Below are 62,978 nucleotides of genomic sequence, written 5' to 3'. Positions count from 1 at the left end.
GACAGCGGCTCCCTTCACCCTCCTGTCAGATGGCTTGTTTTGTTTTTTGAGGATAGATTCCTGGAGACAGAAAGCTGGGCCAGGGCGTGGGGACACTGGGGTCCAGCCTTTCAATGGCCCCGCTTTTGCCCAGCCTTAGTCATGTCATCTCAGCCATGCAAGAAGCCCTCTCCAGCCCTGTGTCGTACAACTCCATGTGTCTGCGCTGTTTTCCTTTTTGCTTTCCCCTCTGGTCGGCCCTGAGAAGCAGGGTTCATTTGAGGCTCGGCGACGGATGGCCTTTGGGTTGGAGGGGAGTCCTGAGTAAGGCAGGTATTGCTCCCCCCGTGGAGGGCTCCAAGGGGGTCCACTAGCCCCCTCGTGCCTTTGTGTCCCATTCAAGTGCTGGGGACTCGGCCGCGGCTGCCCCAACACACCCTCCCCGACGACTGGGGCACCGGTGAGAAAGTCCTAAGCCAAGTACCAGATGGTGTCGTGAGTGAAACGGTAAATGCCCAGACAAATTAGGCCACAAGGCAACGTGGGAATGAGGGCTGGTTTCTCTGAAGAGACAACGAAGCTGGCTCTGCAGGGATAGGTGTTCAAGGCGGCAGGAACGGGGAGTGCAGAGGCGTTGGGTTTGGAGCAAGCTTGTGGGATTAACGTCAAGAAACAGATGGAAGAAAGCAGGTGGCTGGGGGGACAGCGGAAACGAAGCTGGAAAGAAGGCAAACTAGCAGTGTTCTAGAGGGTGTGACCAGCAAGTCCAAAGGCCCTGGGGCAGAGGTCTGCGGGATGGCTCCAGGAACACTGTGAAGGTCGGTGTGGCTGGAGGGGAGCGGGGGTGGGGGTGGGGTGGGGAAGCGCACCGGAAGAAACGCCTGAAGCCAAGCCGCAGGCCTGGGAGCCCCTCTTTCCTCTCTTCTCTTACCTCCGTTCTGGCCCTGGCCCGCATCCTGGAGCAGGGCTGGGCTCCTTGGGGCAGCAAAGGGCTTGGCCTGGGAATCCCTTCTGCACCCCTTCCATGTGCTGGGGACTCTGCAGAGCACTGGACTCGCGTTAGGTCTCCTCAATTCTGGTCCCTTTTGGAGGATGAGAAAACAGGCCTGAGGGTCAGAATGTACACCTGCCTGAGCTCACGAAGGGCTGTTCCCAGGAGCTGAGAAGGGCATGGGTTGGACCTGGTCTCTACCCCCTCACCCGGTCTCAGTTTCCCCACCCATAAAATGGGTGAGTGATCATGAGTCTCTACCCTCTCTTGACTCCCACCCTTTCAGAGTAACATTTACAGGGGCGCCTGGAGGGCTCAGTCGGTTAAGCATCCGACTTCAGCTCAGGTCATGATCTCACAGTTCACGGGTTCCAGCCCCGCGTCGGGCTCTGTGCTGACAGCTCGGAGCCTGGAGCCTGCTTCGGATTCTGTGCCTCCCTCTCTCTGCCCTTCCCCCACTCGTGCTCTGTCTCTGTGTCTCTCTCAAAAATAAGGAAACATTAAAAAACAAATTAAAGTGACATTTATAACAGACCCTTTTAGCCTCCTGAAGTGAATTCGCAGGGAATATCCCCAGCCTACACACAGAATTTTAAAAAATCAACACAAACCTCCAGCTATATTATAAAAGAGCAAGAAAGAAAAGGAACTTACAAAATGATGCACATTTCAGTGTGTAAATGCTGGCCCATGTCCCCCAGAAGGAGGGTGGGCAGGGGTGTGCCCAGGCGCGGAGTCCTGGACGGTCACAGCCCCTGAATGCAACCTGACTCCCCCCAGTCCCCGCTGACAGGGGCCCGGATTCCCCAGGCGGGGCAACGTTCTTGGTGGGTTTCCAAACAAAGCAGGACCCGGTTCCTCTGGCTATGGCGCGGCTGCATTCCCGGCAACCCCGTGCCTGTTCACACTGGGCGAAAAGTCCTGCGTGCTCTTCTTAAGCGAAACGGAGCGAAGCCCGGGCTAGGAGAACCGTAACAGGCCTCACCCCTCCTGGAATGCCGCAGGCGTGGGAGGGCCCACGCCTCAGGACTGCCACACCCTAGTCCCCAACCGCCACGTGACAGGATTCCCGGATCCCGGTCCCGCCGACCAGCCGACACCACCCTACGGAGCTCCGAAATGCCTCCGGGGAGGGCCACCCGCTGACAGCTGATCTCAATTCTTTACCTTACTGAACTGGCTTAAAAAATAACCCCTCGGTCACTGTTTTACATCGCCCTTAAGGCGTGTCGGGGCCTTAACTCCCGCGGTCCCCTGGCCCCTCCCTCGTTCCTCTGCACCTGCCCAGCAGGGGAGCCTGGGACCCTCCCTTCCTCTACCTGGTCCCCCTCCCCGCAATTCCTGGAAGGAGGAAGGAAGGGAGAGGCTAGAGGTCCCGCTCTAGAGCTAAGAAAGGGAAGGCCAGCCAGCACCCCACCGCGGCTGCGCTGATGGGACTTGGATTCCCTTCCTCGGTCTGGTGCCCAGCCCTCCAGCTTTATCAGCCCTTGCCCGCAGAGCTTCTGATGTCAGTCTGAATGGTGGCGTGTTCTGTCGACAGTAACTCCGCTGGCATCACCGGACTGAGAAATTAGTAACTCAGCACAGTACGTGCTCTTGGCTGTTCTAAAGACGTTGCGTGTATTATAATTATTTTCTCTTTCTACTGATCAAGCAACAAACATATTGGACACTTACCTCGTGCCGGGCTTAGCGCTGGGTCCTGGGGCGGCCTCTTCTATAGCAAAGGCAATTCCGCGTGTCCAATATTTTCAGTCTATCACGCACCCCTCGCAACGACCTGCTATTTGCCCCATTTTATAGATCAAGTAAACCGCAGCATAACGAGGAGAAGCAATTTGCTGGTGAAAGCCATACCGCCAAGAAGCGCGGCTCGAGGGGACCCAAGGGGTCCTCCAGCTGTCACCCCGTGAGCCGCAACGCGAGCGCCTACTGTATGCAGCCGGTAGCCGCAGGCACCTTTCGCTCTAACCCACAAGTAGGCAGCTGTCCTTATTCTAGGATTCCAGGGGCAAGAAACTGGCTACGGTCGCCAAGCGGAAGGCAGTCCGTGAATCACTAAATCGAAAAACCGGGCCAACTTAGCAAGACAGAGAAAAAAAAACCGGGGATAATAAATGCCAAGCGCGGGCTGACAGGCACCGAAAGACCTTTCTGCAGCCCAAGCTCTTACTTCGCAAGAAACTACCTACTTTTAAAACTTATATTTAACCAGAAAACACCGGTCTGTTTTTTCAGTGATTAGAAGGAGGACGGGCAGATCGCGACTCCCAGGCATCCCGCAAAGTAGGCGGGTCACCTTAGGGGCAACCTTTACCCGCTCAAAAATTCGTCTCACATTAGCAGTGAGGATTCGGGCGTCACCCCGAATCGTTATTTTCCTTACTCATAAGTTTAAGGCATGAAGAGGAGCGCATGTTACTCCCAGGGTAATAAATTCCATTCTCATTTGCCCTACGGTGAGTATCAGAGTCGAGCATTGAACTAAGAGCCCGATTCCTTTGCAGTTCGTCTCATTCACTAGTTAAGTTTTTATGTCGCTTTCCATTTTATTTCTTCGTCTGAGGAGAACAGGGAGCCGTAGGCCCCCCGACCGCCGTATGCAGATAAGCAGCGGCGTCGCAAAGGCTCACGGGGAGCTCTCCGCCCCTTCCGGTTTTTGCCCTGTTGGAGTTGTCGCGAGAGTTCGTCGGCCGAACGCCGGAAGCAGCTAGTTGCTCCTGAGCGGCCGAAGGGGCGGGCTCGAGGGCTGGAGTGTAAGCGGCTCGCGGCTCGCTCGGCGGTGCAAGATGGCGGACATCTCCCTGGACGAGCTCATCCGGAAGCGCGGAGCTGCGACGAAGGGGCGGTGAGCAGCCTTTTCTCCGTTCGGTGCTCAGGGCCCGCGGCCTAGCGGGGCTCGGGGCGGGGGAGGGAGCGGCCCGGGAGCGACGCGGAGCGCCGTCTGCGCCCGCCCCCTGCCGCAGCCGCTCTCCTCATTGGCTAGGCCCCGCCGCCGCTGCGGGCCCGGCCGCCCGACCGTCCACTGGCTGGAGGCGCCGTCGCCCTGGCGGGCCAGGGAAGCCGCTGGCCGCGGCGGGGCCGGGGCGCCCGGTTCGTGGGAGCGGCCCCGGGGGTTGGGGTGGGGGGTGGGGGTCGCGCGGGGGGAGGGGCCGTCCCCGACGGAAGGGTCTGGGGGGGGGTCTCCGCGCACGGCCCCCTCCCGTGGGAAGACCTGCACGTGGGCCCCGCCGCTCCACGATATCTGCTCGGCCTTAGAGTTAGGACGACTGAAGTGTAGCGGGGAAGTGAGTTGCTCGGACTCCTCCGATCTGTTACCGCCACCGCCACCGCCGAAGCCAAGTCTCAAACCCAGAGCTTCACTTCCAAATCCTGCGTGCGCTTCCCGGCCCCGCTGCCTCTAACACTCGCCTCCGAGGTGCGGCGTTTCAAGTTCTGCAAGCGCTTTCGAGTATCTCTTGTCCCATTTGCTCTTTTCGCAACCGTACCGGCCAGGTACTGATATTTTCCCCATTTTGCAGATGAAGAGCTTGAGGCCGGGAGAGGTTAGAGAGACTTGCCCGAGGCCACGAAGAGCTGACAATCGGGACTGAGTGCCCTTTAGCAGCTGGCTGAGTTGACCTCAGGCCTGGGCAAAAAAAAAAAAAAAACAAAACAGGTGGAACTGGCCGGAGGTTAGAGCTTCTCGATGCTTGTAACTCCCAGTTGTCAGAGTAGACTGTTCTGGATCTGAGTGAGGAGACGATTTGCAGTGATGTGCCCCAGACTTCCTCTGGACCCTTAAGTATTGTTAGTCCTTTCCAGCCTTTATGGGCTCCAGTTCAGCTGTATGAAGAAGTGAGTGGGAACGTGGCCAACAGTTCTCTGGCACTAATTCAGGTGTCTTCCTAAATTGGCTGTAAAATACCGGCTGTAGATATTGTTTTCTCCCATGTCATTCACCCAACAGATGTTTGTTAATATCCCCCTGGTGCCTGTGGCTAGAAACTAGATCCTGGCTGTTGCTAACTGAAAGGGAGATTCCCCCCCAGCCCCCCACCCCCACCCACATGTCCACTACACCTGCTGCCTCCTCTGCAGAACTCAGCAGCCAGCACTCCACCTGGCTACTCCTTTGCAACAGGCGCACAGGAAGCCTTCATTTGCTCAGCTGTTCTCTCCCGGGTCTTCCCCTCCAATAACTGATGTGGAATTGGTGCTGGGTCCTCTGGCCACTTGTGAATCCACCTGGGTTTCATAGATTTGCTGGACGGTTGCTGAATGAACCAGCTTCCCAGGACACGCGCATATGCCATCAGCTCCCCCGCGGCCCTGACTGCGGGCGGTCTGTACCGTCTGTTGGGTCTGTACTTTTTTTTTTTTTTTTTTTTTTAGCGTGGAGGTGCACAGAGTCTCATGTTGGGCATTGGGTGGGGGATCCGTGGGATGAACACCTGTCTGCGAGCAGGCAGGCCCGGTGCCCTTCTGGGCCCATTGTTGGGTTCTGTGCCTCCCTGGCGAGATGACTTCTGAGCTGGGCAGCTCCCTTGTTTGTAAGACTGGTTCCTGGCAGGTTGCTGAGAAGATTAGATAGAATACAAAAACGTATATTTTAAAGTTTGTACCAGGTAGTGAGCGTTCAGCAAATGTTGGCAATTATTGTGGATCTTTCCTTAAAGGAGTAGATGCCCAAACCCCTCCCCCCGATGCGGGGTGGGGGGGGGGGGTCGGTAGGTAACCCTGGAGTCAAACTGTGAAGTTTGAGTTCCCTTCTCTCACTGTCCACGTGAGCTTGTGCAAGTTACTTAACCATTCCTTACCTCTCTTATTTATAAAATGTGGATGATTCTTTTCTTGGGTGACTGTCAGGACTAAGTGAATTAATCTGTCTACAGTACTTTCAGAGTATTTGATGGTTCTAAGTGTTTGATAGGTGTTAGTTATGGTCATCGTTATGGAAGGCTTTTAAGAAGCAACATCCAATTTTGTGTCACGATACATGAGACAGTATTACTTTGCTATCATGTGAACATTGGAGGGGGGACCGTGCAGACAGAGACTAGTATGCGTGCTGTGTTTGGATTAAACCTGGTGGAAACTTCATTTTTATTTTACTTGCAAAGCCAACAGAAACTACAGCCAGGGTGTCCCTGTCAAGAACTGAAAGGTCTGAGCTTATTTCAGTGAACAAATGTCATTTCCTACAGTAACTGTATCCTGTCTTACATGCTTGCTGGAAGAACTGTCCCCTTCCTGGGACTGTGGAATGATGGTGCATGGAGGTCCCAGGAAGAACTTTGTGCTTGCTGGTTTATGTGGAACCTGTGACTGTCCCCGAAAACTTTCTTCTTCTTAGTGGAAATAGCAAAAGAACCGGTGGAGATGTAAATCACCTCTTTCCCCACAGGTCAAGGAATGTATTCATTCTTTAGAGCAGTCTTTCTGTTTTGTGTTCATCACACCTTGTGAGCCAAGAAAGGGGTCATTCTTGTTACTACCTGCCCCCACCCCACCCCCATTAATCAAAAGAGTTCCATGATTAATGTGAAAATAGAGAAAGGGAGAGAATGATACTTCACTCAGCCATGGCGGGGCGCTGTCCTTCCCCCTGCACAGAACTCCCTGGGGACTTCAGTTGCTCAAGGCCCACGGATGAGTCTCCCCAGGAGGGCACTGGGCACCAGCTGCAGTGCGGGCCCGTTCTCGTCGTTTTTTTTCCTTAAGATCTGAGCATACTGATGGTCACGTTAGCAAAGTCGCCCGCTCTGAGTTTAGCTCGCAGATGACAGCTGTCCGTCCACTGCCGCCTCCTGGTTAGGGAAGGTTCATCTAAGGTGGCAGGCAGCCTTAGTGGGAAGGTTGGACCTTGAGTATGCTGGAGTTGAGCAGCTCTGGGCCAGATGCCCTGTCTGGGGAGTCCTGGGAGCCACGGGGAAGGAGGTTGGTCTGCTTTTCAGGCCAGGGCTCTCTGTTCCTGGTACTTGGGGTTTGTTTCCTTGTTGAAATAAGATAAAGGAATTGTAGACCTGAAGCAAAGAGGAGGAAAGTTAGTCGTTATGTAACTTGGAGGGGAAGAATTGTGATTTAAAACAAAACATCTGCACAAGAGTCTCTTGGAGGGTAAGGGGATGGTACCTTGTTTCTTTGTGTCCGTGAAGCCCCTAATTCAGAACTGACTCTCGTGTAACAGAACTAAAGTGTGTTTCCTCCACATAAAGATGACCTCGACACACATGAACCGTGACCCAGAGATGCCCGTGGATTAAAATCCACTTTATAATAACAACCCAGGGCCCCACTAATGGGCCCAGATCCTTGGACTAGACATCTGTCCAGAGCCGGCTCGGGTCAGGGTGTGGGGGAGAGCACCCGGGGCTCCAGTGAGGTCCGGGGCAGGCGCTGAGATTCCAGGGTGGGGGCATTGGCTCTCACCCACAGCGCTCTCCCCAGGACCCCGTGGGGCTCCGGAGCCAGGGCAGAGCCGGGTGGGGCAGTTCAGAGTCCAGAGACTTGCTCAAAACCTCCCCCGCCCCTTCCCAACAAGTGCTGAGGCCAGAACGTGTTTCGGGGACCTCGGGCGAGTCTGCAGTGAGGCTGCAGGCGGAAGCCGGGCCAGACCAGAGGCTCCGCTGAGGGGCTGGGCTTTGTTAGGGAGCCCTCGGGCGGTTCTTGGAACCGGAGGGTAACACCGCGGACTCTGTGTTTTGGAGACCCGGACCTAGCAGGAGTGTTTATTTGAAAAATTCCTGATGACTAATGCCTGCCTTGTACCCAGCGCTGCTGCCCGCTGGGATGAATGGCTGTCCTTTCATGCAGGAGGAGGGGCGGCGATTATAAAAAGCCTGCACACTGAAGCCCCTAAAGCTGCTGGGAAAGGAGCTGAAAGGACTGGGGATTGAGTGCGGGGGACTGCGGGGAAGCGGCTCACTCACGCTCCCACATCCGCAACTACATGCCCTCCCTCCCCGATGGACCTTTTGTGCTGTTCACGGAGATAGAAAGACCGGCCTGAGGCATCTCGGTGGCCTTTCCTGCCAGACAGGCAGTGTGGCACATGGGGCCAGAGTGAGCACGCCGTGCCACGCTCGGTGTGTGTGTGCTCACGCCCTGGTCACTAGGGAGTGTGCTGTGGTCCTGGACGGGTCTGGGGGCCTAAGATCTTCCTTAGCCTGGGACAGCACTCCCCCTTTTTCAACTCCTCAGTCTCTGGTCTTTATCCTTGACCCATGCTTCATTTATTGGTGCTTTAAGTAGATGCAGTGAAGACCAGCCTTCACCAGGACATCTGTGAAATGTGGATAATAACCTAATCCTCACAGTTGTGAGCGTGAAAGGAGAATATACGGGAGTGGGGCAGCTGTAGGGTCCCTGGCACCACTTGGCGGGAGCTCACAACTGGAAAGCTCTTTGAGCCTTTTTTTATTCCCCTGGTGCAGGGCTGACCCAGGTGAGGAGATGGCAGGGTTTACAGAGGCTCTTAGTGCTGCAGGAGGTGCGGGCTTGGGAACAGGTCCTTGTGATTCAGCGCCGGCAACTTGGGCTTGACCTCCCCCAAGGAGGGAAGCTTCCGGCCAGCCGGGAGGCGAGGAGGGAGTGCTCAGGAGGGCAGGAACCGGGGAACCCACCGGAGCTGCGAGGGCAAAGAGGCTGCAGGCTACGGTGGGCTGTTTGTGTGACCTTTGACACCCTCTGTTCTTCCCAAACACCCGGGCCCGCGTCTAAGTCTTCTCGCTGCCCCACAGGTGTGTCTGGCGGCTCGTGGTGTCCCCACAGGCGTGAGCCTTCCTCTCCTAGAGCGGGAGTGCTCCTCACCATGCTCTGTGTGGTGACTTGATTCCCCAGCCCAAAGCCTGTGGCTTCAGAGAGGTCCCCTGTGTGGTAAGCAGACAGTTTTATCTGGAGTGCTTTCCACTGACACTGGTTTCTCCTGGATCTGGGCAGTAAAGGTTGATCAAAATCCTTTTCCCCATTTTATGAGTAGGCCTTCAGTCGTAGCTCCTGGTCTGCACAGACAGCCTGTTGCTTTTCTTTGATGGGTGTAGGGAGATGTAGGGAGCTGAAGGCATTAAAAAACAAAAACAGTGGGGTCACCTCACCAGCTAGTTGGGCCTGCGGGTAGGGCTTTATTAGGAAGCGGGTGTTGTTCCCTCCATAAACACCAGGGGCCCCTCCAGTAGCTGTGGGTTTCGGTGCCGCCAGAAAGCCCAGCTCCACTATTGCCGAGACCTTGCTGACCATGAAACTGAGGGCAGGCCACTCCAGGGGGGTGGGGGGTGCTGTCTGTTCCTCTCTCCCTCGTCGTGCTTGCTGGCCTCCCTAAACACCCCAGCCCTTTGGCTTTGCCTTTTTTTTTTTTTTTTTAAAGCCCCTGCCTCTACAGGAGAAAACGGGACAGGGACGGACAAGCAGGCCCACCCCCACCTTAAACCTAATCGGATCAGTTCTGTAAATGATCCTTTCCCTCTCTCTTCCACCCAGTTCCTGTATAGACCCACTGGAAAGTATTTAAATCCTAAAATAATTTGCTGTTTTCCAAAGAAAATTGGTCCGCGCATCACGGTCTCGGGCAGTGTTCTGGCATGCTGGGGGCAGCAGGTGTGTTTCCTCCAGTCTGAGGATAACCGGGTGAAAGTCCAGGCTTGCCTTGGCTGGTTCTTTGGGTACGCTCCTGCTGTGAGCACGGGAGCTGCGGGACGGTCCCCAGGCGGCTGCGGAGGCCCGCGGAAGTACTAGGAGGCCTCCTGGGAGGCCTGGACACAGATGTGGGAGGCCATACGGGAACTTGTTTGTTCAGCAGAATTTTGCCTTGTGACCCCAGGTCCGAGATTCTGAACACTGCCGTCTAATCCAGGACCACCTATGGAGTCAAAAGTGCAGATGCCCAGGCCTTCACCCAGATTTTGGATTTAGGAGCTGTGAGGACGGAGTCTAGACAGCTGTGTTTTTAAGCAGCTCCACCAGAGTTTCTGACTTAGCCAGGTTTCAGCACCGCCTGTAAAGCACCGGGCCCTGAAACAGAATGAGCCCCGATCTCCCCTCCCAGTCCAGTGGGGAAGAGAAAACAAGCAGATGGAGTTGGAGGCACAGAGGAGGGCTGTCCCGGAACAAGCAGAGAAGGAGGGTTTCCCTCAGAGGAGATGTTGCCTTGGGAGCCAGAGTCCCAGGCAGGGCACCCGCCGCGAGGGTGGGGGCAGTGGTGGTGGCGGCAGCGGCTGGAGTAGACCGGCCTCGTGGTGTGGTGGGCAGGGGGGGTGAGGGAGAAGCTTGCGGACCCCAGGAAGGACTTCCAGGATTGTACTTGGAAGAGCTTTCTCTTTACTCACGAGCCACTGAAGGGCCAACAGAGGAACCCCGCAAGCAAATGAGGCCTGTGTAATGGAGTTTGGTTCATTTCCGATTTTAACAGTTTCTGGATTTGACATTCTTGTTGCAGAGTGTGATAAACACGTACTTGGTTTTATCCCTGGTTCCTGGCCCACAGTTCCTAAAACCCTGAGTTATAAGGGTGGTAGGAGCATCTTTTGTTCTAATGAGGTAGCTTTTGCTGGGTCCCTGGCTAGCTTCAGAATGGGGGCTGGTCACCAGGAAGACCTAGGCATGGTTCATTGGAACTTGCTGTCCTCCCCGCCCCCCGCCCTCCAGGGAGACGGAGGCTGTCCTCAATGGCCAGCCATTCAACCTTGCTTATATAGTGGAACCTCTATAAAAACCCCTGTACAGTGGAATTTGGGGAGCTTCTGGGTTGGTGAACACGTGTATGTGCTGGGAGGGTGGTGCACCCCAAGAGGGCATGGGAACTCCGCACCCCTTCCATTTGGCTGTTTCTGAGTTGTATCCTTCATAACAAACTAATGGTAGCGCGTAAACTATTTCTGCTGCATTCTGTGAGCCACTCTAGCAACTTACCGAACTTGAGGAGCGGGCGTGGGTCCCCTCAGTTTTAGTCTGTCAGAAGGATGGGAAGCCCAGGACTTGGGAGTGGCATCTGAAGTGAGGGCCGTCTTGGGGGACTGAGCCCGTAACCTGTGGGGTCTGCGCAGACTCTGGGCATGTTGTGTCAGAGTTGAATCATAGGACACCCGGTGATGTCTAGAAGGTTTGAGAAGCGTTGATGTCAGGAGAACACCCACACTTTTGGTGTCAGAAGTGTTGTGCGTGGAAACAATTCAGACAAAGTGGCTGTTTTTCTTTTCTACCTGTTAGCGGGTGGCTCCTGCTCCCAGCCCAGTGGGGATCTTGTGCTGGCCCTGGAGACCTGGACCACCGAAGGCAGGCTGGTGTCTTTTGTTTATCATTGAATCTCTCCAAGCCTGTTTGACCCACCCCACAGGGTGCTGAGAGGGCTGACTGAGAGCAAGCCTGTGAAGAACTTTGGAAACTGAAGTCGTTCTTCCCCTGTGTGGGGTTACAATATTTGGGGGATATGCCTTTTTTTGGGACCAGCATCATTTGGAGGTTATTGTTCCTAATGACGTCTCAGAACACCTGGTCTAGGGAGGAAACCAGTGTGTTACCTGGTGATCGAAACCTTCCGAATTTTATTTGCAATGCAAAGTTAAAAGTCATGAACCAGAAAAGAAGTTTCAACATAAGCCTGTTTGCTCAGCGAGCAGACTTCTGGTTTCTCCAGAAACTCCCTCTCTTCCAAGTATTACGATGGCTCTACTTCCATGGGCCACTCTCAACACCCAGATCCACTTAATGTGCAATTTGTACTTGCAGTCTCAATGCCAGACCAGGAATTGGAGGTGTTCGATCTCGTGTTGGGACCCAGCAGAGCCTTCTCAGCCAGCCAGCACGCACAGCCACCTTCCAGCAGAGGTTTGATGCCCGGCAGAAGATCGGCCTCTCGGACGCCCGGCTCAAGCTGGGAGTCAAGGATGCCCGGGAAAAGCTTCTGCAGAAAGATGCTCGGTTCCGGATCAAAGGGAAAGTGCAGGATGCCAGAGAGATGCTGAACTCCCGCAAGCAGCAGAGCGCGGTGCCCCAGAAGCCCCGCCAGGTGGCCGATGCCCGGGAGAAGATCAGCTTGAAGCGGAACTCCCCAGCCGCCTTCATGAGCCCACCCATTGGGACAGTGACCCCTGCCCTGAAGCTCACCAAAACCATCCAGGTAGGCGTGGCTCTCCTGGGAAGGCGGGAACAGGCGGTGGGGGCCAGGAGTGTTTGGGCAAAATGACAGCTCTCCCGAGTGTTTGGATAGTAACCCTGTGAGGGAGGCGGGGTTTTCAGCGAGTTTCGAGTTTCGCGGAGAGGAAAGGGGGCTGCGGCAGAAGTAAGTGACGTTCTCAAGAGAGCTAGCGATGGAGGGAAGAGCAGGGAGAGGACGGACGCCGTGGAGCACGTGCTGTGTGGCAGGCACTTACTTATTTCTCCTGCAACTCTGGGATCATTACCCCAGTTATTTGTTTTGTTTTGTTTTTAATTTATTTTTGAAAGAGAGAGGGCATGAGCTGGGGAGGGGCAGAGAGAAAGGGAGACACAGAATGCAAAGTGGGCTCCAGGCTCTGAGCTGTCGGCACAGAGCCCGACACGGGGCTTGAACTCACAAGCCGTGAGATCATGACCCGGCCTGAAGTCAGACGCTCAACCGACTGAGCCACCCAGGCGCCCCATTACCCCAGTTTTATAGAGAAGACTCGAGGTCTCAATTGTGAATTACGGTGCCCACGGCTAGCACAACCGGTGAATGGGAGGACTGGGTAGGAGCCTGGTCACACCCGACTCCTTGTCCCGTGCCCTGGCCGCTAGCACAGCTGCCCAGGGGGGCGAAAACAGTATCCTTCAACCTTCGCAGCAACCTTGGTGACAGGAGTAGCGGCTGCGGATGTATCGAGCCAGGCTCGTCGAGCAGGATGACGAGGCTTTCTGTCACTCCTGCTTTGGACATGAGGCACTCTAGGGCTTTTTACCACAGACCCAAACTGAGCGCTACCACACTTCACGTTCAGTGATTCCTGACGCATGGAGGACACGTGTGGACCCCAGGGGATGAATTCTGGTCTCTGGGTTTTCTAGGTTCCACAGCAGAAGGCCATGGCACCCCTTCACACCCATCCTGCTGGAATGAGGATCAATGTTGTCAATAACCACCCGGCCAAGCAGGTGAGAGAGAGAGTGTGTGTGCACACGTGTGTGTTTTGATGGACTCTTCTGAGTGGATGAACTGAGGCCTGGCCAAGGTTCCCAGTGTGAAGAATTGGAGAAATTACATTTAGCTTCTTGCAGTTTATGACTTTTAAAAAGAAACTTCTTATGGGGGTGGGGGGGTGAGTATTTAAGGGGCAGAGAGGCAGATTGAAAGTCTTCTCTTTTTTATTATAAAAGTAGTGTGTGCGGGGGGCGTCCGGGTGGCTCAGTTGGTGAAGCGTCTGACTTCAGCTCGGGTCATGGTCTCACGGTTCGTGGGTTTGGGCCCCGCGTTGGGCTGTGCGCTGGTGGCTCAGAGCCTGGAGCCTGCTTCGGATTCTGTGTCTGTCTGTCTGTCTCTCTCTCTCTCTGCCCCTCCCCAGCTTGTACTCTGTCTCTTTATCTCTCTCAAAAATAAACATTAAAAATAGTGGTATGTGCTTAATACAGAACACTGCAAAATAGAGAAAGATTAAAAAGGAAAAAAAAAGTCCCTCTTGGTCCTGCTCTCCAAAGCCAGCTGCTGTTGAAATTCTGCCCTGGTTCCTTTTGTTTTAAGTGTCATTATTGTTTAGTTAATGCATAGCTGTAGTTGTGGTTATATTATTCGATTTTCTGTCATTCTGTTTGCACTTTGTAACTCAAGCACTTCTCTGATTCACATTTACTGTGAACGTTTTTAATAACTGCATAGTCCTTTGAGCTGATGTTCCAGTTTACTTAAGCCATTTTCCTGTAATTTTCACTGTTAGAAATCCTTCTGTGAACATGGTTGTGGCTGGAGCTCTTTCTAGGGGTTGGATTTATTTCTGTAGGCCAGACTGCCTGGGATGGACTTTCTAAGCCAAGATTGTAAACAAACATCGCAAGTGTTTCTAGGTGTTGCCCACTTGTGGAGAGGAAACTCTAATGTACCTGGAGGTTGCAGCACTTTCGTGGGGTCCTTGTGGGTGAGGAGCCAGCCTATCAGGATTTGAACCCTGGCCTCCCGGGCCAGTCTCCCCAGGCACCCCCCCACACACACACACCCGCTTTTCCATCCATCATTCACCTCCATGTCTTGCTGTCCTTGTTCCAAAGGTCTGTCGAGAGCCTGCAGGCCACGTTAGCTGTTCTTTCTTTCTTTTCAGAACGTATACGACCTGGAGGACGATGATGACGCTGGAGCTCCCATTCCCAGTAAACAGATGAAATTTGCAGCCTCAAGCAGCTTTCTCCACCACGTGGTAAGGCATTTTATGTTTTTCCTGCACTCGCCATGCATAGCAGATCAGGTGGGTGGGAGACGTGGGCGACTGTATGGCCTTTCAGTTCCGAAATCTTTCTTCCTTTGGGTCCTAAGGTTTTCAGAACTGGAACTGATCCAGTGGCTGGTTTCATAAGTGCTGAGACCAGAGTGGCCGGTGATCGTGTTCAAGGGCCCGCAGCTAGTGAAGTGTGGGGCTACACCCTCCAGTTGCTGCTGGAGGCACTTCGGGGGAAATGTGAGATCACACGGGAGGGAATCCCGTTTTCTTTCCTCTGTGGCAGAATGTTCTGTGTGTTCTCCTTCCCTCCAATTCCATTTTTGAAACTGGACTCCCTCAGTCGGTGTGAGCAAGAATAAACGACCTTGCCTGTGCTCTCCACCACGTGCAGCCCGCTTGCAGGGCAAGACTGGGTGCTGGTCAGATGTCACGCAGAGAAGCAGAGAGCGCAGTATCTGGAATGGCAGGGAGGCCGGCGTCAGCGGGTATAGCCAGTTACGGGGAGGGCGGCCAGGGGCCACCCGAGCCAAGGGCCTTTGTTTGGCCTGCAGAGACCCAAAGACTCCGTATTGTCACTGCGTTGAAATGTGTGGACCAGTTTGCACCTGGTTGCCACTGAAGTTCTTAAAGCGATACGTGAAGCTGAAGGTTGCCGATTTGTTACAGGCACTGGGCCTTTGCACTGGTTGCATTGCTGAGGTCTGCTGCCGGGGGGGTGTCGGCTGGCTCGGTTTGTGGCTCACCCTGATGGAAAAAATGCAGGGTTTGTGTGAACCAATTTAAGACTCCCCTTCCCACCCACCCGGTGAGGTGGGTACTACTGTCGTTCCTGTTTTACAGATGAGGAATCAGGCACAGAGAGGTTAAATACAGTCAGTATCACCCAGCTTATAAATAGTGGATCTGAGATTCCAGCTCAAGCAGTCTGGCTCCCAGGCCCTGCGTATAACCCCTACACTCACTGCACTGGCTCTCAAGACTCAGCAGCTTGAGAAATGTGGAGTCGAGCGTGAGGAGTGGACACGTCCTTTGATTCAGAGAAGCTGGTGAATCAGCCCTGCCGCTTCTGCCTCCGACATCTTTTTCCTCAGACGCGCTAACACCCGGGAGTTGACTGGCTTATATATCCAAGGGACCACATCCCCCGTCAGGGACAGCAGGGGAGGGAGGGAACTGCGTCTGCTGGTCTGCACCTACCAACTCTGGCAGCCTGTCCCTGACGGTCTGGGAGCTGATCGGGCCAGGGCTCTGCATGGTGCCTCTGTGTGGTCGAAATGGGGACCAGAAAGCTGGGAGTCTGGGCCTTCTTAAGAGTGGGTTCCTGTGCCTAGCCAGTGCAGAACTGATAATCAGCCCATTGTGTGAGAAGCAGGTCTGGGAATGAACTTGACCCCAAACTTTCGGCCTTCTGCTTAGCCCCAAATCATAGGGTTTTCATAAAGTCTACATGGTATGGGTCGGCCTGTGGCTTCAGATCAGGCCTGCATGGAAGTTTCTCACCAAGGACTTCTGCACTAGAGAGTGGCTTCTGTGAGCACAAACTGTGTTTCTCCCCTCCCGCCCGTTCCTTGGGGGAAGTCCCTGGCAACCTTTTTTGGCTCCAGACCTCTAAGGGAGTTGCGGAGCCGGGAGGGCTCGGGGGTGGCGGTCGTGAGCCCCTTAGGGCTTTTCTCTCCCCTTCTTCTCTAGCCCCTCAGATTCCTGTCTGCCTCTTGTTTAGGCCGGGCTGAGCAGTTCCAAGTTCTCCGTGTCCAAGGCCCTCCCTCTCACCAAAGTGGTTCAGAATGATGCATACACAGCTCCTGCCCTCCCCTCCTCTGTTCGAACAAAAGCCTTGACCAACATGTCTCGGACGCTAGTGAACAAGGAGGAGCCTCCCAAAGAGCTGCCGCCTGCTGAGGTGAGGTGAAGGTGAAGGAGAGACAGCGAGCATCCCAGTGGAGAGTCAGGCCGTGCTGGGTGGGCAGTGTGTTGTGCGTACCGTGTCGCGTCCTCACGGCACCTCCGGGAGGTAGGCAGACGTGGCCACCTCCATTTCACAAGTGAGCAAACCGAGACCCGGTGGCCCCTGCCCTTCGGTTGCCTGCAGGCGAGTGGGGAGGACAGAGGTGCACACAGAGCAGTTTTGTCTGGCGGTAGAACGGAGGTCTGTCCAGAGGGGAGCTTCCGGGAGCACTGAGGACAGAGCGTTGGTCCCCTGGGCAAGCGGGGAAGGCTTCAAGGAGAAGGTCCACCTGAGCCGGGTGGGTCTTGAAACATGAGTGGCATTCCGTGGAGCGGCTCAGGGGCCTGAAAGTGTCTGGCATATCTGGGAGGTGATGAGACGTTCCGGCCCTTAGCGTGGGGTGGTGGGGCCTCTAGGGGGGTTTCCTCTGGGCCTTCCTGGCCGCTGGCCCAGAGCACGTGCTGCTGTTGAGCGCATAGCTGTTGTGTGACTTCTGGTAACTGTCTTGTCTGGCAGCCTGTCCTCAGCCCCTTGGAAGGCACCAAGATGACAGTGAACAATCTGCACCCTCGAGTCACTGAGGAGGACATCGTGGTGAGTACCGTATCCTGCCAGAATCTTACATCTCAAGCCGCTTCTGTGTCAGGGGCCCCCAGGACCACCGCCAGGTTTGCTGGTTCTTTAGGAGGGCTCACGGGGCTCCGCGTGGAGTCACGTCAGGCCCAGGGTTTATTACAGGATCCAAAGCAAAATCAGCAAAGGGAAAGGCTCGTGGGGCAAAGGCCGGGGGTCCAGGTGCAAATTTCTGGATTCTTCTTGTGGAGTCAGGATGCACTCTCTTTCCCAGCAACGAGTTGTGACGCGTGAAACCAGGGAAGCTCATTACAGATTCAGTGCCAGAGTTTTTATTAGGAACTAGTTACGTAGGCACCCTCTGCCAGTGCGTACCAGCATTCCAAAATGCCCCGGAGGAAAGCAGGTGTTCAGCATAAACCACATCGTTTGCACAGTTTAGGCTCAGTGAACCACTCTTATCGATTAGGGTGGTGGGAGTCCCAAATTCCAAGTTCCCAGACACCAGCCAGGACGCAGCCTTGGAAGCCAGTCTTTGAGAAGATAGCAGTTGGACCGGCTGTGTCAACTCTCTTCTTCACAACTTCTAAATCAGGGCCAGGGCACCGTGCTGGATGGGTCTCAAATGAGATCCTCTTGTTCCGTGGCGTAAAGTCCGGTGGTTCCTGTCTTCCTGTGAGCCTTTGGAACTTCTGCCTCCTCCAGGGGTTTTCACGATGATTCCAAAGTAAAAGAAATGGGATGGATTGGTGTTGCTTGGTGGTTGGCTTTTCTAGATTGCCCTGGTCTGTCCTGTCCCACCCTTAGTTCATGGACAGAACCTAAACCTGGGAAGCAGGCGGCCGGGTCCAGCCGGCACTGCTTGTCTGCCTTCGTTTTCATTTGGGCGCCAAAAAAATCCCACCATTAGTTTAAAAGTCCAGGTCCCCTTTTAGCTGTGAACTGTCAGATCACGGAATGAACGCACCAAATTCAGTCACAGCCCATAGTGGCCGCCTCGCTTGACAGTGGTTTCGGTGGTGAAACGTGACTGCTGTGTGATGGCTTTGAGAAGGAAGCAGGCTCACCAGGGAATGGTATGCACGGTGGAGGTTGTAGCCTACTTTGTCTAATACTTCACGAATTAATAAGGGATTAAAACATTTTTTTTCCTGATTACAGAAGTAGTAATAGCTACCATTTATCGAACACTTGTTTTTGTTTTTCTTAAATTTATTAGAGAGAGAAAGGCGCACACACGCGGGGGAAGGCCGGTGGGGGGGGGGGGTGGGGGGGGAGGGGTGGGAATCCAGAGCAGGCTCCGCATTGTCAGCACAGAGCCTGACACGGGGCTCCATCCCAGGACCATGAGATCGTGACCTGAGCTGAAATCAAGAGCCAGACGCCTAACCGACAGAGCCACCCAGGCGCCCCTATTGAGCACTTACTAGGTGGCAGGTACTTTGTATGCAGGGTCGTGGAAACTGACTGCCTGTGCTCACCACCACGCAGAGTAAACTGCTGGTAGTAGCCACCCTCCCGTCTTTACCGACGCAGGTAACGTGTGGAGAACAGCAGTAATGAAGTTGGGATCACACTTAGTGTTCAGTTCCACATTTTGGTTTTGGAATTTAACATTTTCCACTTTATCATTAAAAACAAATCATTCCTTGGGGTGCCTGGGTGGCTCGGTCGGTTAAGCGTCGACTTCGGCTCAGGTCACGATCTCACAGTTCGTGGGTTCGAGCCCCGCATCGGGCTCTGTGCTGACGGCTCAGAGCCTGGAGCCTGCTTCGGATTCTGTGTCTCCCTCCCCTGTTCACGCTCTGTCTCTCTCTGTCTCAAAAATAAATAAACGTTAAAAAAATTAAAAAAAAAAAAAAATCATTCCAGGGGCGCCTGGGTGGCTCAGTTGGTGAAGCGTCCGACTTCGGCTCAGGTCACGATCTCACGGTCCATGAGTTCGAGCCCTGCATCGGGCTCTGTGCTGACAGCTCAGAGCCTGGAGCCTGCTTCGGATTCTGTGTCTCCCTCTCTCTGTGCCCCTCCCCCACTCGTGCTCTGTCTCCTTCTGTCTCAAAAATAAACATTTTTAAAAAAATTTTTTAAATAAAACCAAATCATTCTGTGACTTTTTTGTAAGCCTTTTTGTCCTCATAACAACCTTGTGAAGGGAGTTACTAGTGCAGAAACGGCATGGGTGGGAGTCGGCCTCCGTGGGCCATTTCCATGTTCCCTCTCTGGCCTCACCTCCTGCTCTGCAAGACACGATGAGGCGTCAGAGGACATGGTGCTGGCAGTGACACGTGTACAAAGCACTGCCCTGAAAAATGACTTCACTTGGGCTTTCAGCAGCCCTGGGAAGTAGGTGAGACCTTCCTTTTTTTTTTTTTTCCCCCAGAAGAGAAAACTCATTGTCAGAGAAGTAACTTGCACATTCCCAGGTGACAGCAACCACTACCTGTGATGAGCCTACATGTTCCTTTTCATGACAGAGCTCTCAGAGAAATTCTGTTGAGACAGTGGATGCCGAAGCAGGACTTTGGGATGCCCTGGTGGGGGCGGAGGGACTCCAAGGCTTATAAGCCCAGACCCATTTCTTGCTGCCAGCTCAGCTTGTCCCCTCATCTGGTCCCACAGTGAGAGGCACCTAAAATGGCACCTCCCTGAAATCCTGGGCATTGGGCATATTCAGCTGGAGTGTAGCCACCAGTCTACCCAGAGCCCCCTGGAGTGTGTGAACGGCAGGCAGGCAGTATAACGGCCCCAAATTCTCCTATGATGCTGCTAACCCCTCTTGTTCTTTGCAGGAGCTTTTCTGTGTGTGTGGAGCCCTCAAAAGGGCTCGGCTGGTCCATCCTGGGGTAGCAGAGGTGGTCTTCGTGAAGAAGGATGATGCCATTACGGCATATAAGAAGTATAACAACAGGTGTTTGGATGGTGAGTCCGGGAGAAAGCAGCCACCTTACCATCCTGCTGCTCGTTGCTATCAAACAGCAGGCCATCAGAGTAGGCCTTCCTCTGAGATGGGGGGCGGGGAGGGGCTCCTGGTTCGTTCATCCCTCTGGGATTTCCTCTGCACCAAGAACATAGGGACGTGCAGTACCCTGGGCTGCCTGTTTTACAGGTTTTCATCCAGCTCTACTACATAACTCTAGCAAGCAGAGAAATGCCATTTCTCCATGGATAGTTCTCTTAAGAGGTCTTGCCGGGGAAGCCAAGAGTCCTAGCCTCCTCCTTCCAGATGTTGGTCTGATTACTGCTAGGAAACAGGTTCCTAAGAGGCCTAAAGCCTTGTCTAACTGTTAGCACCTGGGTGAGCTCTGCTTCTAGGGAGTAAGCTACTGATTTTACTGAGTTCAGAGTCACATTGTTTATCTCGGGTTAGCCTGTAGAGAGAAACTCTGTCTGCCATGCCACTTTTCTCCACTGTTCTGTTTTTTCTGTGTTTATTGAATAATTTGTATTTATTGCGTACATCGATGCAGAGACTAATAGACAGCTGGTGGGGTTTTGACTTGCGTTTCCCTGATGGTGAATGATGTTGAGTGTCTTTTCATGTGCATATTCACCATTTGTGTATCTTAGAGAAATGTATTATTTGGGCTATTTGCATACTTCTTGAGTTTAAAAGAATTTTTTTTTTAACGTTTGTTTCTTTATTTTGAGAGGGTGGGGATAGAGGGGTAGAGAGAGACAATCCCAAGCAGGCTCTGCGCTGTCAACACGGAACCCAGTGCGGAGCTTGATCTCGTGAACCGTGAGATCACGACCTGACCTGAAATCAGGAGTCAGATGCTTAACCAACCGCGCCACCCAGGCACCCCTAAAAGAATTCTTTATATATTTTTAATATGTCTCTTATCAGATAAGTGATTTGCCAATAGTTTCTCCCATTCTGTAGGTTGTCTTTTCACTCTTGTATTCAATGTATGCATTTACAGGTGTATGTTTTCCTCTAAGCAGGGCCTTAGCTACATCCCATATATTTCTGTATATTGTGTCTTTATTTTCATTCACCTTTGAGTATTTTCTGAATTCCCTTGTGATTTCTTCTTTGACCTGTTGGTTATTTAGAACTGTTTTGTTTAATTTTCATATATTTGTGAATTAGCCAAATTTCCTCTGTTCCATAAGTGTTCAAGGAGAATATGTGCTTTGCTGCTGGTAGATGTCCCTTAGGTCTAGGTGACTTATAATCTTCTGTTTCCTTTTTGGTCTTCTGCCTGGTTGTTGTATCTATTAATGAAAGTAAAGTATTGAAATCTTCAGCTATATTGTTCACTTATTTAAATTCTGCTGGTTTTGCTTTGTGTATTTGAAGGTCTGTTAGTTGCGTTTATGTTTATAATGGTTTTCTTCCTGGTGAATTGACCTTTTATCATTACAAAATGTTCCTATTTGTCTCTAGATAACATTTTTTGTTCTAAAGTGTGTTTTGTCTTATATTAGAATAGTCACTTCAGCTTCCTAGGGTTGCTATTTGGGTAATATGTTTATTTCCATCCTTTTACTTTCAACCTTTTTGTATCTTTGAATCTAAGGTCTGTCTCCTATAGGTAGCGTATTGTTGAATTTTTTTTTTTTTTTTAAATCCGGTCTGACTGACCCTGCCTTTTGATTGGATTATTAATCCAGTCACATTTAATGTGGCTTTTTTTTTTTTTTTTACATTATATGGATATTTTCTAGTGTGGTATTTTAGTTCCTTTAAAATTTTTTTCACCATATTTTTTGAGTCACTATCTTACTGCTCAAGGGTTTATAGTGTTTGTTGTAACTTCTCAGAGTCTATTTCAGATAAATACCGAATTCTAGTGAGATATAAAAATGTTACTCCTACTTAGCTGTATTCCTTCTTCCCCCCTTTCTTGTGCTGTTACTGCAGTGCTAGTCACATAGCGTGCAAAGTAGCAGCGCAGTACTTGTCGCAGTTACTCCTTCATAGACGAAGTAGAAGTGTGTATATTCACTTTTGAATTCTTTTTTCACTTAGTTTCGTCACGTAAACATTTTCCTTTACTGCTTCACAAAGAAGTTTAGACTGCGTCACAGAGTTCAGTGTCTCCCTTCCTTTCGGTTCTCATCTTCTGCTAGAAGCAAGGAATGTTGGCCACTTTGCATTTTGGTGCTGTCATTGCTGAGGTTTCATAGCCCTCAGCCTGGGATCCCCAAAGCCTGGCCGCTCCATCCCCGGTCGCGGTCACGGAGCCAGAGCTGCCAGTGGTGGGTGCAGAGGTCACAGCCCTTGGCCTTTTGTCCTAGGCCGAAATCTCATGGCAGAGCTTTCTCTTTTTTGCTCTTTTTCAGGACAACCAATGAAGTGCAACCTTCACATGAATGGGAACGTTATCACCTCAGACCAGCCCATTCTGCTGTAAGTTCCAAAGGCAGTGGTGCTGGGGACAGAGTGGAGCTTATCTCCTTGCTTACTCTGTGTGATTGTCTCCTGTCCTCGGGGTAACTTGCCTGCAGAACCGCTTTCCCCTGTTCCGTTTCCTCCGCTCTGCTGGCAGGTGGTCAGTCGGAGTGCTGAATTTTGTACAAAGTGAGACGTCTTGTCGTTTCCGCAGGGGTTGACCCCACGAGCTAGCGTTAAGACCTTGTCCTCAGCTGTATAATTTAGAAATACCTCAGAAGGAAGTGGAGAGCAGGCCACTTGTGTCCCTTGTACAGCTGTGTGCACCACCCAGGTGATTGGAAAACTCCCACCTCCTTGTCATTGACCCTGATGGAGACAGTACCCGGTGCCAGCCCTGTTTTTTTTTTTTTACACCTGCACATACGTGTCTGGCCCAGGACTGAAGATTTTTCAGAGCCTGAGATGCATAAAATGTAGCCTGGCAGGATATCTTTTATAGATGAGGAGACAAAAACCTCAGGAGGATATTAGACTTGCCAAGGTCGGTGGGGCAGGCAGACGGACGTTGAAATTTAGAAGGACCAGGATTTGAACCTTAGATACTGAATTGTGTGATTTGGACAAGTTTTTAAAGCTGTATTCCAGGAATAAGTTGTATTCTGAAAAATGAGGGTCTTAATGACCTAATAAGTTTGGGAACCATTGCGCTAAACGGAGTGAATTCCGTTTCTGTACTTCAAGACTTCTCCAAATCCATACTAAGCTGACGTGTGTGACCACCCCTCAAGGACATACGGAGTGTTTCCTAACCCTAAAACCCCTGATCACAACAGGCTACAGAATGTAATGAGATCAAGGGGTGTGGAGAGCGTTATGTTCGGCGCCCAGCTTTCGTAACCTGCTCGGTGAATGGTGGGTTCCCTCCCCATCCGAGGGAGAACTGGCAAGGATTTTGACTCTTGTCTGCTCTCCACAGACGGCTGAGTGACAGCCCCTCAGTGAAAAAGGAGAGTGAGTTGCCTCGCAGGGTGAATTCTACTGCCTCCTCCAACCCTCCTGCCGAAGTGGACCCTGACACCATCCTGAAAGCGCTCTTCAAGTCCTCAGGGGCCTCTGTGACTACACAGCCCACAGAATTCAAAATCAAACTCTGAGCAGGGGAGTGAGGCAGCCAGAAGCAGGGGCAGAGGAGGGTGGCTCTGTTTCCCAAAGCGAAGCTTGTGACCAATGGGCCGTCGGACTGGAGGCCCCTGAGCGTGGGAAGGGTCGCCAGGGGTAGAGAGCTTCCTCGCTGGACGGAACCCACCTTTCTGTGTTGTGTTCTACCCTGTGCTCCTCTGTGCGTTAATGTTTCCTGTAGTCTGTCTCCTCTCCCTCCACCTCATCACCAGGGTAGGCTTGTGTGGCTCAGAGCGTCTCTACCCCTAATTTGAGCCCCTAATTTGAACTGATTCCTTGGCTGAAAATGATACCCTAAATTCTCTGGGTGGCTTTCGTGTGGCCCCATGGAGTGCAGGGAAGGGCCTCTTTGAAGGACACTTTTTTTCTCCAGGAGGCGAGGAGTTGCCTCCCCTTTCTTGTTTTTAAACTTTCAAGCGGAGTGAGGAAGGGCGCCCCTGCCATCCTAGCGGAAGCCAGGTCCGCTCCGGAGCTGGGCCGCTCACCTGCCTGGTCACTGCAGGCGGCCTGGGTGCTCTCACCGCGACTGGCTCTAGACCCGTGTGGTCTGGTCGGGAGGGGCCACGCGGCAAGGGCGGCAGGGGGTGCTGCTGCGCCACTAGGAAGAGCCTTCCCGGCCCCTGGCTTCGAGGGCCTGTGCCGCCTCAGGTGACTTGGTAACTTCTCCAGTTCACGGTTCCCATTCTTTGGGTCATGCCTAGTGCCCGGCCCCAGCTCTCAGCCTTCTCAGTATCGTTGCGGGCAGGGGCTGGCCACCTTCCCAGTGCTCACCTGGCACGGCCCTCTTCATACCTTGGGTGCAAACACCAGCTCTCCACTAGTTGGGTTTGTCTTGTTTTTTTATATAAAGGTCTGGCTATTATTGTTCTGTGACACTGAGGGTCTGGGGGATTATTTGAATGGGAGTAATGTCTTGCTCCTGGCTTTTTCTGGCCTCAGATGCCTACAGGACAGTGGGGATGCTGAGAGAGGCACAGATCCAGCCACCACCAAGGGGCACTGTTCCCATTGTTGGGAGTGACCCATCCATTCGAGACCAGAGGGGTCTTTTCCTGCCTTGGCAGTAAAGGGCACAGGAGTGGTGGGTGGCCTTGGTGGCGGGGGGTGGGGGGTGTTGAGAGAGCAGAGCAGCCCTTCCAGGCAAGCTGGTAGGTTGTTCCCTCAGCGTGGTTCCAGGCAGTTGGGGCAGAACTGTAGCCCCCAGGGGCAGCCCCTGAATACCAGGACAGCATGGCTCCAGGGGCATTCTCCATCTCCGCTGCTGCTTTGTTGGGACTTTGAGGGAATCCAGGCTGGCAGAGCTGGAGCGAGCTGGGCAGCAGGGCTCTGGAGCGCTACAAAATCCGTAGCGAGTGCTGTGAAAGGCACAAGTCTAGGAAGTAAAGGGGACCTGAGACACTAAAGAGTCTTTCATGGCCTGCTTGGGGCCAGCCCAGTGAAGAAGAATCTGGAAACTCATGTTTCCAGAGTTCTGTCGGTAAGCGGGAAGGACTCGGGCTGTGAACACTGTGCAGCCCTCCAGCTCTGAGGTTCCTTGGGCCTTAGGAGTCCAAGGAATGTACCTGACGGTGCCCCAGCTTCCAGTTCTCTAAAGGATGCTGCTTTTGTTCCTTTCTTCCCTTCTCCCCACTTTGCACGGGTGCAAACTTAGTTCTCCTCAGCAGCTGGCAGACATTCCTCCTACACTTTCCCCTTCTTGATCCATGAGAGCACCCACAAGGCAGTAGGACCTGGTTTTTCAGGTACTGCGGACAGTCGGATCACTCCTTGGACTCTGCTTCAAGCAGGGATGGTAAATCGCCTGCCTGCATATGGCTTCACCCTCCCCCCCACCCCCCCCACCCCACCCCCCGCCAGTTCCGGGCCAGGTGCTCCGGTGATCACAGAGTTCATGGAGCCCAGCTGCAGCCTCTTGGCCATCTGGGCCCTGTCCTCCGGACGGCCGTGTGGTCCTTTGCAGGGTGGAGCCTGTTGGCCTCCCCTGCTTCGTAGGGTGTCGTCATGGGAAATGGAAGAGAAGGTGATGGGCCAATCCTTGTGTCCCTCCACCTCCCACCCCTCCACATTCCTCACGTGTATCTCTTGTTCAGAAGGAGAGGAAGAGACATTAAGGGATAGAGGAGACTGTATGTTACTTACCCATTTCTGAATAAATATTTGTTATTCCTACCTTTGAGCTGTCCTTTCTTAAAAGATTATGAGTGGCCTTGTGGGACTTGGCTCTAGAAAACAGGAATCGGCCTCTGCTTTACTCCTCACCAGCTATGACCTTGCGCAGCTCCTCACAGGACTTGCTGAACCCGTTTCCTCAGCCTGGGACGTGAGCATGAGTCTGTGACGCAACAGGCACGGTGCCTCAGTACATCCTGGGCCTGAAATGCCTCGCTGGGTATCCGGCATCGTCAGCCCTAACGTAGAATCAGGTCTGTTCGTGGCGAACAAGAGAGCCCGAATTTGGCCTTGGTTTGAAGTTCAGCTCATCAGCGAAATTGACCTTAGACCAGTTACGCATTAGAAAGAAAGTAATGCGTTGATGGTTTGTGTGTGTGTGTGGTAAAATACACATAAGATTTACCATCTTAACCATGTGTGAGCGTGTGCTTCCGTGGTGGTAGATACATTCACATTGTGCACCTGTCACCACCATCCTCCCCATAACTCTTCCTCTCGTAGAACTGAAACGCTACTCACATGAAACAGCAACTGCCCGTTCCCCGCCCCTCCCCCCCCCCCAAACCCTGGCAAGTATTAGCATACTTTCCGAGATTCTGACTACTCGCATAGGTAGAATCCTGCAGTGTGACTGGCTTATTTCATTTAGCAAGATGTCCTCAAGCTTCTTCCAGGTAGCATACATCAGAATTTTCTTTTTAAATTGATGAATCCTACATGGTACGAGTATACCACATTTTTCTTACTCATCTGTGGACCGACAGCTGGATTGCTTCCATTTTGTAGCTATCGCGAAGAATGTTGCTGTGGACATGGGAATACAAATTTCTCTTTAAGACCCTACTTTCAATTTTGGGGGTCCATACCCAGAAGTGGAATTGCTGAATCACGTGGTAATTCTATTTGTAATTTAAGGGACTGCTATTTCAGTTACCACAGTGGCTGTACCGTTGTACATTTTCACATGGTTTTAGTATGGTATTAAAAGTGGAACAGCTCCTCTTCTGGAAAGGTGGGATGAAAAACTTACCTTTATCCTTTCCACTAAATACAGCCCTGGAAATTTTATTTTATTTTTTTTAACGTTTATTTATTTTTGAGACAGAGCATGAACGGGGGAGGGGCAGAGAGAGAGGGAGACACAGAATCGGAAACAGGCTCCAGGCTCTGAGCCATCAGCCCAGAGCCCGACGCGGGGCTCGAACTCACGGACCGTGAGATCGTGACCTGAGCCGAAGTCGGACGCTTAACCGACTGAGCCACCCAGGCGCCCCAGCCCTGGAAATTTTATATAAAACAAGCATAAGCCTGAAAGGTGGAGAGAAAGCAGATTACCTGCACCGAGTTCCATGGATTTCTTTTTGCTTCACATCTCCCGGCCAGTGCTGGAGAAGCAGACAAAAGCCCAAAAAAGGGCCAGAATAGGGATGGCTTAGCAAGACTAAAAACTCCAGCCAAACCACAGAAGAAACCACCCTGACTTTGCCAACATACGCCAAACTGGGAACCTAGGCTTCTCTCCTAGCTAGGCTGTACTGGGGACACCCCAAAATTCCTGTTGGGGTGGTATCAGAGAAGGCCAGGCAGGGAGCTGGAACTTGCAGTCGGTGTCACGGGAGGCCACCTGAGAAATGAGGCCCCCCCAGCCCCTCCCAACCAGGGTGTTGTAAGCAGAGGTGTAATGGATGATGGGACTCACCCCACAAAGTAGCGACTGGGAGGCGCTCCCACCCTGGGCATCAGCAGACATCAAGCAAGGAACCTGAACCTGGCAGTAATTAAGTGGTGCCTTTCCATCCCTATCGGAGGAGGTGTGCCGTTAACAAGATGAAATGGGATTCAGTCTTCGTAGCAACCCCAAGTGTCCATGTTTCAGTCAAAACTCACTCCTAGAAAAGGTCAGGAGAATCTCAAAGGGGAAAGGACAACACTGAGATGACAGAGATGTTAGAATTCTCTGGCAAAGATTCAAAAGCAGCCGTCATGAAAGTGTCAACAAGTAATTGTGAACACACTTGAAATAAATGAAAAAAAAATCGGTCAGCAAAGAAAATCGAAATCGTTTAGAGCTGGAAAGTGTAATTACTAAAAAAGAAGCAATGGAGGAGAAAGAATCCTTGAACTTGAAGATAAAACAATAGAAATGACCAAATCTGAACTCTGAACAGAGAGGAAATATACTTAAAAAAAGATGGTGGGGGCACAATGGACCTATGGTACTATAACAAAAAATCTAAAATCTGTGTCATCATCAGTACCAGAAGGAGAGAAGAAAAATCGGGGCTGAAAAAGTAGTTGAAATAATAACCATATACTCCCCAGAAATGGCGAAAGATTTAAACCTATAGATTCAAGACGCTCTGAAAATCTCAAAGGAAGTCTAAAGAAATGAACACCAAGACTCATCCTAGCCAAACTTGTGAAAAGCCAAAGCCAAAAATCTTTAAAGCAGCAAAAGAAAAATGACACCTTACCTAGAAAGGAAGAACAATGTGAGTGACAGGTTTCTCACCAAAAACCGTGAGATGAGAAGAATGTGGTGTATCTTTCACATAGTGAAAGAAAAGTGTCAACTGAGAATTCTGTGTCCAGCAAAGAAAAATCTCAGGGATTAGGGGGAACCTAGACATTCTCAGATGAAGGGAAACTAGGGGAATTGGTTGCCTGCAGACCTACCCTAAAATAATGGCTTTAAATTTCTCTAAACTTAAAGGAAAAACTAAAAAAGGAAGAGGGCCTGGGTGGCTCAGTCAGTTGAGTGTCCAACTTGATTTCCGCTCAGGTCACAATCTCACAGTTCGTGAGTTCAAGACCTGCGCCGGGTTCTACGCTGACAGTGCAGAGCCTGCTTGAGATTCTCTTTCTCTCCCTCCCTCTCTGCCTCTCTCTCTCTCTCTCTCTCTCTCTCTCTGTCTCTCTCTCTCTGTGCCCTCCTCTCAAAGTAAATATTAAAAATAAAATTAAAAATTAAAAACTAAAAAGTAAAAGAAGGAAACTTTGTCTCTCTAGAAAGGAAGTTAGAACAACAGAAATAGTAAAACTATGGGTCAATAAAAATATCTTTCCCATGAGTTTTCTAAATTGTGGTTAATGGTTGAAACCAAAATTATAATATTGATGTACATAGAGGAAATGTCCATAGAGGAAATATTTAAGGCAATTACTTTATAAACGGGAAGGCGAGAGGGGAATAGAGGTTTCTACACTTAAAATGGTAAAATGTCAACAAAAATATACTGTGGTAACCAGTATATACGATGAGATTCTTAGAACAACCACTCAAAAAAGATAATACAACCAAAACACTACAGATGTAAATATGTAATAAATAAATAATAAGTAAAAAGGATTGGGGCGCCTGGGTGGCTCAGTCAGTTAAAAGCATCCTGACCTTTGGCTCAGGTCATGATCTCACAGTCTGTGAATTCAAGCCCTACGTCAGGCTCTGTGCTGACAGCTCAGAACACGGAGCCCACTTCGGATTCTGGGTCTCCAATCTTCTCTGCCCCTCCCTCCTTCTCAAAAATAAATAAACATTTTTTTTTTGTTGTTTGTTTGTTGTTTGTTTGTTTTTTTAACGTTTATTTATTTTGGGGACAGAGAGAGACAGAGCATGAACGGGGGAGGGGCAGAGAGAGAGGGAGACACAGAATCGGAAACAGGCTCCAGGCTCCGAGTCATCAGCCCAGAGCCTGACGCGGGGCTCGAACTCACGGACCGCGAGATCGTGACCCGGGCTGAAGTTGGACGCTTAACCGACTGAGCCACCCAGGCGCCCCAATAAACATTTTTAAAAATAAAAAAATAAAAAGGATTCCTTTAAAAATGTTCAAGTAACCCACAGGAAGGCAGAAAAAAAATAAGATGGGAGATTACATAGATCACTGAGATCACTAAGTACGGTGTATCACATGTAAATGGTCTAAATATATCTATGGAAAGGTTGGTGAAGTGGATGAAAGAACATGACCTAACTATATGCTTCCGCAAGAGACTCACTTCAAATATGACGATATAAGGTTGAAAGTAAAAGGATTGAAAAGTATATATCATACAAGTAGTCCCCCAAAAGCAATTATATAAGTATCAGATATATTAGACTTCAGAGCAAAGAAAGTTACCAGAGACAGGGGAACATTATATGGTGAGAAAAAGAGTCAACCCACCAAGAAGATATAATCTGAAATATGTATTTACCAAATCACAGAGCTGCAAAACGTGTGATGCTAATCTGGTAGTATTGAAAAAATAGCAAGTCCACACTTGAAGACTTGAACACCCCTTGCAACAACAGAACAACGAGACAGAGAATCAGCAAGGATGTAGAACTTAACACCATCAACCAACAGGATCCAATCAACAAAGACTATTCCACCCAACAGCAGAAGACACACTCTTTTCAAATACCATGGGATATATGCCAAGGTAGACCATATCCTGGCCCATAAAACAAATCTCAACAGATGGAGAAGAATTGAGATCGTACAGTGTGTTCCTTGGTCACAACGGAACCCAGAATCCCTGGGTTAAAAATTGAAAGTGTTTCCTCTAAGACCAGAGACAAGGGCGTCTGCTTTTACCCCTTCTTTTTTGTGGTTGTTTTGGGGTGGTTTTTTGTTTGTTTGTTTGCTTGTTTATTTGTTTTGTTTTTGCTTTTACCAGTTCAGTTTAACACTGCACTAGAGGTTCTAGCCAGGGAGTTTGGGGGTGGGGAGGGAGGAGTGGGGGAGTTCCAGAGAGAAGCGTGCAGATTGGAAAGACAAAAGTAAAATGATCTCTCTTGGTAGATGACGTGGTCTTTATACAGAAAATGCTAAGGAATCCATTGAAAGACTACTACAACTAACAAACGTAGCAATGTTGCAGAATACGAGATCAATCAATATACTTACAATGAAAAATCTTAAAATCACATTAAGGGGCACTTGGGTGGCTCAGTCGGTTAAGGGTCTGACTCTTGATTTTGGCTCAGGTCATGATCTCACAATTCGTAGGATCAAACCCTGCATTGGGCTCTGCCCTGACAGCATGGACCCTGCTTGGGATTCTCTCTCTTTCTCTGTGCCCCTCCCCTGTGCACGCACACTCTCTCTCTCTCTCTCTCTCTCTCTCTCTCTCTCTCTCTCAAAATAAATAAAATTTTTAAATGAGCGAGTAAATAATCTTATTAACATGAGGTGGGGGTGTCTGGGTGGCTTCGTTGGCTAAGCATCCAACTCTTGATTTCAGCTCAGGTCATGATCTCAGAGTCTTGAGATCAAGCCCCTCATTGGGCTCTTCACTGAGTGTGGCACCTGCTTAAGATTCTCTCTCTCCCTTTCCCTCGACCCTCCCCCCACTTAAGCACAAGCTCTCTCTCTCTCAAATAAATAAATAAATAAAATCACACAGAGATACCATTTTAAAAAATCATATTAAGAAAAATAATTCCACTTAGCATTGAATCAAACAATAAAATAGGATAAATTTAACAAAATAAGCGTAAAACATATTCTGAAAACTCCAAGGCATTGTTGAAAGAATTTAAAGGGATTCTGAGTAGCTAAAACAGTCTTGAAAAAGAGGAGAGTTGAAGAACTCACACTTCCTGATTTCAAAATTTAACTATAAAGCTACAGTAATCAAGACACTATGATACTAGCATAAGGATAGACATACAGACCAATGGAATAGAATGGAGAGTCAAAATTAAAGCCTCATATATCTGTCCATTAAATTTTCAACAAGGGTGCCAGACAATTCAGTCAGGGAAAGAACAGTCTTTTTAACAAATGGTGAAGACAACGGATACTCTCAAAAAAAAGTTTAACTTCATCGAAGTTAAAATCTTTCATGCTGTAAGGAATACCTTTAAGAAAGTGAAAAGATAACCCACAGAATAGGAGAGAATCTTTGCAATTCATATATTTTATGAGGTAATTGCATCCAGGAGAGATAAAGAACTCTTACAATGAAACAATGGAAGTACAAATAACCTAATAAAACATGAGCAAAGACTTTGAGTAGACATTTCTCAAAGTAAAAAAAGATACACAAATGGCCAATGAACACATGAAAAGGTGCTTAACATCACTAATCATTTGGGAAATTTAAATCAAAACCCAATGAGAGGGGTGCCTGGGTGGCTTGGTTAAGCATCTCACTCTTGATTTCAGCTCAGGTCAGTCAGGATCTCACATTTTGTGAGTTCGAGCCCCAAGTCAGGCTCTATGCTGACAGCGTGGAGCCTGCTTAGGATTCTCTGGCTCCCTCTCTCTCTCTGTGCCTCCCCTGCTCGCTCTTTCTCTCTCTCTCTCTCTCTCTCTCTCTCTCTCTCTCTCTCAAAAATAAACATTAAAAAAAAAAAAACACGAATAAGATGTCACTCTACATCCCCTAGAATGGCTATGATCAAAATAGAGGCATAACAAATAATGGCGAGGATATGGAGAATCTGGAAACCTCATGCTCCGCTGGTGAGATTTTAAAATGATGCAGCCTTTGGAAAACAGTCTGGAAGTTCCTCAAAAAGTTAAACATAGAGTTACCATATGATCAAGAAATTCTACTCCTAGATATATATCCGAGAGAAATTAAAATATGTCTGCACGAAGTTGTATAGAACATTTCACGGCAACATTATTCACAATAGTCAAAAGTAGAAAAACCCAAATGTCCGTAGACAGATGGATAAGCAAAATATGATCTATACGTACAATGAAATATTATTCATCCTTAAAAAGGGAGGAAATTCTGAGACATGCCACTACGTGGATTAATCAAGAAAACATGCTAAGTGAAATAAGCCAGACACAAAAGGACACGTATTGTATGATTCCATTTATATGAGGTACCTAGCTAGAATAGTCGAGTTCATAGAAACAGAAAGTAGAGGGGCGCCTGGGTGGCTCAGTCGGTGAAGCGTCCGACTTCGGCTCAGGTCCTGATCTCACGGTCCGTGAGTTCGAGCCCCGCGTCGGGCTCTGTACTGACAGCTCAGAGCCTGGAGCCTGTTTCAGATTCTGTGTCTCCCTCTCTCTCTGACCCTCCCCCGTTCATGCTCTGTCTCTCTCTGTCTCAAAAATAAATAAACATTAAATTAAAAAAAAAACAAATTAAAAAAAAAAAAAACAACCAGAAAATAGAGGGGGTGGTTACTAAGGGCTGGGGGAAGGAGGACACGGGTAGTTTCAGTTTGGGAGGATAAAAAATTCTGGAGATGGATATTGAACACGGTTTGCACAATAATGAGAACGTATTTAATGCCACTGAATTGTACACTTAAAAAATGGTTAGTTAAAACGGTCAACTTCAATGGGGCCTCCTTTGCCATTTCTGGAATGGATGGATGGTGGCGTTCCATCCTCATCCGGACCTTTACTCGCACGTTTACGTGCTGACTTTACTCAGAGCAAACAAACGTGGCGCCCTCAAGGTACTACTAGGGCGGGAAGGCGGGCCTGGAGCCAAGGGGGCGGGCCCGCACGCGGCGCCGTCGTCATGGAAACGGTCGGGCTTCGAGCGCCAAACTGCAACTCCCAGCGGCCCCCGCAGCTTCCGGTTGGCAAGATGGTGGCGCGCAGGAGGAAGCGTGGGGCGCAGGGCTCCGAGCAGGGGATTCCGAGCCCGCCCGGGTATTCAGGTGAGGAGCTGCGGGTCCGGGGATGGCCAGGCTTCTCCGGGAGTTGGCTCGGGAGGCGGCGGTGGCAAGGGGACCCCGGGAGCGGCCGCGCTGTTGGGTGTGAGTCCCGGAGGCCCCGAGGTCCGCGAGCTCGATGCTGCGCCCTGCTTGCGTCTGGCGGCGTTCCCCAGGGATGAGCCCATTTGGGGCAACGCTTCCCTTAGGTAAACAAACCCATGTCTGTCCACACTCTTCCCCAGGACAAACCCGTGTCCGTCTTCACACCTCCACCTTCCCCGCCCCGCAGGTGAGCCCAGCCACTTCCTATCATCTCTTTGCGATTCCTAGTCTGGCCCCTGTCAGCCGTCACCTGGCTGTGCCCTCCTAATCGGTTCTCATGCTTCTGTTCTTGCCCCTGCGTACCGTTCGCCCAGGTGCCAGAATGTTCTTTCTAAAGTCAGACAGAAGTAGTATTTTGCCTCACAGGCTTACTTGTGTTTCCATACCCACAGAACTCACTCCAGTGGTTTTACGAGTCGGCACCTAAAACAAAATCCAGACTTCTTACCATTGATTTGTGTGGACCCCCCACCCCCACGTTCTGGCTTGGCTGACCTAAAGCTTGTTCTGTTCCTCTGAGACAACAAAGTCTTTACATCCTCAGGGTTTGTGCACCTGCTGTGCCCTCCTCTACCTCACCCAGCTGTGCCTTCTGGCTTTAATGTCAGTTCCTCAAGGAGGCCGTTCTGATGGCCTGTCTAAAGGCCTCTGCCACCCGACCACCCTGCACTGTTTTCCCCTTTCTTTTATATTTGATAGAATCTTGTTATGTGCTTTCTTGTTGATTGCCATCTCCCGCTCCCATGGGAGCTTCCTGAGCACAGGTACTGTGCTCTGAAGGAGGTGGTGAGAAGAACAGAACACAGTCCCTAGCATTACAGGAATGTCAGCGATTATCCAAATGATCACACAGATGGAGGCTTAGAGACCATGAGAGGTGTTGGCAGGGCACAGAGCAGGTGGTTCTAACTTGGCATGAAAGGCTCTCCATGGAAGTTAAAGCCTGAAGGATAGGGGAAGCCAGGGTGGCTCAGTTGGTTAAGTGTCTGACTTCAGCTCAGGTCATGATCTCACAGTTTGTAGGTTAGAACCCCACATTGGGATCTCTGCTGTCAACACAGAGCCTGCTTCAGATCCTCTGTTTCCCTCTCTGTCTCTCCCCCATTCGTTTTCTCTCTCTCTCTCTCTCTCTCTCTCCCAAAATAAATAAACTTAAGGGGTGCTTGGGTGGCTCGGTTAAGCATCTGACTTTGGTTCAGGTCATGATCTCACGGTCCGTGAGTTAGAGCCCCGTGTCGGGCTGTCAAGCTCAGAGCTGGGAGCCTGCTTCGGATTCTGTCTCCTTCTCTCTCTGCCCCTCCCCCGCTCGTGCTTTCTCTCTCAAGAATAAATAAACATTTTGGGGGCGCCTGGGTGGCTTGGTCGGTTAAACGTCCGACTTCAGCTCAGGTCATGATCTCACGGTCCATGAGTTCGAGCCCCACGTCGGGCTCTGTGCTGACCGCTCAGAGCCTGGAGCCTGTTTCCGATTCTGTGTCTCCCTCTCTCTCTGCCCCTCCCCTGTTCATGCTCTGTCTCTTTCTGTCTCAAAAATAAATAAACGTTAAAAAAAAATTAAAAAAAAAAAATAAACATTTTTTTTTTTAATCTTAAAAATAAATAAACTTAAAAAGAAAACCTGAAGCACGGGTGGAGGGAGGAGAGTTGATGTTTCAGGTAAAGGGAAATGTGTGAGCACAGGTGAAGTCTGGGCTTCCTTGAGGAATAGGGAGAAGGTGGAGTGGTGGGCCCACATAGTGGTTGGGGAAAGAGGGGATGGAAAGAGGTGAAAGGTGGTCAGGATCTGGCAAGGGCTCCAGCCATTGTCGGGATTTTAGTGTTGACCCCAAGAGCAGCAGGGTTTGAACTCCCCTCTCATTTCGCTCCCCACCTGTAATAATTGCCCGTTTACATTCTCTCCCCCACCAGCTTGGGAGCCCCTCCTGGGCAGGTTCTCTGTTTGTTCACTCTCCAATTCCTGCACAGGCCTTGCCTAGGGGAAGGGCTCAGTGATGGAATGGATAGACAGAACTAGAAAGGGACAGCGTGAACTTGACTTTCACGCCATCCACCCCGCCCCCATTTTCCGTCCAGCCATCCCGATCAAGTTCTCGGAAAAGCAGCAGGCTTCTCACTACCTCTATGTGAGAGAACACAGAGTTCGAGAAGGCACCAAGTCTTCCTGGCCTCAGAAGCGGACCCTTTTTGTCCTCAACGTGCCCCCATACTGCACAGAGGTGAGTGGGTGTCTGGGAGGGAACCTGTAGGGCTGGCCAGGAGTCCCAGGCAGGGCTGGGCTCCCACTGGCCTTCACCAAGTCCTTAGTGGTGAGTTGGAAGCATCTAACTGAAGCCCCAAGGGAGAATCTAGAGGTCTGCCTCTGTCTCTTGATAGGGAGTGGCTTTAAAAAAATTTTTTTTTTTTAAGGAATCCCTACACCCAACATGGGTCTTAAAAACTTACCACCCTGAGATCAGGAGTCACACACTCTGGACCGAGCCAGCCAGGTGCCCCGGAAATGGCTTTTTAAAGCTGTGTTTTATGGGGCACCTGAGTGGCTCAGTCGGTTGAGCTTCTGACTCTGAGTTTCGGCTCAGGTCTCATGATCTCGTGGTGTATGGGTTCAAGCCCCACATCAGGCTCCACTCTGGCAGTGTGGAGCCTGCTTGCAATTCTCTCTCCCTCCCTCCCTCTGTCCCTCACCCCCCAAATAAGTAAATAAACTTAAAAAAAAAATTAAAAGCTATAGTTCTGAGGAGCTCAAAGCTTATTATTACCCAGAATTGTTTGAATTACATGTTTTTCCCTGATTATAAAAGTGATACATCTCCATAAGAAAATATATAAGAAGATAAAAGTACTTCTCAATCTATCCAGACATTAACTTTCTTTCACAAAAAGCAGTGAAGTTTTGCCTTCCATAACTTTATAGAAGAGAAACTAAGGGAGTTGCTGGATTTTAGACGACTTGGGATTCAAAAAAGAAACACTGATTTCTAAAAGATTGTTCTAGAGAAAGAAGCAGAGGAGAGGGCGTCATTTTTTACCTTTTCCTGAACCGTATTGTGTATACAGAGAAGGGCCTGGGCCCTAGCGCACAGCTCGCTCCATTTCACAGACGGAACACCCCGTGTACTCAGCACCCAGAAACCGAACATGACCTGAGCCCAAGAAATCCCTTCATGCCCCTCCCCGCCCCCAAGGGTCACCACCAGCTTGAGTCCAGCAACTACAACATTGATTTAACTTCAGTTTTAAATGGCTGCTGCGGGGAGGAAAAGTTAGCTGGTTGTCTCCTAAAATCAGAATGTTCTGCATAACCCCCAAAACGTCCTCACCTATTCTTGTAATAGAACCTGGTCCTACTTTGGGGATCACTCACCCAGAGAAATTGGTAGGGAAGGACTGATCTTTCAGCGAGATGGCCTTTCAAAGTGAGGAAGCCCTTTCAGGGACAAACCAAACCCGTCCTGGGCATGTGCTTCCAGCAAAGCCCCAAAAGGCTTATACCTGGATTCTGTCTCGCACTCTGCCTCCTTCTTCCCACATCCCCTGGCCAGCGGCGCTGTGGTTTTCTGCTCAGAGTTTTGAACATGAAAATTCACAAGATTGACGTCTTGGGCCACGGGAGGCAGGATTGGGACGGTGCCAAGGAGGATGTGGTTTGCCCGGGCCTGTGTGTGCGCCCCCCTCGTTGGGCAGACATGGACTCTGAGACCCCGCCCCCAGTGGTGCTGCCCTGGGCAGAGGGGGTTCCAGAAGGCCCTGCTGCCTCTCATGCTGAGCTTCCCCCCTCCCCAACCCCCTGCCCCCGCTTCGGCAGGAGTGCCTGGCCCGCCTCCTCTCTCCCTGCGGCCCCGTCCAGTCTGTGGACTTACAGGAGAAGCCGGACCTTGCTGACCGCTCAGAGGAACCAAAGTCCAAGTTTTTTCACCCCACGCCCGTTCAGGTAGACATTCGAGTTCTGCGGTCTGCTCGCATGGGGCGCGCGGTGGGGCTGGGACAGCGTCCGCGGTGTGCGTGGGGCGGTGGTGGCAGGGTGACAGCAGGGCGGCTGAGCGGTCCCCGTGGTCCTAGGCCAGTCCTCGCTTGTGTGGTTGAGGATGCCTGTTGGGCAGACGGCGCCCTGCTCCTTTCCCTGCATCTGCCACCATCCCTTAGCTTCTTGCCTAGCTCTTCCCAGCATCCTGGGGGAAAGCCTCTCTGAGCTCCCGAAGTCCGCCGAAGTCCATGCCTCCCTAGGCCCCATGGCCTGGTCTCGTTTCCCCTTAGGAAACGTGAGGCACCTGCTCCGGGCATAGCGCGTGTGAACTGGTGTCCGCCCGTGGTGCTTGGTGAGCTCGCTTTTCACAGAGTCCCTCCCATAGCTGGGAGGAAGGTCCCGAGTGTCTCACCTCGCCTGGGTCGCTTCTCGCACCAGTGGGAAGATCAGGAGCGTGGCTGTCTCTCCCCAGGATTACCGATCACTTTCTGGTTATCTTTGTGGCAGAACAGCCCAGCACACATCCCCTGGTCCGGCAGCAAGTCAAGCTGAGGGCAGGTGGCATCCCTGGTGCTGGGTGACTGGGAGGACGGGAAGGGCCCTGGCATTCTGACCTCTCTCCTTCTTCCCCCAGGGGTTCCAGGTAGCCTACGTGGTGTTCCAGAAGCCAGGTGGGGTGTCGGCTGCCTTAGCCCTGAAGGGCCCTTTGCTGGTCTCGACAGACAGTCACCCTGTGAAGAGCGGCGTTCACAGTCAGTACCGCGGCGATGTCGGGCACCTCCGTCCCGGGCCCTGGGTTGGCGGGGAGGCGCTGTGGGGGCCATGCCTGCTGCGTGTGCCTGGGAGGCCTGCGCCTGGCACTCAGGGTGGCCGGAGGTGAGGGCCCAGCTCACCGCCACTAGACTCTTCTTAGCACCTGAAGCTTGGGCCACACGTCGCCATCCTCGTGGCCTGTGGAAGGAGATCCTGACTGGGGGGCGCCCGGGTGGCTCAGTGGGTTAAGCGTCCAGCTCTTGATCTCGGCTCGGGTCTTGATCTCAGTGTTGTGAGTTCAAGCCCCATGCTGGGTATGAAGCCCACTTAAAAAAAAGAAAAAGATCCTGACTGGCTGGCCCTGAGGGATCGGGCCTGAGGAGGCCCCGTCCCTCACTCCTTTCTCCCTCAGAGTGGGTCAGCAACTACACAGACTCGGTGCCGGACCCTGAGGCCTTGAGGGTCGAAGTGGACACATTCATGGAGGCGTATGACAAGAGGATAGCTGAGGTGGGGCTTCAGGAGAGGCGGCTGCGTGGCCACAGGGAAGGAGGTGTCGTGGGTGTTGTGTGTGGCTCCTGAGGAGGAGGGGCGGTGGCAGCCTGTCCCGGTGACTCCTCTTTTCCCTGCTGAGTCCTGGGTCACCTAGTTGGGTGACCTCTAGTCTCCGAGTGGTCTGTGGAAAACAGTCTGAGGGAGGAGGCAGCGTTGGCACCCCTGTGCTCCCCCGTCCCCCCGTATTTAGCTACTGGGAGGGAGAGGGCGCAGCAGGTGGTGATGTGTGCCCGGGGAGGTTCCGGGCGCAGGAGGGAGAGAGCCACGAGAGGAGGGCGGGTCCCAGGCGCCTGCCCATCACGGGGTCTGTTCCTTGCAGGAGGAGGCCAAGGCCAAGGAGGAGGAAGGGATTCCGGACGAGGAGGGCTGGGTGAAGGTGACGCGCCGGGGCCGGCGGCCAGTGCTACCCCGGACGGAGGCGGCGAGCCTGCGGGTGCTGGAGAGGGAGAGACGGAAGCGCGCCCGCAAAGAGCTGCTCAACTTTTACGCCTGGCAGCACCGAGAGACCAAGATGGAGCGTAAGGAGCGCCCCAGGCCCCTGTGCTTCAGCCCCCCTTCCCTCTGGGCCCGGCCCGGCCCGTGGCCGCTGCTACCAGCCGCGGCCGGAACTCAGATCTGGAGGGCGGCCAGACCTGGGTGCGGGGTGGGGGTGCCCTTGGGCACAGACTTCCTGATAGGCTCTGGAGTCGGGGGTCCCAGCCTGCAGCATCCCCCGTGGTGGTCCCCTCGTGGCTCCCCAGCGGCAGCTGTGGGGGCCCTTGGGTTGCTTAGAGGCTGCAGAGCCCTGAGCAGTTGGTGCTGGAACCTGTCGGCCTCCAGCAAGGGGCCACGTGGCAGAGGGTGGATCTCAAGTGCTCACTGGGTGCAGAGAGGGCCGCTGCTGGACGTGATTTGGGGGTGGGGGGGGGGGGTCTCGAGTGAGCACCGTGCGTGTGTGAGTGAGAGAGAGAAAGAGTGTGTGTGGGCGCCATGCGTGGGCGGGGGGGGGGCCCACAAGGAGAGTGTTGGGGTGAGCGATCGCCTGTGGTTGACTCATGGCCATGATGATGCTGAGCTTGCTGCCGCGGCCCCCGATTCCCCTGCTTGCGGGGCAGCTGCCCGGGGGCCTGGGGGAGAGGGTGCTGGCCCTGGCCCTGGCCCTGGCCCCGGCCTCGGCAGGGGGACGAGCTCTGCAGCAGGTGGTAACCTGCCACCCGGCAGCACACTGTGCCCTCCCCGGCCTCACTGCTGCTCCCCACTGTGTCCTGCACCCCCGCTCCTGCCCTTTTGTCTAGATTCACCGACGGCGGGCCTCTGCCAGCCCTCCCTCTGGGCTCCTCGGCTGCTCACCTGGTGACAGACCTGCCATCTGGGTTCCGTGGCACTCTCAGGGCGGAGTCCCTTTACTTCCCGATCTTGTCCCCAGTCTGAGTGCTGCAGCGGGGAGTGTTTGGGAGAGGTGCCCCGGGGGCTCCTGACACCCCCAAAGCCACCTTCCTTCACCTTGGGTCTGTGGGGTAGGGGCGGGAAGGGAGCAGGTGCCTTGCTTTCTCCGTGCTTTTTCTTTTACTGAGGAGGTTCCTCTGAAACCTCAGGTGTGCTGCCCTGTCTTCAGCTTCCACCCTCTGACTAGGCCTGCATGCTAGTCAGTCTCCATGCAAGGTCCCAACCGTTTCTCAGAGCAGAGGCCAACAGGCTTGGGGGCCACGCGGCACAGACCCACCCCCACCCCCCACGGGCCACACTGATCGATACGACCCCATTTCCCCTTGTGCTTCCCGCCCTAGATCTAGCCCAGCTGCGCAAGAAGTTTGAGGAGGACAAGCAGAGGATTGAACTGATGCGGGCCCAGCGCAAATTCCGACCCTACTGAGCTGAGTTGGCCCACGGGCCCCACGGAGCAGAACGGTGAACGGTGACGGTGTGCGGTTGGTGAGGACGCAGAGGTCTGGAACAGCTCGTCCCAGGCTGCCCAGGCCGAGGGGCTACCGTGTCAGCCAGCCCCCGAGGCCGGAGTCCCCACGGATGGGGTGAACGACAGCTCCTCCCTGGGCCCTGGTGCTTCTGCAGTCTCGGGACCCCATGCTGGCGGGGCCTGCCCGGTGTGAGGGCTTGTCAGGACGCCACCAGCCTGGGGAGCGCTTGCTCCCTTCTCATCTCTGTTCCCGGCCTGTTCCTGGACTCTCCTCTCAGGCTAAGTGTCTGCTGTGTTCTCCCCTTCCCCCATTGGAAGGGCCCCCGCTGGCAGCGAAACGGCCTCGGAAACAGTGCGAATACAGAACATTTTATTTTTCATCCAGCTGGGCAGCAACCTGGCCCTTCCTTCCTCCATCCGCTACCCACTCACTGCCGATTATCAGCCACAAAACGGACAACCCTCCAGGTCCAAACAGTGTCTCCCCCTTGAAGTCTCAGATACCAAAAGTCAGAATCTTGGCCCCATCCCTCCAAACCCTGCCCCAGGTTTCTCTGCCTCAGCCCCTGCTGGTCTCCAAGACCCGCGAGGCCTGTCCCCACCGCACCTGGCCTGGCTGTGGGGATTGGGAGCAGGGAGTCTGGGGGGTGAGTGGGGGGAGCGGGGCAAAGCCCCAGGCCCAGGCTACAGCTGGTTCAGGGTACTGCTCTTCAAAAAGGAGCCGATGATCCCGGCCACACGCTGGGGTTGGTTCATGTGGACGTAGTGATTGCCCGGGACTTCTGTGTACTGGAACCACTGGAGAGGGAGGGATGCGTGGTGAGGTGAGGCCTGGATGCGGGGGCTCCGTGGGCCCCTCTTCCCAGGGCCTGCTGCCTCCCCGTGTCTCAGGAGGGTCCCTCACAGTGACCCTCGGGGCAGTGACTGACCTGCAGCTCCAGGGGCACCCTCTGGTTAAGTCAGGGCCTGGCTCAGAGCCAGCAAGAAAGGCCTGTTTGGGGGGGTAAGTGTCCAAACCCTGGGCTTCTGGACCGTTCTGAGCGGTGAGGTTGTAGAGCGAGGCTGGGGAGGGACCCGGGGTGCTGGTCATTCTGCCACTTTAAGGTTGGCTTGAAAAATGAGCAGCCTTTCAAACTTGATCCTCTTTGGGAGGCAGGAAGGCACTGCCCGCTGACCATCCAGCCGGCCACTCCGGTGCCGATGCCGAGATGTTAGCAGAGGCCCCCGGGGTCAGGTGTTTATGGTGGGTGATGGTCGGAAAGTGCCAGGTGCTCCCAGGGACAAAGCATGAGTCTCAGCTCCCCAACTGGGAGACCCACCCTCACCTGCAGCCATCACCCACTGATGTAACTGGTCACCTGCTCACCCTAGAAATTGTGGGATGGCCTCTGGCCCAGTTGGGCTCGGCCTACAGGATATGTGAGGACAATAAAACTGGGAGATTCTGCCAATTAAATGTGTTTCCTGTGCTGAGTCACATGTGGCTCCAGGGACTGGCCACAGTGGGGAGTGAGGCCTGGTAGTTCCTGGCAGTCCACCCATTAGACCTGGGGCCAGACCAGAGCCTGGGTGAGGACCCTGCTGACCCCCAGCCTGGCTGAGCCCCGCACACCTACCTCCTTTAGGACAGATTTCAGTATGTCCTTCACCAAATTTAGGGCCTCCTTGTCAGCGTCGTTCTCTCTTCTCACGTTATAAAACCCTTGCATTGCTCTGGAAAGCCAAAGAAAAATCAGGGCTCACCTTAGGGCCACCTTACGGTGCCTCGCCCCTGCCCTGGGTTCCAGGCTGAGAGGAGACAGGCCCGGGCTTGCCTCCGAGTTTCCCTCAGAGCCCAGGTGTAAATCAGGGTCGAGGCTCTGGGCACCTGCGGGCACTCGGGGCTCACTGGCCAACGTGAGCCAAGTGCTGTGGGTCCAACTCCATTGGGTTGCAGGACCTGCCTGTGGCCACAGCCTCTGAATGGCAGGGCCAGGAGGTGATGACAGTCTCTTAAGTCGATGCTTTCTCTCCCGACATCTTTACTGAGAGAACTTCACCCATTTAGCATGTAATGTACCATTCCATGTTTGTTAGTATATTTGAGTTGTACAACCATCACTACCGTCAGTTTTAGGATGTTGTTATTGTCTCAAACATCCCAAACCCGTAGTTTTCTCTCTCTCTCTCTCTCTCTCTCTCTCTCTCTCACACACACACACACACACACACACACAGTGCCCAGTCCGTCTTCTGCAACCACTGATCAACCCTCTCTAGACTTTCCTCTCTGGACTTGCATGTGAAGCAAATCCTATGTGGGTACGTGGGTTTGTGTGGCTGGCTTCCACTTTACATAATGTTCCCAAGGCTCGCCCGTGTGGCCTGTACAAGTTCGTTCCCCTTTGTGGCTAAAACATAGCCCACTGTATGGAGGTACCGTACTTGGCTCGTCTGCTCGCTGGCTGACAGACGTCTCTACCTCTGGGCCATTGTGAACAACACTGCTCCGAGCCATCACGTGCGAGCTGTCGTGTGGTCCTGTGTGGGGCACACAGATGCCCAGGGAGTGCAGTTGCCGGGTCCTGTGGTAACACTGGCTTGAGAAATTGCCAGACTGCTTTCCAAGTGGCTGCTCCGTGTTACAGCCCCCCAGCACGAGGGTCCTGGTGTCTCACATCCTTGCCGACACTGGTTATCTTTAGTCTGGCCGTCCTAGTGAGGACGTGCGGCGTATTTCCCTGTGGTGTGGATTTGCCTCCTAAACCCCCGTGCTCAGCACCAGAGACACACGTGTCCCCAGAAGTCGGGGTTCCTGCCTCAGGCGTGCCACAGTCTAGGCTGGCCGCAGCAGAGCGGAAAGCGGCATCCAAGCCACACGGAAGGATGTTCACTGTGGGACTGCTTCCGGCCAGGCGCCGGCAGTGGGGAGGAAGGCAGGTGAGCAGCCCGGATCTGGGGCCGTAAGGGGTCTGGTGTGGCTGGAGAATTTGGTAGAGCGAGCGTCCCACTGTCAGGCCCGCTGGCCCCTGCCTCGCAGACCCATGTTGAGAGGTGCCTTCGAATCTGCCCCACCCGCTGCCCGAGCCCTCCCCTTGCTTTGCCTTCCACTGCTTGGGGCAGTGGGAGCAGCCACCCATGAAAAATGACGGCCAGGTCTCGCTGGTAGAACTGGGAACCTCCCCCTAGAGCCGTGGAGATTCCTGACAGTCGAGCCTCTCGGGCACATGGCTCCAACTTACTTGATGAGCAGGACGTGGGCCTGCAGCTTCCTGATGAAATGCACAAGCAGGTCCCTGCTGACGAAATCGATGCTGTGCTCTGGCTGCAGAGACAAAACCGCAGTGAGTCCTCCCACAGGTTAGTGGGTGCGAAGCCCATCTCTCTTGGGGGCAGCGGGGGCCTCATGGGGCCACCATGGCCATCTGCCTCAGTACCCAAACACATCACCTCAACAGAGGCCTCTCTAAACCCCACGGGTCAGACTGGTTTTCCCCCTAAATCTGTTCTCCCTCTTTCTGGGCTCATGGCTGCCCAGCCAGACGTGTCCAAATCCCTTTACCTCCTGGTGTGCTTGGGCGACTAAATGCAGAGAAGTGACCTGGGCTACTTCTGGGCCTAGATTTGAGGACTAGGTGTGGCCCCTCGCCCCGAAACCCCTTTCCCCATCCACAGGCCGCCCTGTAGTGCTGCCCGGCCAGGCAGCGGCCCGCGTGCCCACACCAGCCATTTCCACGAGAAAGAAATCTGCTTAAGCCACAGGGCAGAATGAATATACCTCGATGTCCCCACCGCCCCTGCAGGCCTCCATCATAGCCGGGACCACCCTGTCTTATGACCATTGAAGGCGTCAGATCTGTGCTGTCCCACAAGGGACACATACGTGGCTATGAGTGCTCGAAATGGGCCTAGTCCAAGCTGAGATGCGCTGTAGGTGGAAACTGGACAGAGGATTTCAAAGACAGCATGAAAAAATGCCCAATATCTGAAATGTTTACACTGACTACATCTCGGATACATGGAGTTAAAAAATGCGAAAGTTGGTCTCACCTGTTTCTTTTTACTCTAATATGGCTACTCCGAGACGTGAAATTAGGTGAGGCTCACATTATGATTGTACCGGACTGTGCTGCCCCAGCCCCAGAACTCGAGATGTGCCATAGGAGGAGCTCGATACAGGGGTGCTGAGCGGATGAATTCCACAAAGCTCCCACGAGGACTGACTGTGTCAAGTGCCCAACACTCCTCCACCCCCTTGACGAGTGTGAAATCCTCATGAGAGCACACACGTGCACACAAGCACACCTCCAGTCACAGCCACGAGAGCACACTGCCCTTGTTCTGCGCCGACCTCCCAGCTAGTTCCCCTCCTCGGGCGAAAATGACCTTGGGTGCTCTTCAGAAACAGGCGTTACCAGATGAACGGTCTACGAGGACCCGGACATGCTGCACCCTCTCCTCCAGGCAGAGCGCCCAGCTCAAGGAAAAGCACCAAGGTGGCTCCTGCCCACAGAGGGGCTCCCCGGGACCCGTGCTGATGGGCATATTAAAACAGTGCTTTGGTGGAGGGTCACACAGGCTAAAGATGCACGAGAGCAAACAGGAGATGGCACCAGGACTCGGCTCACGTGTCTGCCCCCAGCCCCCATCCTCTTCGCCTTGCTTCCATAGGCTTCTCTGGCCGAACTGGGGCTCTCCGGCTTGTGGGCTCAGGCCCTCGACTCAATTCTATGTTGGTCCCCAAGGCAGAGACTGAGGGATATTCCCTCCACATACGTCTCCAGGTGTGAAAGCGCAACACAAGGCTGGGGTTTTGCAGTGGTTTCTTCCAAGGCCACGATAGGAGGATATTTCTCCAAGAAAGTCTTTAAGAGCAAAGGCTATTGGGTGTGCTTGTCTTTTTTTTTTTTTTTTTTTTTTTGGTTGTCTCTGTGTTTACATCCCTCTCCTCTTACCTTCTTTCCCTAGTCCACTTTCACTTCCCAATGTATATTTTTCTTTTGTAAAATTTTTTTTGACTTTTTTTGTTTGTTTTTGAGAGCAAGTACGTGAGCTGGAGAGGGGCAGAGAGAGGGAGACGGATCCAAAGCAGGCTCCATGCTGTGAGCAAATCCGTGAACCGTGAGACCGTGACCTAAGCTGAAATCAAGTCGCCCAACCAGCTGAGCCACCAAGGCACCCCACATTTTCTCTTGTAATTCAAGTGTAACTTATGGCAACGTCCCCAGATCTATGTGTCGGTTCATGATGGCCCTTCACATATAAATGCTCCATGTGACCCAGATCGAAGCCTGGAACATCACCAGCACCCAGCAGGTTCCCCCCTGGAGTATTCTCCAAGGACGTCACTATTCAGACCTCTAACCCCAGAGATCAATTTGCCTCTGCTTGAGCTTCACGTAAATGGAATCATACAGAGTGCTCTCTTCTTTCTGGCTTCTTTTGCTCTGTGAGTGTGTTTTCTCATTCCTGTGTGGTGCTCCGGCGTCTGAATATATAACAACTTATGCATTCTGTCGTTCAAAGACATGTAGGTGAGTTCCAGCTTGGGACTGTTACAAATGAAGCTGTTATGAGCATCCTCACACGTGTCTTTTGTGCACACGGCACGTATTTTTGCTAGGTTTACACCTAGGAGTGGAATTGCGGGCTCACAGGATTCGCCTATATTTTGCTTTAGCAGTTCTGCAACAATTTTCCAAATGGTTGCATCAATTTGTATTTCCTCCTGCAGTGTAGATGAATTCTGGTTGCTCCATGCCCCGAGTAAGACTTGGTGTTGTCAGGGGGCGCCTGGGTGGCTCAGTCTGTGTCTGACTCTTGATTTCAGCTCAGGTCATGATCTCACGGTCAGTGAGTTCAAGCCCCACACCAGACTCTGCGCTGACAGTGCAGAGCCTGCTTGAGATTCTCTCTCTCTCTCTGCCCCTCCACTGCTCGCTCTCTCTCAAAAACTAAACTTAAAAAAAAAAAAAAAGACTTAGTGATGTCAGGCCTTTTGATTTTGGCTATTCCAGTGACGTAGAGGTGTCTCATTGGTCTTTTGATTTGCATTGCCCTAATTAATGATGATGAGCACCTTTCATGTGTTGATTGGCCACTTGGATAGCCTTTTTCTTGAAGTGCCTGTTAAAATCTTTTGCCTGTTTTTAAAAATGAGGTTGTTAGTTTTTACCTTATTGATTTGTCAGGGCTCTTTGTATATTATGTGTATGAGTCCTCTAATAGACCTATGCTTTTAAATATCTTCTTTTAGTCTGTGGCTTGACTTTTCACTCTCTTAAATTGTCTTTTGATGAACAGAAAGTATTGTTATTATTTTTTTTCTTTTTGAGGGAGAAAGAAAGTGTGCATGAGCACAAGTGGGGGGAAGGAGCAGAGGGAGGGAGAGAGAATCTCCACTCAGCATGGAGCCAAATGCATGGCTCAGTCCCACAACCCTGGGATCATGACCTGAGCCAAAATCAAGAGTCAGACACTCAACCCACTGAGCCACCCAGGTGCCCCCATGATGAACAGAAATTCTAAATTTTAATAAAGACCTGTTTGTCAATATTTTTATTGATTCACATGTGTATGTTGTTTTATTTAAAATATATTGTCTATGTCAAGGTCATGAAGGTACTCCCTGTTTTCTTTAGAACCCTTACTGTTTTACCTCTCATGATCTGTGATCCATCTGGAATTATTTTTGTGTGTAGTGTGAGGCAATGATCTAGGATCGTACTTTTTCATATGGATAACCCATTGCCTGAAAGCCACTAAATTGAGGTGGTGCCTTTATTATGAATAAGTGATACCCATTCATAATTTTAACAGTAACTAAATTCCCAAAGTATTCTACAAACTCAGTATTATCCCAATATAATCTTTTTTTAAGTAAGCTTTATGCCCAACATGGGGTTTGAACTCACGACCTCAAGATCAAGAGCTGCATGATCTACCAACTGAGCCAGCCACGTGCCCCATCCCAATATAATTTTTAGCAGAAGATGATCATTCCAAACTTCATTTGGAAGTGAGAATATGCAATAAAAGCCAAGGAAATGTGTAAAAGAAGAACAAGGAGAGAGCACTGGTTCCACTATCAAAACAATTAGAAGGAAATAGGAATTAAAATAAAATGGTATTTCTCAGATGGTGACAAGATCAATGGAACAAAAAATGGAATTCTAAAATGAAATTTTAGAATTTGTATCTTTTGTAATTCAGTTTATGTTCCAAACGTAAACTTCAAATCGGTGGGCACTCTTCCCATTTTGGGCACTGTGACTGACCATGACCCCGCTGCAGAACAGCTGTGTGCTCCTAGGAGAGAGAAGGGGTGTTTCCAAATGCCACAAAAAGTAACCAACCCAACCCACACTGTGGAGCAATGGAGAGTTGGGGCCCTGCCCTGCTGCCTAGAGGGTTGCCTGGCTCAGGTCAGGGGTCCAGCCAGGATCACTCTTTCTGGAGGGAAGCTTTCCAACAGGGGCCTCCAGGACCCCACTGGTTAGAATCTGGCAATTAGCTCCCAGCCTGAGGACCGGCACACAGAAGACAAAACACGGTGAGTGAGTCTTAGTGGTTAAGAGGACCCCCAATAACTGGTAATGGGCCAACTGGCTATTCATCTGGGGGGAAAAATGAAAATGGATCCCTACCTCACACCATACTGAGAACAGATCCCAGTTGGATCAAAACCAAAAGTCAAACATTCTCATCCCTTTGGCTAATGCCCTGGTCCTGGCCTCATGTCCACATCTGGGCCTGGGTGACGACTCTCAGTGGTCTCCCTGAGACCACCTGAGGCCAGAGGTTCCCACCTCTAATGACAGCATCTCACATGTGCAAAACAAGTTACTCTCTTAAACAATCTCGTTAAGAGCACCGTCTGTGAGCACCTAAAGCAATGTGCTAGAGCACTCAACACACAGGCCTTAACTAGTCTACACAGCAACCCCACAAAGGTGGGCATAGGGGCTGGTACCTCCTAGCTTTTCATTAACCAGCTGCATGGATGAATAAACGAATGAATGCACTTCCTTTTTGCACACAAGACAGGTTCGGAGGGGGTAAGTGGCTTTGCCCAAGGTCACACAGCCTCTGTGGTGGAGTTTCTGCAAGTGCCCCTGTCGCACAGCTCCAGGCTGGCTGCTGGCTTCCAGGCCTCGTGTTATGCAGCCCCTCTCCCCCTTCTGGTCTTCACACCCTCCATCAGGAACCCCATCTCAACACATGCGCTAAGCCTATTCTAAGCCCCTATCTACATGGTAAGCAGGTACCTGGAAAGTCTTCCCCTTCTTACCCAGGTCGATCCCGCCACTCTGGACCTGGCTCATGTCCCACTTCCTCCAGGAAACTCCTCTGACCGCCCCCTCCACCCGCCCCCCCCCCCACCAGTGTGCTTTTCCTGAACTCCCGCTGCCCTTCCAGTTAATCCACATCCACGGAAGCATTTGCAACCACTTATGTGAAAGCCTAAACGAACAGCAAAAACAAAGAACCCTAAAATAGGTCGGCGTCTACGTTCATAGTCATGAAAACACAGATGGGGCTGCAAAGTCTGCCCTCAACGTGGCCAACGGTGGGCCTTGATATTCACGTTTTGCTCTGTGGGCACCTGTGTGTCAGTAATGGTTTTTCAGTCGTTCGTGGGTGTGCAGCCCCCACCGACGGTGCTGCTGGATCGCAGGCAAGTCGTCAGGCTGCCTTCGTGTCCTCGCCTGCGGGGGCCGACAGGTCCCTCCTCTGGGGCTGCAGTGAGGACTACCGGGGCACACGTGCAAGGCGCCTGGAAGGACCAGGAGCGGCTGCTGCACCGTGGCCACCTCCCGCCGGCGTCCCTCCATGTCTCCCAGGTGCAGGGCAAATCCCGGTGCAGCCCCGACTCGTGCCGGCCCCCCTGGGGATCCCTCTCCACCTCAGCCCTTGCCACAAAGAGACCAACGATTCGAAAGAGGCTGTGCACCACCTCACACCCGCCAGGACGGCTGAAAATTTTTTGAAAAGGAGAGTAACGCGCGCTGGTGAGGTGGCGCAGAAATCGGAACCCTTGCCTGTGGCTGGTGGGAACGAAGACGGTCGCCGCTGTGCAAAACAGTTTGGCGGTTTCTCAAAAAGGTGAAACACGGGATGGTCATGGGACCCAGCAATTCCACTCCTAGGTGTAGATCCAAAAAAAATTGAAAGCAAGGGCTCAAATCGATATTCATAACCCGTGTTCACAGCAGCATGGTTCATAGTCACCGAAAGGGGGACACAACACAAGTGTCGATCGATGGATGCGTGGATCGATCCAGACAAACGGAATATTACTCAGTCACGGGAGGAATGAAATTCCATCACCTGCCACAACACGGATGAGCTTTGGAAACAGTAAGTGAAATAAGCCGGACACAGGAGGCCACGTTTTGCATGATTCCACTTAGATGAGGTCCCTAGACCAGCCAAGTTCATACAGAGGAAACAGAACGGTGGCCACCAGGGACGGGGGGAGGGTGGAGAACCAGTGTTCAGTGGGGACAGAGTTTTTCTGGGGGCAATGATGGTTGTATGACATTGTGAATGTATTTAGTGCCACTGAACTGGACACTTACGAGTGATTTTAAAACGGTGACTATTGTGCCACGCATGTTGGACGGCGATAACAAAAGAGAAAGAGAGATGGCCGCACTCACCAAAGAGATCCTCCGGTCTCTGCTCAGCACCAGACCTGGAACGGAAGCACAAAGACGGGGGCCTCAGTGCTGCCTGTCCGGGTGAGGGACTCGGCGCGGCTTCCCTGGGGACCCGGGGCCCTTCCAGCCGGGGCGCACTTCTTCAGCCTGCACTCGTGTCCTCTTGGGACCGAGCCAGGGCAGCAGAGCTTGGCCACGGCCACCCGGACACGGGCCAGTGTGGCCCACCCGGGCACGTCCCTCGGGCCACCCCAGAGAGCGGTGCAGGACGGTGATGGACGGTGGCTGTCATCTCTGAGAACCTTAAGGTGATCGCGTGATCTTTAAACCCCAGGAAGTACCCAGTGGCTAAGCATCAGTGCCATCAAGTGTCAAAGAGAAAAGAAGGTTGGCGGGGTTGGGAGACCCGTGGTCCCACCTGTTGGCCAAGCCTCGGTTCTCTGCCTCAGCCTGACGGTGGACCAGAAGGATATGAGCACGCTTAAAAAGCGGGTTATCCTGGGGGGTGAGCTGAGCCACAAGGATGGGAAATGGGTAAGACACGGCGAGACACGCAGAGCTGTTTATGGTACATTGTGTTTCAAACTATGTCATGTAGCACCTGTTCGAAAAAGTAATATTCACGTAAAAAGCAAAACCAAAATGGCGACTAGGTTGGCATCCGTGCCCAGCCCTTTGTACACCCCATCAGCTCTGGAGGAAGGGGTACTTGGGCAGGACGCAGGGGTGGGGGGTCCACCAGGGGAAGGGCGTGAGGTCTCCCTGCTGAAAACCTGATGTTTGAATACAAAATGGCTTTCCGAGAAACAATTATGGGAACATTAAGGAGAGCTCTTTTCCATAATTATTAGGTTTCCCCCTCTAATTAGAGATTATGGAACTTTTAGACATAGTTTTAAATATAGACGATTAACTGTTGTTAGAGGTTCTTAGGCATTTGGGACTCAAAATACTTGGGAGGACCATGTAATCATCTCGGCCTAATGAAACCAAGGCTGAGGCCTCTGGGTGACCTTCGGCTCTGGCCGTGACCTCCCTGCACAGACAACCAGCCACCGCTGCCCGTGCAGGACCACAGGCAACCCCGGGGCCCCCACCTGGGCTCGCTGCCTCCTCCTTCCTCCAGGCCTGGGCTCCAGCTGCTCAGAGGATGTGAAACAACTTTGAAAGGGGGTTACCTTAAGGGTGGGGTGACCCCCAAGGTACCTGGGGGTTCCTACCGAGCTGTTTTCTCTGCCCTGGGCCATGGCTTCTCTTCTCTTTGGCCACATCCTCCTCCTATTCCAAGACTCGCTTCCACTGGGCACATCCTAAACAGGCCCCAGCAGGCCCACAGCCTGGCTGCTTTTCTGTTGCTCCCCCCCGCCCCCCACAAGACAGTGAGACTTTCGAAGGCCAGAAATGTGTTTCTCAGACCAGCAGGCCAGCACAGATATCCCTTAGAGGAGTTCCACGAACAGATCCAAGAGCAAGCAGCCCTAGCTTTTTTGGAAGGCTGTTTGGTGCTCTTCTCAGACTCAGGTCCCACGACATCAGGGCCAGCAGCTGCTCAGCGGGGCTTTGCACTGACTTAACTCCCTTAACAACCTGTTTCATTGGGAAGGAACTGAGAGGGATGAGGCCAGTGTGAGCCCCGGAAAGAGGAGAGACTGGGCTCGGCCTGCCCAGAGTCTGCTGGGGCCCCTCGGGCTAGCCGGGCCAGCGACTTGTGAGCCGACACCTCCTCCAAGACTTTTGGAATCCCTAACAAGTCGCGGGAAACATACAATTCATAAGAAAATACTTTCGAATGCGGGAGATATGACCAGAACCCTAGACCGCCTCCCACCCATCTCCTGCCACAGCCAATAAAGACTGTGCTGTTGTGATATAATAGGAAGTAGATATTTTAGTCTGCAGGCCTGGCTCCTGGCCAGAGCTCCTAAAGCCTGTGTAATCTAAGTAATAAAGGTGATAGGAGCATCTTTTGTTCTAATATCTGGCCTTTGAGGCCAGGTCCTGACACAGAGCTTCAGAATCCCTTGCAATTTCCTAGGTGATAGGAGCATCTTTGGTCCTAATGAGGGGGCTCTTGGTGGGCTCTAGATAGCCTCAGGGTCAACCTGTGATTAGAAGCCTGAAATGTTACGTCTACCTCCCTATCCTCTGGGAAGGGGAGAGGGGCCAGAAACTGTGATGATGGACCATGTCTACACGGCAAAGCCTCCATCCATTAAAAAAATCCCTCAACTAGGGGGTTCAGGGAGCTTCCCAGGCTGGTGAACACATTGGTGCTGGGAGGACGGTGCACCCAGGGGACGCGTGGACGCTCCGCACTCCTCCCTCACACGCTGCCTTCTGGATCTCTCCCGTCTGGCTGTTCCTCAGGTGTATCCTTTATAATGAACTGTATCCTAGGGAGTAAATGGGTTTCCCAAGTTCTGTAAGCCTCTGAAACTGAGGAGTGGGTGGAAGGAACGCCAGATTTTTTTGTTTGCTTTTTTAAAAACATTTTTTTTTAATTTACATCCAAATTAGCTAGCATATGGTGCAACAATGATTTCAGGAATAGATTCCTTAGTGCCCCTCCCCCATTTATCCCCTCCCCCTCCCACAATCCCTCCTGTAACCCTCAGTTTGGTCTCCATATGTATGAGTCTCTTACGTTTTGTCCCCCTCCCTGTTTTTATATTATTTTTGTTTCCCTTCCCTTAGGTTCATCTGTTTTGTCTCTTAAAGCCCTCATAGGAGTGAAGTCATATGATTTTTGTCTTTCTCTGACTGACTAATTTCGCTTAGCATAACACCCTCCAGTTCCATTCGCGTAGTTGCAAATGGCAAGATCTCATTCTTTTTGATTGCCGAGTAATACTCCATTGTGTGTGTGTGTGTGTGTGTGTGTGTGTGTTGTGTGTGTGTGTGTGTACACCACATCTTCTTTATCCATTCATCCATCGATGGACATTTGGGCTCTTTCCATACTTTGGCTATTGTCAATAGTGCTGCTATAAACATTGGGGTGCATGCGTCCCTTCAAAACAGCACCCCTGTATCCCGTGGATAAACGCCTAGTAGTGCCATCGCTGGGTCGTAAGGTAGTTCTATTTTTAGTTTTTTGAGGAACCCCCATACTGTTTTCCAGAGTGGCTGCACCAGCTTGCGTTCCCAGGGAACCCCAGATTTATAGCCAGTGAGTCAGAAGCACAGGTAGCAGCCGGGACTTATAACTGGCATCCACAGTGAGGGCAGCCTCGTGGACTGAGCCCTTAGCCTGTGGGTGGATCGTGTCAGAACTGAGATAAGTGAGTCACAGGACGTCCAGCTGGAAGAGTCGATCACTGTGAGAAACACCCACACACTCAGTGTCGGCTCCGCAGGACAGAAACGGTTCTCTCTCACAGAGACAAAGTCATTTTCCGTGCCCAGGGCCCCTGCTTTGGTTCCCCTCTCATCTCCAGACCCAGCTCCCGACTCCAGCCCCACTTGGCCTCCCCTGCCACCTTCCAGATTGTTCTAGAACTGGACTCTGCAGAGTCTCACTGGGGGTGGTGGCGGCACGGGGCGCAGCTACCACCTTTCAGTGGCTCCCCACCCACCACCTTGGGCACCTTCACCTTCACCACCTGTTGCTCAGCGTGCCCACGAGGTCTTCCCCTCTGTCCTCCTCCAACCTCCCGGCCACCCTCCTTTCTCATGCCCCTGAGCCCACATGCTGTCCAGAAGGACCTTCACCAGGTGACTGCTCCAGCCCACCCCCTGTCTTCCCGTGCTGTCCCAGGGCGGGTGCTCCTTAACAATATGCTTGGGAAGGAAGGAGAACCATCACGGAGTAGACAGTTATCTTCTGCATCTGTTTTCTAGAAACCAGCCCTCCCTCTTTCTACAAAATGGGAATATTCACCCCTTGGGCTAAGAACCCCCAGGAATAAGAGGAAGATGCCCAGCAGGCCAGCCACCAGATGGTCCCCTCTCTGCACCCAGTGGGGGAATCCCACCTTGAAACACTCCTGGCATTTTCCCAAAGAAATGTGTAGTTTCCAGGCATCCCCAGCGGAACCAGGTCCTGGTGACTCCTTAAAACCTTCAACCAACCGCGGCAAGAAAGCAAAGAGCTGGCCAAGTAGCACCTGCCGTTGCCACCCTGACCCCAGCCTGAGTAGGGGCCCACCCTGCAGCCAGTGCCAAGTTCAGGCGGTTCCTCCCCACCTCCCCACCCTTCAGTGAAAACTGTGCCAGAGCCTCCCTCTTGTTAAAAAGAAAACCATGATGAAGGAAATGTTCGACTTTGAATCGCTGTGGGCCCTGCCCCTAGGCTCCCAGGGAAGCTACGCTTAGAGCTTTGACTGAGGTCAGAATGGCTTCACTGAACTCCCAGGCATGATCTCTATTTCTGCCCCGAGCACACACTGGGCAGGTGCATCAAGAGCAAATGCCCTACAAGAAAATACCTGTTTATTCGTGTTGTGTTAACAGGTCTCGGCGTGGTCAGCAGGATATCAGAGCAGCTCGCCTGAGCGCACCCGGGGGTCCTCAGGACTCAGTGCTGGGTGCCCGCACGGGCCCCTCGTCCCCGCCCCTGACTTCTCAGCACCTCACAGGTGTCTCTGGCGAGCTCTCCCGATACCCGGACCTCCTCAATTTGAGTTGACGGTCCTGACTTTTATTCGAGCTGTCAAAGGTGATCTGTAACCTAGAGGGTGGAGTGGACGGACGGTTTGAGGTTGGCCTTATACTAATGGATGTTATTAATGTGAGGCTTGAGTCAGTTTTCTGGCTAGAATTAGGAGAGACTGAGTCACTCAGCTCCGAAGAGAAGGGACACTTGCTCCTTCCGGCCTAGCGGAAGCATCTGAGGCTGTTCCTCCAGACGTGTGGCGGTCCCTCCAGACGTGTGGCGGTCCCACAGCCATTTCCATCTCATAAGGTAACTAGTGATTGGCTTGGCCAGGGATGCACACGTAAGGACCGACCGTCCGGTGCTCCGAGCTCCCCCGGTGGTCTGAGACCTCGCTGGGAGAAACCCAGACACGTGAGAGAGTGTCTCAGGGCCCTTTGGAAGCGACACTCATAAGCAGCATCCCCTGGATCCGCCACACTTAATATCCTTAGATCTTATTTCAGCCTTACTCTAAAAATAAAACTGAAACTAAAAGGCACAGGGAACCGCGCTTCAAAGGAGGGAACGGTCCCGCGAAAAACTAACAACCCCCCACGGGCCACTCCAGGAAGTCACCGCGTGGTACACGTGAGTCTGTACTTGTAGGTGCTTCTTACTTAAATGGGGAAAATTTAAGGAAAACCGGAGTCTCAGACGGCCACATGGCATTCTCTTGATATGTCTGAATTAGTTTCTTATGCGCGCACAAGTAGAGGAGACCGGCCCTAAGACTAAGAAACCGGAAACCAGGAAGCTGTTTGGGTCGATCAGGGAAGCCTCCAACTTTTGGGGGAAAACCAGCACTAACAGAGGCACCCTGGGCTTCATTTGGTTTGTTGTTGCAGGTTCTGGTAACTTGGCACAAACCTGGCCGTATTCTAATTGGAAATGACTAATTCATAGACCCATAAACTATAAGGCTGTCTTACAGTTAGATTTGTTTTAGTAAAAGGGGGATAGTTGGAAATTGGGTCTTTATTTTATTTTATTTATTTATTTATTTATTTATTTTATATTTATTTTTGAGAGAGAGACAGAGTGAGAGCAGGGGAGGGGCAGAGAGAGAGGGAGACCTGGAATCCGAAGCGGGCTCCAGGCTCTGAGCTGTCAGCACAGAGCCCGACGCGGGGCTCGAACCCATGAACCGCGAGATCGTGACCTGAACCGAAGTCGGACGCTTACCCGACTGAGCCCCCCCGGCGCGCCTTCTTTTTTTTCCATTCCCAACGTGGGGTGGCACTCACAACCCTGAGATCAAGAGTCACATGCTCTACTGACTGAGCCTGCCAGGCACCCTGTCCGCTTGTCCATTTTGAAAAACCTCTTTTGAGTCACGTTGCCTCAAACCCTAGCCTCGGACACCAACACCCGCCACACGGGCCAGCACAGCATGGCTGGAACATTCCCCAACGTTCAGTCCGACAACACCTGACGACTCTCAGCTGCCTGAGCTGGCGTGAGTCACTTGGCCTTTCCGAGCCTCAGTTTCTCCGGCTCTGGAGGGGGTGAGTATAGGGCAGCAGGGGGGTTCCATGAGATACTGTTTGCTGAGCACTTAGCGTGATGCCAGGTCCGGAGCAAGCAGCCCTGGTGCTTAGCTATCGCTCCTCAATAAGAACAGTGCCAGTAAGCGGCGGTCTCGGAGGGTGACAGTCCCTACCTGTGGCCACCTGGGTGGTTCCTCTCTGCAGGAGGAGCCGTGCGCATTCCTCACCCACGTGACTGTTGTTCTTCAGGAACCTGGGGAAGACAGAGGGACGCTCAACGTCTTGGGGCAGGGGAGGTCAGATGGAAAGGAGAGGAGGGCCGCCCCACGGAGGACACAGGCATGTTCGCATCAGCAGGGTGCGTATGTGAGTGTGCGTAGGTGTGTGTATTTTCACCCCTTTAGACCACAAATATTTATAGATCCCTGACTACCAGCAACACTTCCAGTGCCGGAGGGACAAAGGCAACCCGCCAGCGGCCACCACCACAGATCTTCAGTTGCCTACAGGGCAACTGGACCTGGGGGAGTCAGAGTCCCAGTGGAAGAGGTAGCCAGCCGAGGCCGGAAGGAGGAGTGGGGAAGTTAGCAAGGTGCCTGCAGAGAGGACCAGGGAGGAATTACAGGGCGAAGAAGCGGGGCAGAGGACGTGTGGAGAGGGGTCCTGGTACATGAAGGGCGTGGCTATAGAGCGGGGAGGATAAGAGGCAGATCAAGTCCCGGCTGGGGTGTCTGAAGAGTGCCAGGCAGCCTGGTGCCCCGGGGGAGCACAGAGAGAAACAGGCTTGCTGTGCATCTGAGAGGAGACAGATGCCCCCTCTGTGCCCCAGAGATGTCCTCCCTTGGTATCCCATAGCTCCTCCAGCTCCGCCACAGCCCCGTCTCACCGGATTGCACTCACCCCTGCAGCATCTCCTCCGGGCTGAGCACTCGCTGGGGCTTCTGGGAGGCCTCTATCTGTAGCATGTGCTCTATCATTCCTCGCTTATAGGTCAGCAAGTTCTCCAATTCCTGGGGGGTTGCAGGTTCTGCTGGGTGGGCAGGACTCCGGGCTGCAGACAAAGGGGCCAGCTCCTCCCCCGCCCCCCCATGCACCCCCTTTAGCCGGGAGTCCTTCTGACCCAGTGAGGGGGTGGGGCACAGGATCAGCCGCTGCTAGTCAGTCCTGTGATCAGGGCAAGTTGTCTGCCTCGGTCAGAGCCAGGCCAGCCCCGCCTGGGGTCGGACAGCTGCAGGATCAGGTTGGAGGAGGATGGAAGAGAAAGGAAACCTCGATCAACTGCCAGAGCTTTGCAAAGGTGCAGCGGTAGGCCGGGAAGTCAAGCACCACCCAGGGTCGGCAAGTTCATCTGGTTTAATTAATGCTCTCACTCGAAATGGTGGAGAGGAGACTGCCACTCCAAGCAGAGCACTTGGGGCTTCCAGCCCCCCCTTCGAGAGTACCCATTCCCAACCCAGCTCCCTCTGAGAACAGCCCAGCCCTGCCCACGGTCGGCTCCGTGAGCAGCAGTGGGAAATGACGCTCCCATCCAACCCCCTGAGAACGCAGGACAAAGAGGACCAGATACCCAGACCCCCGGGAGGAAGATCCTGGGGCACCGTGTTTGGTAACTCAGATAAGGAAGGAAGAGCAGCCCAAGTCTCACTGGATCCTCACGTTAACCCACAGGCCATCTACTCATGAAACCAGCACCTACTGAGCGCTTACTGTATGCTGGGATTGGGCATGTGGTAATAAAAAGACAGCGTGGTTCATGCCCTTTTGGCATCTGTGGCCATTTTACAGATAAGAAACTGGAATTGGTGACAAAGCTGTGTCCTCACCGAGAGGCTGAGCCCTCGGGAAGCAGGATGACCGAATGTGAGAGGGGGGGCAGACACCTCTGAGGTCATCTAGCCCAACCATCTCATTTTGGTCCGGATAGGCCAAGTTGCTTGCCCAGGGTCACCCAGCAGGTCAATGGCAGAGCCAGGACCCAGATGCAGGGACGGCACAGTTTGTTGTCACTGGTGGCGGCGGTGAGAGGGATCGGCACTTTCCCATTGGTCTGCACTCAGGGCTGCTGTGTGCGGTTGTCCAGTGTGTGCACAGCGCAAAAGCATGCAACTGAGCATGAGTGCGGGTGGCCTCGCCAAGCTGTGTGCCCCCAGAGCTTCCTCAATCCACCGTTCCTACCCTCTCCGTCCCCTGCCACTTCGTGACTGATCTGGCATTCTGTAGCCATGCCACATACAGGGTTTCCAAGGATCACAAAGACGCCTGCAACCCCTTTCTCTGCCCACTCCTTGGGGTATAGGCTGCACAACCCTGTCCTCTGCGGGGATCCTCTCTGATCCCCCCTTGTCTACCCTCTGCCACCTTCTCCCATCTCCCTGGTACCCACCAAAGAGACAGGGCTGAGGACACTACCAGGGGGCCTGGGTCTCCCCCATGACGGTATGCATGAAAGCCTTTGTTCTTACTTTATAGTCCAGGGCACATGGCAACGTGTCCAGCAAGATAAGTTTATCCACCATCTCGGGGAAGGTACAGGAATACTTGATGGGACCCAAAAAGGAAACAATGAGTAGGAGAGGAAGAAGGCAATGAGACTCCAGCTTTTCCCTGGGGACACTGGTATTTCCAGTGTCTTTGTTCCCTTCAGGGTAGCCCTCCTCTCCCCTCCCCCCAAGGTCCACACTCAGACCAAGGTCCACCTCCTGCTGTGGCTAGATTCCAGGGCTCCCTGGGGATGAAGGATGTGGAAACTCTGAACTCCATCAGGAATCTCCAGTTTCAGCAACCTCCCCACAATAATGATTACTGCCAGTGACAGAGCAAACTGACACTAGGTCATAAAATGCTGGCTTCAAATTTGTGATAGGAGGACACACTTCCTTTCTTGGCGCCTTCCCCTTCTTTCTCCCGCTCTCCCCCACAACCACCACCTCCCCCCGCCCCCCGCCACCTGTCAGAGTGCCCAAGGTGGCCAGAGGTGGTCACTGCAAAGCCATCTACTCACCATTCCGCCCACAATACCACCTGGGGGGGGGGGCAAAAGAAGAGTGAGCTGGTATTCTCCCAGCTCTTGAAGTCCCACGAAAACTTCCTCCCAAGGGCTGCCCCACCCCAGGCTAGGGGCCTGGCTCCTCTCTCCCCCTGGGGCTCTTAATTCACTGTCAAACTTGGGGTTCCCTCCCTGGGGCCATATGGCCCCTTCGTCAGACCTAACCACTCAAAAGGCCACATTTCTCTTGTCACGTTGGAAGACAGCCACCTCTGGGGCCGTATGTCCCTTGGGGGAGTTGCCTCAGGCCAAAGGGCAGAGCGCCCATAGTGCCCGCACACCCCTTCCCCTCTCTTTGCAGTGCCCAGAAGTGCAGGGTACTGGTGTACCGATTTTCTCCCTCCCTCGCAGCCCCCCAGCCCAGTCAGCCCCCCGCCCGGGGGCTGACTCACCAAAACTGTGTAACTCACAAAACAGTGTAACTCACCAAAACTGTGGCCCATGATGGAAAAACGATTCCATTTCAAAGCTGAAAACATACGGAGCCAGCTTTGGATGTGCCCAGCCTCCCGCAAACCTCTGTCCTGCAGTCCCTGAGGTCACGCTGTCCATCCCCAGCATCTGGGGTGCCCCACTCAGGAAACTAGCTCAGAGGGACCCCAGCTTCCCTGAGGGAGTGGAACCCACAGGAGGAATAGAGCTCTTCTTTGGCTAGCCCTCTCCAGCTCTCCCAGAGTCACCCATGAATTTGTGGCAGGACTAGGGTCAGACCCCAGGTCATTCCCAGGCCGGGATCGCTACCTGGTTACCACACCCCGCTCCAGAGAGGACAGGGGATGTCCCCAGTGCACCCCTCCACACACACACACACACACACACAGACACACACACACACTCGGCCTCTTATTTACCTGCTACAACTCTCTGGACCTCAATCACAAAGTTTTGCTGGTAATACGGGAGACCTGGGCTGTAATGCGATGAGAGCCCATGTCCCCCGAAATCCATGGCAACGTAATGGAAGTCTGAGACGAGAGACAGGGGTTAGGAGAAGGCACCTAGGTCAGACGTCTCCCCCCACCTCTCACCCTCCCGCAGTCTATGCCCTGCTGCCCCTCAGCTTCCCTTCAGTCCTACCTTTTGGGAGAAGAGGGATGAGTCTGTCAAAGGAGTTGGCATTGTCCAGCCAGCCGTGCAGGCAAAGAACCGGGGGGCCCTGCTGGGAGCCCCAGAGCTTGGCAGCGATGTGTCCCCAGGGCACAGCCAGCTTCATCTCTGATGTCAGACCTAGAAGGCAGCCACCCACCCACTCACCCATGAAGCCGGCACTTTCTGAGCCCCTCGTCAGTGTCCCAACGTGTCGGGGCACCAGCACAGCCCAGGGAGGCTCAGATTCCCACACTGCCCTCTGGGGCTTACCAGGAGAGAGCGTGAGGTGGGTTGGGGCATACCCAGAGGAAGGAAAGGTAAACTGGGTCCTCTGAATGAGGAAAACCGACAGAACTTTATGGAACTGGCTGGGGAAACTGGCTAGACCCCGGCTCTGCCACCTGCTGGCTGTGGCAGGTGGGCCAGTTAGTAAAAAAAACCTCCTGAGCCCCAGGTTTCTTTTCCGTAAAGCTGGCGTCAACAGAGTACCAACAACATACTCTAAACTTTCAGAAGGGCAGATGGGATGGCCCCTCTCCTCGCTTCCTCATAGTAAATCTGATCATGATCACATTCCCTTCGCAAACCGGTAAACCGAGGCACGGGGAGGTGCGGTTCATGCCCAAGGTCACCAGGGAGACTGAAGCAGGGCCAGGATCTGGCGCAGGCGGCACAGCCCCAGGACCCCAGTCCCGACCACCCAGCCCCACGCTGTCTCTGTTCTGCTCTGGGCCGGGCTGCCTTCTCCACCGCCTGGCGCTGACCTTTTCACCCTGCTAGCCCACCCGCCGGGCTGGAGACCCGTGAACTCCCCGAGCCCCCGCGCTTATTTCTTGGGCTCCCGGACCCCTGAGAGGCCACGTGTAGCCCTGTCCTGCCCCCCCCCCCCCCTCCTGCGGGTCGGTCCGGCCTGCTCCCACTTCCGCTCCGGGGTCGAGGGTGCCAATGGTGGAGTCGCGACACCCGCGACACCCGGGAACGCCTAAGTAAGTGGTCAGTCGTAAGTAGCTGGGGCAGGTGGAAGGGCACGCGTGGCCTCCCCCATCCCACTCCGGCATAAGGGGCCCGGGGCGCGGCGTCTTCACCCATTACAGTCGTCCTGCGGGGAGCACGGGGCCGTCACTCCGCCAAGAGATCGCCAGCGGTCGTCAGAACCGCTGAGCTTCAGACCCCGCCCCCGCGGGCCGGCCCCGGCCTGGCCCCGCCCCTCTGCCCAGGCCCGGTCCCCGACCGCCTGCAAGGGCCCTGCTGGCGCCGCCTGCCAGAGCTCGTGATCCGCCTGGCTCCTTCCAGGGGCCCTGAGAGCCCGGAGACTCACCCACCGGGCAGAGGCTGTGAGCAGAGCGGCTAGGGAGGCCTGAGGAGGTGGCCAAACCTCCTCCAAATTTTTGGGCTACACTCGGGATGATGTCGAGGAGAGTGAAGTCTCTGCTTGACACGTGGGTGCCGGACCCTGACCCTGGGCAGTCACCATGGCTGGCCTCGCTCCCGTGCGGGACCAGGAGCGGGCGGAGGCCCAGGGAGCGGTCACAGCGAGCGGGGCTGCCAGGTGGGTCCTCCCTGGCTCGCTCCGTAGGACTAAAGGTGGAGTGATTCTTTAATGGTTAAATGTTTGCCTGGAAGGCAAGGCTGCCTCCAGCGTGTTCTCACTGCGTCCTGGGGTCACCAGTAGTGCCTGGCACGAACCAGCCTTAATATTTGTTGCACAAATGGATGAATATGTAAATTGGGGACATGGAGAGCCTCCCCGGGCTTGGAAGGACAGTAACATTGAGCTTGGGAAGGATTGAGATCCCTAACTCATGAAGGGGATGTTTGGGGTACTAAATGCTATAATAAAGTCACTGAAGTCCATCCTCTGAGTCAGAGGCAAGTCTCCGACAAATAAGGGAAAGTGCCTCCTGAACATCCACCACCGTTTGCTAATTGGAAGGTCTGACCCCTCAGAGGTCACGGTCCAGCAGAGTCCCTAAATGGTCAACTATAATCCAGCAGATGGGGGCTGGAGAGTGAATTCTCCCTGGGAAATGGTAGGAGATCCAGGCCCTGAAGGGGGGCAGGCGGGGGTGTGCCACAAAGCAGGGAACGTTGTTGGTGGCTGGAACATGTGGGGAAGGGGGCCACTGGGGCCCTAAGGAATTTGCACCTTACCGAATGGTGGGAGTCTGGGGGAGGGGCTTGGAGCTGGGAGTGATGAGTCCATTTCTATAATGGGTACATGCACAGTGGTGCCTCAGTTCCGGAAATGCCTTGGCTTCCTTGACACGTTATGCTGGGGGTCCAAGATCGTGGGGTGACGGAAGCAATGCCTACTGCCACCAACCTCCCTCCCCCACCAACAGCACGGTGGCAGCTCTGGTCTTGCTTCCTCGGGGAATCACACAGAGAAGTCACTATTCTACACAAATGTACACCTGGTCACAGGGGCCCTGACAAAGGGTGACCTGCATTGGCTCAGCCTCCGGACAGTCCCCCTTGTCCCCCGGCCCACCGCTAGACTGGACTGGGCTCCAGGCAAATGCCCTGCACGCTGGGCGCGAGGGAGCCAGTGAGCGCAGTGCACTCCCGAGGCTTCAGGACGGAGCAGACCCTCCTTTGTTGGGGCACAGATTCAGGAATGCTGCTGGTGAGTTAGGGGACTGGGTGCGGCCAGAGCACTGA

At 52.9% G+C, this 62,978-nt stretch overlaps 3 protein-coding genes and 1 non-coding gene across 9 annotated transcripts; 2 read left to right on the top strand and 2 right to left on the bottom strand.

The window, feature by feature from the left end:
• Window positions 1-3,223: 3,223 nt before the first annotated feature.
• On the bottom strand, window positions 3,224-3,373 carry LOC113602939 (U12 minor spliceosomal RNA). The gene has a single exon (XR_003424456.1). It is a non-coding gene; the product is annotated as a U12 minor spliceosomal RNA (small nuclear RNA).
• Window positions 3,374-3,657: 284 nt separating this feature from the next.
• On the top strand, window positions 3,658-25,532 carry POLDIP3 (DNA polymerase delta interacting protein 3). 2 transcript variants are annotated; one of them, XM_027070576.2, is made up of 9 exons: window positions 3,658-3,818; window positions 11,672-12,062; window positions 12,968-13,054; window positions 14,209-14,304; window positions 16,046-16,225; window positions 16,787-16,864; window positions 19,633-19,762; window positions 22,133-22,199; window positions 23,161-25,532. In XM_027070576.2, the coding sequence occupies exons 1-9, from the start codon at window positions 3,760-3,762 to the stop codon at window positions 23,336-23,338; spliced, it is 1,266 nt and encodes a 421-aa protein (XP_026926377.1). In that variant the 5' UTR covers window positions 3,658-3,759; the 3' UTR covers window positions 23,339-25,532. The 2 variants fall into 2 exon arrangements, with proteins under 2 accessions (XP_026926377.1, XP_053082856.1); XM_053226881.1 differs by lacking the exon at window positions 12,968-13,054.
• Window positions 25,533-32,997: 7,465 nt separating this feature from the next.
• Window positions 32,998-40,802, top strand: RRP7A (ribosomal RNA processing 7 homolog A). Its single transcript, XM_027070580.2, has 7 exons — window positions 32,998-33,156; window positions 35,329-35,471; window positions 37,058-37,183; window positions 37,851-37,968; window positions 38,382-38,479; window positions 38,844-39,042; window positions 40,291-40,802. The coding sequence occupies exons 1-7, from the start codon at window positions 33,015-33,017 to the stop codon at window positions 40,374-40,376; spliced, it is 912 nt and encodes a 303-aa protein (XP_026926381.2). The 5' UTR covers window positions 32,998-33,014; the 3' UTR covers window positions 40,377-40,802.
• On the bottom strand, window positions 40,767-61,890 carry SERHL2 (serine hydrolase like 2). Of its 5 annotated transcripts, none has more exons than XM_053226879.1 (12): window positions 61,636-61,890; window positions 60,306-60,455; window positions 60,080-60,193; window positions 59,656-59,697; window positions 59,184-59,203; window positions 58,645-58,719; window positions 57,083-57,255; window positions 56,356-56,435; window positions 50,060-50,094; window positions 43,640-43,722; window positions 42,035-42,131; window positions 40,767-41,216 (listed from the first exon to the last, which is right to left on the bottom strand). In XM_053226879.1, exons 2-12 carry the CDS (start codon window positions 60,439-60,441, stop codon window positions 41,103-41,105), a joined length of 969 nt encoding a protein of 322 aa, XP_053082854.1. In that variant the 5' UTR covers window positions 60,442-60,455; window positions 61,636-61,890; the 3' UTR covers window positions 40,767-41,102. The 5 variants fall into 5 exon arrangements, with proteins under 5 accessions (XP_053082854.1, XP_026926380.1, XP_026926378.2 ...); XM_027070579.2 differs by lacking the exon at window positions 61,636-61,890 and adding an exon at window positions 61,403-61,524; XM_027070577.2 differs by lacking the exon at window positions 61,636-61,890 and adding an exon at window positions 61,238-61,396.
• Between the last annotated feature and the right edge of the window lie 1,088 nt (window positions 61,891-62,978).

This window comes from Acinonyx jubatus, chromosome B4 (assembly GCF_027475565.1).
Source record: "Acinonyx jubatus isolate Ajub_Pintada_27869175 chromosome B4, VMU_Ajub_asm_v1.0, whole genome shotgun sequence".
Lineage (NCBI taxonomy): Eukaryota > Metazoa > Chordata > Mammalia > Carnivora > Felidae > Acinonyx > Acinonyx jubatus.
The sequence above is the reverse complement of the archived record's forward strand: the minus strand, read 5'-3'. Positions and strand labels throughout refer to the sequence as shown.

What these genes read in the sequence shown, in the direction of transcription:
- SERHL2 (XM_053226878.1), bottom strand. Translation starts at nt 60,486, where the DNA reads ATGGGTGAGTGGGTGGGTGGCTGCCTTCTAGGTCTGACATCAGAGATG. An exon ending in CATCATGGGCCACAGTTTTG is followed by an intron (nt 59,204 to 59,655) that starts GTGAGTTACACT and finishes CCCCCCCCCCAG; the next exon opens with GTGGTATTGTGGGCGGAATG. An exon ending in GAGACCGGAGGATCTCTTTG is followed by an intron (nt 43,723 to 50,059) that starts GTGAGTGCGGCC and finishes TTGTCTCTGCAG; the next exon opens with CCAGAGCACAGCATCGATTT.
- POLDIP3 (XM_027070576.2), top strand. Translation starts at nt 3,760, where the DNA reads ATGGCGGACATCTCCCTGGACGAGCTCATCCGGAAGCGCGGAGCTGCG. An exon ending in GCAGCTTTCTCCACCACGTG is followed by an intron (nt 14,305 to 16,045) that starts GTAAGGCATTTT and finishes CCTCTTGTTTAG; the next exon opens with GCCGGGCTGAGCAGTTCCAA. An exon ending in AAGAGCTGCCGCCTGCTGAG is followed by an intron (nt 16,226 to 16,786) that starts GTGAGGTGAAGG and finishes CTTGTCTGGCAG; the next exon opens with CCTGTCCTCAGCCCCTTGGA.
- RRP7A (XM_027070580.2), top strand. Translation starts at nt 33,015, where the DNA reads ATGGAAACGGTCGGGCTTCGAGCGCCAAACTGCAACTCCCAGCGGCCC. An exon ending in TTCACCCCACGCCCGTTCAG is followed by an intron (nt 37,184 to 37,850) that starts GTAGACATTCGA and finishes TTCTTCCCCCAG; the next exon opens with GGGTTCCAGGTAGCCTACGT. An exon ending in CCGAGAGACCAAGATGGAGC is followed by an intron (nt 39,043 to 40,290) that starts GTAAGGAGCGCC and finishes TTCCCGCCCTAG; the next exon opens with ATCTAGCCCAGCTGCGCAAG.